The following is a 70,964-nucleotide window of genomic DNA, read 5'->3' on the forward strand; positions in this document are numbered from 1 at the left end:
TTGAGGATAAGATACTTTAGAATTTAATTAGAGTAAACTGGGGATGGATCAGCCCCGTCATATAAAAATACAATAAAAAATAGGAGTAAACTGGATCCAAAATCTACTTAACAAAATTAGTTATCAATTAACAAACTATTAAAGGATGATGTTAGTTAACGAAATGGATAGTGGTTATAACAAAAAAAATTAATTTCTATGCACTGACAGTATAAATAAATTTTACACAATCATTCAATCACAAATCTTCATTTTATTAGCTTATAGGAGTAATTAATTTTGAATTTGATAATATTTAAAATAGAAAATAGATGAATATGATTGAATGACTGTGTAAAAAAATTTATACTGTTAGTGGATAGAAATTAGTCTCTAACAAAAAAATAATAATCAAAGGAAATAATTAATGATGGATTTAATGTGATTTCAGAGACTATTTTAGATTGAGGTGTCTAATAACTAATAAGGACCAAAAATATATTAAATTTGATTATCTGAAATTGTAATTATATATTAAATTATCCACGTTTGATATATATTTTCTACCACGTCACCGGTTACCAAAACCATTTAAATGGAAATTAGTGGAAAATCAAAAAATGAAAAACAAATAAATTTTCAGATTCTGTTATGATCTTTCAGTTTCACACGTGCTTGGTAATACGCCAGAATAGTCCAATTAGTACCTCATTGAAGAACACGTACTAGTTATTAGCTAGTGTTATTAATTTCCGTTACGCTTCACTGTTTCAGCTCCCTACTCCAACTGAGGTACTACTGTGTGTGTGTTTGATAACTTGCATCCAAATGGATCCGATAACATCAAAGGAGAAGATGGAGTTAGAAAAAAATGTAGCATTAGTTGGGGAAAAGAAGGCTGTGTTGATTGGATTGAAGCATCCACAACAAATTAACATTGATATCAAAGGACCCATTATGAGGATGAAAAAACAGCTTATGGATCTCCGTGGGTTTCCAGAAGATAACATCACTCTTCTGGTTGAGGATGAATCCTCCTGCTTCCAGCCCACAAAATCCAACATACGACATGCGCTTTGCGCGCTGGTTTATCATGCTCACGCGGATGACAACCTTTTCATCTATCTCCTAGCCCATGGCTGCACACCAGGAGCGATTGTTACGGCCGATAAACGAACGATCTATGGTACTTTTTCTAATTCACAACTTTTCAATGGCTGCTGAAAGCATCAATTTTTTTTCTTCCTGTTTTTTACTTTAATTATCTTGGTTCCTTCCTAGTGAGTGCATGATCCTAATTAGACTTAATTGAACTTCTTATCCATTTAGTTTTTTTGGTTACACTTATCCATTTGGTTTGGGAGCGTGAGTTTGGACTCTTGATTTTTTCTTTTCGAACTAAATAATTAAGTCCTTATATTTTAAAAATTAGTAAATTTGGCCCTTTTCAAAATTTCATAAAAAATTCTTAAATTTAATTTTTTATTCAAATATTTTGAATTTTATGGTATATTTGGGATATGATATAATTAAATTTGAAAGTCTAAAGTTAAAGAATTTAGAGAAAAAAATTATTAAAATTTGATTGGATATAAGAATAAGGTTTTTTTAACGTTAGAATAAGGTTTAAATAGGATGAATTTTAATATTTTTATTTAAAAAGTTTAGATGAAATTTATTACTTTTGCTTGGTGGGGTTTTACTTGAAGAAGATTTAATATTATTTCATCGAATTATTACTTTTTTTTTATTTTACTTTGAAAATAATAATTTTTTTGATGAATAGAAAATTATAATTTAAAATTTTAAGAAGAATAAAAGTTAGTATGGATTAATTAATTGTATTTTGTTAATTGATTATAATTAACTGTAAAATTATAATTGATTAAATTTACAGTAAAAAAAAAACTCTAGACGACCAGAATCGCACATGAGCTAATATTAAGTGGTGGGAACAAACCAAAGAACCGTTTATAGAGATTTATAATTTAGTCTACAACAGACCAAGCATGCTGCCAGGTAATAATTTTATTTTTGAAATGCAGGTCAAATTAAGAAACAATTAAACAAGGCTTAGCCTTTTTATAAACCTATATATAGTTTAAAAGGCTGGATTTCACGTAATTCAAAAAGCTTTGTAAGCCCAATAGACTAACATATTTTGATAAATATAAATATATTTTATCATTCTATTATTGTTACACTAGAACTTTCTTATAATATTATAATATTTTTATATATTTAAAGAAATTTAATTATATACTAAATTAAGAATATTAATCAATTTAAAGTATATTTATGAACTATTTAAATACCGTACTATGAAGTATGATTTAAAATATGCCATCCGGCCTTAAAAACTTTAAAATAATCTAGCTTATTTTCTTCCAGATCAGGCTAGACTTTGAGAAATGCCCAACTAGGGCCAAAGAAAACGCTATAACAAGTAACTGATCAAACTTAATATATAGCCTTAAAATTATTAAGTAAGCCAAGTCTATTTACATAAATTAAAGCTTAACTCAATCCAGCTTATTCTCATCCCTACTAATTTACACTCTCCCTAGAACAATACTAGAGTGCTTATATCCACCATTATGTAATTGTTACGGAACAAAACACACGCGTCGGGACTTATCACTTCTAACCAGAAGGTTGTGTTCTCAATTTTTGTTGTCGATGTGAGGACTTACACTCTTTATTAAAATGTAACTGATAGTCTGTTACGGAACTTCGCACCAAATATTTATTTTCTTTAAAGGCTTAAATAATCTGTAGGTCCCTAAAATTGTACCCCGTATCAAAATAAGTCCCTGAAATTTTTTTTTCCGATTCCGGGTCCCTAGAAAAATTTGTTTGATCAAAATAAGTCCCTACGCCGGAGAAGACAGTGGTTGCCTCCTCATTGTTTCCACAAACCATGAAATAACATGTTTAAAACACTCCTAGACCTTCATATATCTGATCTGGGCGAAGAAATCGCAAGAAACAAAGCTAAAACGAAGAAACCGAGAAGCTCCATAAATTCCGGCGAGAAGAAATCAACTTGCGACTAACCTTTTCTCTTCAACTGTGACGACCCAACCCACGAGACCACCACCACTGAGTTCCTGAGGACGAGACGAAGCCGGCCCAACACCTTGGTCGTAGCGCCGCCATGACCGCCGTCGTCAACCACCGTCTTCTCCGGCGTAGGGACTTATTCTGATTAAAAAAACAATTCCAGGGACCCGGAATCGGAAAAAAAAATTTCAGAGACTTATTTTGATACGGGGTACAATTTCAGGGACCCCTAGAGTATTTAAGCCTTCTTTAAATTCATGACAAATAATACTGCATTTGTATAACTATTTGTGACTTTCTTTCCCATTCACAAAAAAAAAAAACAACTATATTTGTGACGAGAATGTTTTATGAACATGCAGATTATTTTTTCAAGAGACTTATAGGCAGCCGGGTTTGTGCTCTAACATTTGTATCAGATTGCCAAATTTCTAATCAATGGTTTAGTTGTTGTAGATGGGAAATGAAGAGATTAGATTCCTGGAACAATGAATTAATAAGACAGATCCTAAAACGTGATACAGACTTTATCCATACGGGGATTCCATGGGCATCTAATTTCAAATTGCCTCCTGTGGATATTCTCAAGAATGAGAAAAGTAAAGATAGTGTAACTCCAAATTCGAAGACAGTGATGACTACTCTGCCAAAGCCATCTCGGTCATTTTTTGGGGAGATAGGGGATATGGTGTTAAAGTTGTTCAAGTCCATTTTTAGTCCAACTCAAAACAAGATTTCAGATATTCGATCAGATGATAGTCCTATTCATGCAACTCTATTGACTGCTTTCAAATGTGACAAGAAAGGTCATTGGACCGAATCGATATTATTCTTCCCCACACATAAAGTAGTTTTTTCCCCAACCACTTATCAACACAGTATTGTGGACTGCACATTATATGGGAGTTTTACTAATGCCATGCTCGATATAATGGAAGAGACTCATGGTCAAGTTACAAACTTGGAGCTTGCTCAAAAGACTATGCAAAAACTTAAGATGCAGGGTATTCATAAAAAACCTGGACTCTCTTGCAGTGACCACCAACATGCTTATGATTCTTTTGTGTGCTGATCTGGGATTTCAATGATGGTTGTTTTGGAACCTCTTTTATTTTTTTCATCACAGTTTATTTGGTTCATGTTTTTTTTTTTTTTATGGTTAGTTTGGTTTGCATCCTACAATCTTACAAGCTTTAAAATTTCCAATTTGAATTGTTGTTTTATGCCTACTTATTTCTTTGATGTGCTCAAATAGGTTATATGTAGGGTCAAGAAACTCAGTGGAATTGAACCATTTTAGGTGAGTAAATAAGTACTAATATGATAGCCTCTAAAACTTAATGAACTTGGCAATTTAGAAAAATTACAAACAAGAAATATCATTTAAGAGTGATTTCTATCAACAATGCGGTTGTTCTGAAATTGGCTACATAGAGCTGACCATTTATATTCCACCTTAAATAATTCTTTTTGAGCTATTCTTTGATCTTTCACCATTTGAGACATGTCTTTCCTCAAGTTCTCAAACTCCCTTTTGTAACCTATAGTTTCTTGAATGCATTTCTTTTTTTCCTCCTGAAGAGATGATAGGTCAGCCTCACGATCTTTCATTTCTTTCTTCAACCGAATAATCTCTTCGTTCAAGATTGCTTCCTTCTGTTGATCTTCATCCAAAAAATTCTTTGCCTTAGAAATTTTGGAAACAAGATTACTGGCTGCCTCATTCTGATGAGCTCCAATCGCTGCAAATTTGACACTAGTAACAAAGGCTTGCTTGAAGGAACATAGAATGCTTGGAAGTTCTTTATGCATAGAGTCTATTATAGCTTTAAGCCCATCTGACAGAGCTGCATCTTTTAAAGAAAGCTGGGACAAGAACTTAAGAGCTATCAGAAGGCGAATACGGTTAGCCTCAGACCTAGCTATGTCCTTCAGAGGCATCTTTAAAAACTCTTCCAGGTCAACAACTGCATTTGAAACTAAGTTATCTGCAGCCAGTTGAGAAACACACAAGTCTCCAATATTTATAGGATTGTCTGCACTTTCTTTGTCTAAGTCTGTCTCAGTCTGCCTGACGTTTATCCCATTCTAGAAAAAACAAGAAGAAAAGTGCAGACAGACTGAGATGCAAAGTATGATGCCAAAAGTATTCTTTTCTGCCAAAAGTATTATCACTTTTGGCGTTTCACAGAAGAATTAAGCATTATTAAGACAACCACAATTTTGGAATGAACATTTGCATACAGAAAACTTACATCAGGACATGATTTAAGTTGAACACTATCTATAGCAATTTGTGCATCATCCATATCAACAAAGTTCGTGTATACTCCTGTTTTCACAATGATTAAAGAATGGCTATGAGTATATGCAGAAGATGCTAAAATTTAAAGGAATTCTTGTTGGGAAACAACAGAGCAGAAGAAAAAATAAAACACAATCACAACACAAGAAAATTACGTGGAAACTCCAAAACCGGAGAAAAAACCACGATCGTTGTCTAAACCGACAACCAGAGAAATATCACTATGTGAAAATTGTTACAACACATAGACTTCTCTCACTCTCACCCCAATGCCCCAGTACAACCACACTCTCACAAAGCAAATATTAAACTAAGTCAGATATAAGCTTAAAGTGCTACTGACTGGTGCATCTAAAAACAAAGAACCTAGGTCCAATATATAGCCTTGGTCTTCCCCTTGCTTCACCACACTAAGCGATGTGGGACTTCTCCAATAGCTAATTTTTAACCTCCTTCTTTATTTTAGAAACTTGGGCAATTGCATTGTCTATACCGACAATCATACTCCACCATAAAAGAGTACACTTTACTTGGAAACAAACAATCCCAATAATTTTCTTCACTTGGAACTAAACCATTCCAAGAATTTTCACATGTCGAAACCTTGCTGAAATTTTATGGTGCAACTCCCATGTTGGCTTCCAGGAAGTTCTTCAGCCATCGACACCTTTCACCACACACCTTGCATCAATGCCAACCAATGCCCGTGTGTTGTTTCTGAATTCGCTAGCAATAACTTGTCCTTTTCCATGGTATAGCGGAAATACCATAAGGACAAACTGTATCTTCTAGATGAGATCATCACCATCATCTCCCAAAACAAGGGAGACAGTGCTAGCACTTACCTCAGAGTCTTTTTCAGATACTGCTCCACCTGGACAATTTCTCTTCACATGCCCAGACTTTCCACACATCCAGCACGCCAGATTCTTTGCAAGGATCTTCTTCCCATTAGCCCCACCTCCAGTTAGCAATATTGAGCTTGTTGAAGTGCTTTCATCATTTTTCATTCTCCTTTCTTCCGAAATAATTTTAGTTGCAACTTCTTCAAAACTCAAACTTTCCTTCCCATACATCAAAACAGGTTTAAGATGAACATAGGAAGATGGAAGGGACAAAATGAGCCTTAACGCTTTATCTTCATCATCAATCTCTACTTTGATAGATTCCAGCTCGGAGATAATATTATTCAAAGTACTCAGATGATCAGATATTTTCGTACCTTCATCCATGCGCAGATTGTGGAATTGCTCCTTCAGCAACAGCCGATTTGAGATGCCCTTTGCCTGATATAACCCTTCAAGCTTCTCCCAGAGCTCCTTGGCTGATGACAAATTCTGCACATTTGCAAGAACATTCTTTTGCAAACACAGACGAATTGCACTTGCAGCCCTCAAATCTAGTTCCTCCCACTTGTCGGCCTCCATGTTAGAAGTGTTTCCTTTCAGCGCCTTGTGTAATCCTGATTGTATCAGCACATCCTTGACTTGTACTTTCCACAAGCCAAAGTTGATTCTTCCATCAAACTTCTCTATGTCAAACTTCATAGCGCTCGAGTAAGACATAGCAGCTGCAAACTTCTTCTTCAGCACCTCCACAATATCACACTTCTTTTCTGGTGTGGAAGATCAGATAATTCTGCGACCACAAAGCATACTAAGAATTGTGATATCTCATCGAACCGAAGCTCTTGATACCACTGTTGGGAAACAACAGAGCTGAAGAAAAATAAAACACAATCACAACACAAGAAAATTACGTGGAAACTCCAAAATCGGAGAAAAAACCACGATCGTTGTCTAAACTGACAACCAGAGAAATATCACTATGTGAAAATTGTTACAACACATAGACTTCTCTCACTCTCACCCCAATGCCCCAGTACAACCACACTCTCACAAAGCAAATATTAAACTAAGTCAGATATAAGCTTAAAGTGCTAGTGACTGGTGCATCTAAAAACAAAGAACCTAGGTCCAATATATAGCCTTGGTCTTCCCCTTGCTTCACCACACTAAGCGATGTGGGACTTCTCCAATAGCTAATTTTTAACCTCCTTCTTTATTTTAGAAACTTGGGCAATGTGGGACTTGACAATCAACCCCAACAATTCTTAGGCGAGATATATATCAGACAAGAAGAGAGTACTAACGTGGAGGAACCTCAATGCTGTCGTTAGAAACAACACCTATTCTACCTTCTTTATTCATCAAGTTTAATCCCTCTCCAATGCCTTCTACACCAGCTGACAAAGTTGTCATCCTAGTTTCCTTTGATGCATGCCCCTCTTGAATTCTTTCTTTTCCTATGTCCTCAATGCTCTGTGCATCACAAATGGAAAAGTATGTTAAGAGTGGTTCTAAAGTTATATCTTTGAATTAACTACTGCTTTATAATGTATATCATGAGGTAGTATGGTAATAATATGAGCGATTTCTGAGTTTACTATTGTTCCTCCAAGGGAAACTTGTTCTTCCAGAACACCTGGTTTACTGGTTTGCTCTTGATCCACCAACTTCTATTTGTAATATTGAACAAGCAAGAAAGCATTAGCCTTACTATTCTGGAATAATTTTTTTTCAAGCTTCTGTGATTAACAAACTTACATGCAGAGGTATTTTATGTAGGGGAGTTGTTAATGATGTTGGAGATGGCCCTCTTAGTTCTGATTCTGAACCAGAACTTGGTATGGCTGGTTTGACTAATGAAGGCTCCTTTCCAACATCAGCTCTCTTCTTGGTTTCATCAATATTCTGTGAAATGCCAAAAGTATGATGCTTAGTAAGTCAACTCTCATTATCTCCTATTTACGCCCTAACCTTCTCCATAATTAGTTCAATAATATCTAGTTTTTCAAAATGGAGAAAAATTGAAAGACATAAAAGAGTTAATACATCTGTCAAGTTGGGTGAAGGAATGGGTGTGATTTCTGCTCCAACAAATTTAAGTGTGGTGTCCCTTTGCTTTCTCTTTTTTGATCCTATGAACTTGGATGATTCAGGTGCAGTTGATTCACTTTCAATTTGGTTGTCTTCACTTATTGTTCCAACTAAGTTACCAAGTGTAGAAGTGGTTTTTGGCATGGGATCCTTCTCCTGTAGAAAAACAATATTAAATGAGAAACTAGTTGGACATGTTAAAAAAGGACAATTTCATACAACAAGCTTAGTTAGTTGTGCATGTGATTCATGCTGAGGAGTATCTAATAGGACTAAGCTAGTTAATTCTAAAGGAGTTGATGGAATAACAATCATGCTCTTATTTAGAGGAGCACCCAAGGGGCTTGGAGATAGTCTTTCAATCAATTGAGAATCTGTTAAAATTGTAGAAGAGAGTACCTCTGAACTGGCAACTTCCTCAATAAATTCCTTCTCTGATTCTTCATTAATCTGAGCAACAGAAAACGATACAAGAGGGGTAGCTTAATAAGTTAAATGTTTTAGTAAATGTGATCAAGTTATAGATACCAAGGATTCTTTATCAACCAATAAGGGGACGGTTCTTGAGACCGTAACAGAATCGTAGCCGTAATATATCATGACAGAACATATCAGGATCAAAACAAATGGAGGCAAGATGTAATTTTACTGATGGATATTGTTAGAGTACTAACTCTGAATTGAGAGACAAATTCTATTGAGTACAGTTATGTTCACACCTCTTAAATGAGGTGGAAAGAGGTGGAAGATGAGAGAGATAGAAAGAAAAGAAAAAATAAGAGAGAAAATATAAGATATGATAGATAATAAGATAAGAGAGATATAAAAAAAATTGGGTGGAAATAAAGTGTATACAAAAGGAGGTGTGTATATATCATTACCCAATTCTATTACCTAAACAACTTAATACAAATTCCAGAGCCAAGGCTCCTACAGAGAATATTTCCAAGGCTTAAATAAGTTTTTGGTCCCTAACCTTTACCAAATACTTGGTTTTCGTCCCTCGCCGGAGCAAAAGTGGGTTTTAGTCCCTAACATTTGTCAAAAGGTTTGGTTTTGGTCCCTCCGGAGCTCTTAGTCAACGCCGGAGCTCCGGTGGCCCATGTGGCATTGCCACATCAGATTATTGAGGTGAGGTGGAAATAAAAAAATTAAATTAAAAACAGATGAGAATTAATCTCAGTAATAAAAACCTAATTACCTCCTAATTAATTTCATTCATTCCTTAACATTGAAACACCATAAGGCAGAAGTTCATCTTCTAAACCTAGAAATTTAACCATTTTCTTCATCTTCAAAACCCAGGCACCCATAATTCCCTTCATCTTCTTCTTCCTTCTTCTCATCCCACTCCCACCCATCACCGGCGAATCCCCCCTCCCCCCCAGCCCCATGAATGTGAAAATGGTGGGTACTCCACTACGCCATCTACCCACAATCAGATCCGTCGTAATCTTTCCATGTCGTCGATCTACCACCGCTGTGTCATGGATCAGCCAGATCTGTCGTCTTCTTGACTCAAGTGTACTAACACCACTTCTAAGCGAGAAGGGAAGAGAGGGAAGTGAGTTAGAGAGAGAGAGAGAGTCTTGTGGTTTGAAATTGGGTGGTGAAGGGTGGCGACGGTGGGTGGGATCGCCATTATTAGAGAGAAGGGGGTGGGTTGAAATTGGGGTTGGGAAGGTCGACGGAGAAGAGCTGCAAGATCCATCGAAACCCGAAGCCCACGTAGCACATCTGGGTCTTCAACCTGAACTTGTTCTTCTGCTTAATTTCTCCAATTCCTATATGTTCTTTTCTTTTTTATTAACAGAGATGGGTGTGGGTTAATTTGTTTTGGTCTGGGTCGGGGTAAGGAGAAGGAGATTGGGATGAATTTCTGGGTTGCAACAGGGGAGGAGGGAAAAGGGATCAATGAAGAAGTCAAGGATCAATCAAGGATGAATTTTTGGCTTATTGTTGGTTGGCGAATTAAAGTGCTCTGTATGCTGAGATCTGCGTAGGAGCTAACTGGTGTGGCTACTAAGATTTATCTGGAAAAATAATTTGAGATATTGTTTTGAAACAATTAGCACCTGGAGTCAAATGTTACTTTATTATGATTCATTTATATTGTGTTGAAAGTGATGATGTACCTAATTAATTAGTTAGGAAGATAAATAAATTAGATGAAGGGAGAGATTAATTTGTTTTTTTTTTAATTTAAATAAAAAAAATTATTCCACCTTGCCTCATTAATCCCACGTGGCCATGCCACATGGGCCACCGGAGCTCCGGCGTTGACCAAGAGCTCCGGAGGGACCAAAACCAAACCATTTGACAAAGGTTAGGGACTAAAACCCACCTTTGCTCCGACGAGGGACGAAAATCAAGCATTTAGTAAAGGTTGGGGACCAAAAACTTATTTAAGCCTTGCCTATTTCCAACCTCGCTCAAATGATTGCTAGTGTCAATTAAGTACTCTATCTCCTTGGAATCACTTAGCTTAACAACCTTCAACTCATTCATAATTACTCCTCCTATTTGAATTATGTCAGGCATAAATTTTTTAGCACATCCCTCAATATCTGACTTAAAACCAAACACTCTGCTCTTTGGGCCAAAACCTTTGCTGCTGCATATGATGTATGATAATAACCTAGCACCATACATTTCTGATAAGGAGCGACGTCCACATCAAATAAGAAACCAGGATATAGGATGGTACCTGCTCGTATCATATACCTTTTCAGCCCTTGGACGACACTAAACTTGTTAAAGAATTCAGCAACATTTTCACTATAGTGATTCCATAATGACCCATCAACAATGTACAATTCTTCCAACAGTTTGAGTCTTGCAATAACCTCAAAATTATTCTCTTCTATGTCACATATTCTTAAACTTAACAATCTCAAGTTCTTCAGTTGTGTAACTGCAACATCATTCGGTAATTCAATGAATGAACAACAATACAAATCAAGACTTTCAAGTTCCTTCATATCTCCTAAAAATGAAAAGTCACTTAATTCCCACAAACCGAGGAAGAGGAATAGACATCGAAGGTTTGTCAAAGATTTGAATGACATAGTCGACAATGTCCTTCTTACCTAGCGATTGGAAAGAAGCAAAACTCTAAGTTTCCCCATCCTTTTGAAAACTTCACCTGATATTTCCAATTCTGTGTGTATTCGTAGATATTCAAGATTGGAAAAATCCAGTTCATATGGCACATTCTCAGTCCATAGGTATCTTGGTGAATATTTTCCGTTCATATTCCTATACTGTTCCTTTGGAATCCAATGAGCAACATCACGAACCAAGTCATGCATCTTGACATGTTCCTCTTCCTCTTTAACAGCTAATAGTAAACAAGAACTTATGAGCTTATTTTTAGTTGCACTGATTTCATTCCTTGCCCCTTCATATGAGTGAATTTCTCCACCAAGGCCTAGCCCTATTGCACATCTGGTTAATTGCTCTACTGAAATTTCATAGTCTTCAGGGTACACAGAGCACAACAAGAAAAGCGACTTGGCTTCTTCAGTATCCAAATTATCATAGCTCAACTGCAAGCACTTGTAAGGATTTTGAAGACCTTTTTCAACATTCACTGGCTTCGAATTTCGCAATCTATCCAATGCAACCTTCCATTCTACTTCGGACTCTCCTTTCAAAGTGCTGGCCACAGCTGCAATAGCAACAGGTAGTCCTTTACATTCATCTGAAATTAGCCTTTCCAAATGCTTTAAGGACTCGGAGGTGACTTCAGACAAGCATGCTTGCTTTTGGAAAAGATCCCATGCTTCATCATTCTTTAAGATTGACAGTGAAATCTTTCTTTGACAATCCATCGAAGTACAAACTGATTCTAACCGAGTGGTAATCAAAACCTTGAATCCTTTATGAGTTGTACTAGTGGGGATCCCAATGGTGTCGAAATCAAGAATTTCCCACACATCATCTAGAACCAAAAGAATCTTATTTTCTTGAATTAACCTTGTGTGCAAGCGTTGGGCTCTCTCCCTTTCTTCACTTTCAGGAAACTGAAACTGTAGCGAGCTTGCAATTTTATCTTGGATCCTCCGGACATCTAGTGCACTAGACACAGGCACAAAAAGCATTTTGTCAAACAGATGTTTTTGTGTGTTCATAAGTTTCATTGCCAGTGTGGTTTTACCACAACCCCCCATACCATACAATCCAATCATGGAAACCTCATCATCTTCTACTGCCTCCATAAGTTGCTGATAAGCAACTTTTCTACTATCAAATTCCAAACATTTGTCTCCAGAAAAATATGGCATGCTTGGAAGGGTTGCAACACGTTCAAGTTCTATGCACTTAATCCCTTCTTCATTACATTTTTCAATGTCATATTTTTTGTTTGCTAACTTCTTGCCTAAACGGTATCGCCAGAGCCAATTTGGACAATGCCAAAGACAATTGCTGCTCTTCCTTGTTCTTGCTTCTTTCAGTAGATCCTCCACATTGTCTTTGAGAGGGTTAGCTTCCTTTAGCCACTTATCCAAAACATCAGCAGTCTTCATTGATTGCTTCTTAGCATGTTTAGCACGGTCTTCAACGCTATTTATAGTTGTGATCAAATTGTTTTCTTTATGTTGAAGGTCCTCCACAAATTTGTTGAAGCAGCAAGGATAACGTAATTCATCTACTGCCCCGCATACCAACTCTTTTCCAAATGCAGATGCGAAGCACGACAGCCAGTCCATTATTTTCTCCACAAAAAGCAGTTTAATTCACCTGAAAATGCGAGATGAACTTGCTGTAATGATTCAGAAAGCAAGCATGTGGTCAAGCCTGATTCAGCTTCCTCTTATCCTCCTAGCTGTAGTGACACAGACATTTAGGAGGATAATAGGAAGCTTAGTGTAGCATATTTGAAATTAAACTCAAGTTCTCTTTTAGCATAACAAAATGAATATAAAGGATTGTTTTCTTCTTGGAAAAAAGGAGTATTATTTCTGGAAAAGTTAAGCATCAAGTAGAATTATGCTCTGCCCCATCCCCCCATGATTATAACAATGTGTTGTTGGCTTTTTGCTTAATTGCTTAAGTTTGTAGGATTTTTTTAGTGGTCAGTTTAGATAGTTAGAGAAGGGTCTTAGGTTAGTTTTATCAACATTCAGAAATTTTTATAGTGGTAGCCTAATTTGTAATTTGGCTACTTTTAATGTCCTTTATTTTTCATTTGTTGCAGGTTTCTCAGCAGTTAGCGCTAAATAGAGCTGGTGCACAAAGGCTCCAATGCTTATACATTAGTAGGGTTGGTGCTTAGAGCTGTACTGGACTGGCAATTCAAATTCTAATGAAATATATAAGTCTGGGGGCTTTAGGGGAAAAATAAGGGATTTATCAGATGTTTTTGAAGGCAGAGGAGGCCAGAGAGCAGTGGCTAAATCTGTAAATCTGAAAAGGGGAAGCACCAATTCATTTAAGCAGTGGTTTCTCCTTTTTGTTTTACTTGAAATATGGAGAAAATATAATTTTATTACTTGAATACAAATACACTAAGTAATTACAATTTACAGATGCTACATGTACAATATCTCTCCTAATCTCCTAAATAAAAAATAAATCTCCTAAAAGCAAATACTATCAAATCAAATAACATCTTAATATTACACCAGTTTGTTTTTCTCATCTTACTATGTGCAGCTAAATACATCAATCTATCCGAAGAAAGTGAAGGTGGACAATCAAAGCTAAATAGCATGTTTCAATTGCATGTGAGTGAGAAAGTTAGGAAATTGAAGGAAGGTTGAGAGAATGAGATCAAGTCACACCATAAAAGTTAAATCAGTAAATTACTTTGAACCAAGGCTTGAGCAATCAAATGAAAAGCTACCTCTTCTTTAGATGGAATACAATTGCTATATGATGTCTGGTTGGGGAAAGGATGAATGAAGCATGGTGGAGATGTGATAAATGGAATTTAATAATTTATCCATTTATTGGATACATAAAGCAAGGAACAATTTCTACATAATTTGAATGGATCAGGTAAGGTGTGTGTGGGAATGAGGCAAGGAATATGTGCTTACTTGGGGCAAGATATTTAGCATGTTAGCTTTTCTTTCACTCAGAAGTTACCGAGACAAACTTTTCACTAGGCTTCGTAATCAATTTTAGGATAATTTTCAAACATGCACATTGAGATTTCTCATTTAAGAGTTTTCTGCAATGAAAGTAATGGAAGAAACTCGAGCATATATTGCAAACCAAATTAAAAGACGCCACGATCAAACGAATTAATCCCATGACAAACAGCCACGTGAACTTCAAGCAAATCATAACTCTTCAACCTACCCCTGGTATATAACAAACAAACCTTTCCTATTTACTTCAACTACTAATATACCAAAGCATAAGTACATATATAATACTCAATTTTCTAGATCGGGTCCATATATGTACATTTTAAATCAGATAAAAACTCAAAAACCAGAACAATCACAAAAAAAAGCAATCTTTCTTCATGCCCTCCATCAAATAGTAATCGACAAATCTTTTCGATAAACCGGGCAAGTAGTTTTCCCACCATACAACCAAGACTGTATGCAGAAGACATGAAAGACATGAACACAAACTCCAAAAGGTTGAACCGACTCCCCGTCCTTGAACTCTTCCACGCAAATAGCACATTCAGACTGTGATCCGTTTTCTATGTCGACCCCTCGTTGGAAGCTCTTAACCGAGGGTAAACCTCTCATGCCCACCCTAGCAATCTGCACTCTTTCGCCAATATGCACTTGCAGCGCTGCAGCACCATGTCTGTCGTTGTTGTACTGTTCCCTCCCATGCAGTTGCAGTGCTACAGCACCATGTCTGTTGTGTTGTTGTTGTTCCCTCTGATCATGCTGCAGTTGCGGTGCACCACCGTGTGGGTTGTTTCGTTCACGCAACCACAACCATGCATCTTTTGCTGCTGCGAATATCAAAGAAGGAATACCACAACAACTTAAGATGAGTACAGAGAAGTACACGATAGCAATAATATATGAAGTCCTCCCAGGTACTACCAGGAGCATGAGAATTATCATGAAAGAAAGTAAAATGGCCATGCACGGCCGGTTTTCCTGATCGGAGTTCGGTATTGGGATTGGGAATGAAGATAATAGCCACCACTAGAGATTGATCTCATAGACTGAACTCTCATGCACCACTCCGTTTGCTTAGGGTTTGTTTTATGATCAGTTAGCTTTTTAATGGAATTAAAAGAAACAGATGAGATGATTAAATTTTTCAAATTATAAGATTTACTCATTTACATAATAAATAACTTATTAATTTGTTGTGATTGTGCTAATTTCTCTCTATCTTTTTATTGATTTTATTTTTAAAAATCATCAAGATTAGGTACTATTTATTTGAAAATTAAAATATGCATTTTACTTCCTTTCCTTCTAAAAACTAACTCACAAAACATTTCAAAAAAAAAAAAAACTAACTCACAAAGAAATGTTATAGGATAAGAGGTTAATGGATATGCACTGTCGGTGTAAAGAAGTTTTACACTGACGTCCAATTACATTATGCCACATAAGACTAAGTAGTTACAAATCTTTTTAATTTTAATTAATAAATTAATAAATTGTTAATGTGACGGAAATCAATTGGGTGCATGTGTAAAATAAGTTTACACTGTCAGTGCATCTCCTATTTTCTCATAGGATAAAAGACTTAAGCCACGTTTATTTAAGGTTTTTGCTTATTATAACTTGTATCTATAAAACAGTTCTTATTTTCAGATTTTAAAATGAGAATCTCAAAAAAATCTCTAGGATTTTTTTTTTTAGATTTTAAATTACAATTTTTGTTACGTAGTAAAAAACTTGTCATTCAAAATAAAATATTTTAAAAATTAGATTTGAAATATGCATGTTTCTGAAAATTGTTTTTATATTCATAAAATTGAAACATAAATCACATAAGCCTTTGAAGAATTATCATTTGCTTATTATATAACTAACGAATAATTGAAGGATAGTGCTAGTTATTGAACTGAATAACGAAAAAAGCTAAAAAAAAATAAGGAATGAGGTATTTAATGGTATTGAAAGAGCTCATATAAGTTTCATTTTAATTTTAATTTATATTCTTTTTAACTAATTTAAATTTATACATTTGACAAATGAATAAATGATATAAGTCATATATTATACAAGATATTGAAATTAATATGTAACTAATTTATATTGACGATATATCACATTTCCGTATCTTTCATTACTAGTTTTTTTTAATTCATTTTTAGTTTTTTAAATGCTAATTTATGAATGGAGGTTCGCTTAAATTGGACACGGATGACAGTTTTAGTAGAAGTTCATCGTTTATGGGTTGCAGTGGCTTGTTGTGAGACCATCAAGGAGCTTGAATAATTAACTTTTTCTAATTTTGATGGAATTGGAGATACATGTTTATCTAGTCGAGCTTTTGGTTGTAATCCACGACCTTTCTTTGGCGTTGCATATTGGCGCGCGGAAAGTTGTTCGTGAGATGAATTCCTTGGATGCATGAACTGTCTGAATTCAGTTTCACCCAACTTTCATGCTTGTATGACCTAAATTAATAACAAAAGCGTTGGTGCTGATCCAAGAGAGTGGGAGCTGACCTTCAGTTATTCCCAAGGGAGCTAAACAAATCTGCAGATGTACTTATTAGGGATATGGTTAAACGAGTTTAAAAACGTTGGAACTCCTCCAAAAGAGGTACTTCGCGTAAAGAGAATAGTTAGGTCATCTTTCTTTTGCTTTTGTTGTTTTTTTTTAGTTTCCAATCTAAAAAATGATAACTTCTAATGTGTAAAATAGTGAAATATAATTGAATTTTCGTATAAAACTTATTTAGTATAATATTCAAACTCATGAGATCAGTCTTTGTAAGGCTGTAGGGGGCTTCTTTTCTTTCGGCTTCTTTTTTGTTTTCTTCTTTGTTGTTGCGCATCAAAAAAAAACTCATGAGATTATTAAATAGTGATAATAAGAGATAAAATTCTACCCTTATATACAAAATTCGAGTCTATATATATACTCTCACCAAGCCACATTATCATTCTCAATTCTTATGATGTCGCATGTCAAATAAAATAAAATAATAAAATAAATATTATTATTAAATAAAAATTGAAATGTCAATAAAATTTATCTTTTATTTTTAATTTCAAGATTTAGATGATAAGTCTTATGCTAAAAGATAAAATTCGTTACTTTAAGTTGAAGAAGTGTATTGAGGAAGCTAAGATCTGGAATACCTGAACAAGCCCAACAGTTGTGTGTGCTGGAATTCATTTTTTATAAAAATAATGGAGGTAAAAATTATCGAATTATAGGCTATGTACTCATAGACATTCTAATACCACATCAAGAATACGTATTCCAAAAACTTAACAAATATGAATAATTTTATATTATCTATTTTTAGCCGTAATTACTAATACCTAAACCAAAATTCATTTTATAGGTACACATGTACCCATTTTTGCTAAACTCTATGAGTTCACATTGAATACCTTCGATGGAATAAATCTTACTTGACAGAAAGATCAAACATAGACTTGGTATTTTCTCTAATATCTAATCTTATGATTCGGTTTGGCAGGATTGAGAGATTCTTAACCGCATACAGACATGTACTGATGTACATTGGAAGTACATAAAACTTCTGAAATTATTCAACCTCAAAAACAGGTGCGTCATGTTTCATGGATACCACCTCAAACAGAGTTTTCAAACTGAATATGGATGGAAGCTTGGGAATCCTGCAGGGAATGTAGTTTTGCCTTGTTTTCAATGTATGATTATCATACAATACGTGATCTGTAGTGTGATGTCATTAACGAAGGTTTCAATCTGTACACATGATGGATACTATGCGGCTAAGTACTTCACCTACCCTTTTTAATTTTTTCTTTAATTAGTTTGAAAGATGAATCTTTCATTGAAATCGATATTTTTTAGAGGGACTATATGCCTTTTGGATTTCATCCCCAACGAACATTTAAGAGCTTGGGTATGTCATATGTGGAACATGTCATCCCAAGGCTAAGTAAGTGAAAGAAAGGTTTTCCTTTGATGTTTAATGAAACTGAAAAACAAACAGGCCATAAGAAGTTGCTTCAAGATTCTCATACTAGTTAAAATTCTAGATGGTGAATCTCAATCTCAAATACATGTGCTTTAACTTGCAAAATATCCTCTTCCAAGTTAATTGGATCCCTCTAATTCTCAATCAATTTATTAAAAGAGTCTTGAGCCATAGAACTATTAGTGGGCTTTGTCAGTCCTTTGGCATTTTGAACCTTTGATGCTATTAATTACTCTCTTTTTTTCCAGAATGGTAACAATATGATTGAACCATACATACCCATATGCAAATTAGTAAAAATCTCTTACTAATAGCATAATCCTGGTAACTCTTTTACCCTCATGAATAACCCAATTTTAGTGACCTTTTACACTGCTCTTATATGTAAATATGTTGGAACTCCAACACAAACTTTTTAATAGAGTAATTAATGTAGAAGATAATTAAACTATTTCCTTAGAAAATGAACTATTACTAGACAGTGAGTACTAAAAAAGGGCGTCCTATTAGCATTTGAAAGGGTTAATTTTGTCTCTAATTTTCTTGTTTATCTTCCATCTAAGCATCAAATTGCAGACATACCAATACCAAAGGTTGGAATGTAACAAGAAAGCATTTCATTTGCTAATTTAGTAATCTATATCTCTATACACATTATACACTACACACTCATCATGCAAGACTGTCGAAAACAACATAAAGGATCATCTCAGTGTTTCTGCAGACAATGTTAAAAATCAGTGAAATCCCCTGGTACCTCTTGACTGATAGAGTTCCAATCTACTCTTAGCTTCTGGTAACAGTTCTTCAATGGCACGAACTCCTATTAGATGCGCTTGCTTTGTGGACCATTCAAGAACTATCAGCACCTCTTCTTGAGCCAGAGTCTCACTCTTTGGAACATGCAGAGCTATGTAACAAAGAAGAATTAAAGAAGGGATTTGCACATTTTGATCCCCAAAGTAAACAAGCTGAATCAAATGCTTTGCACCACCAGCTTCTATAATCGCGGTGCAGTGAGTTTCATGGAGGTAGTTATCAGTGCAGGCGAATTTGATCAAGGCAGTCGCTGCTTCCATGGGAACAGGATCGTCTCTTTCGTCCAGAAGCTTCACTAGAGGAGCAACCAACCTTGTTTCAGTTGCTCTGAAAGTTCTCGCCAAGTTACCGACGGATTGAATACAAGGCACGAGCAGTTCATCATCATCAGCCTTCTCAATGATCTTGAGGAACTGTTCCACCACCGCTCTGGCAGCAGGAGAGGTTGGTTTGAAGGCGGAGCGCCGCAGCTCTGAGTGATTCTCCGCCACAGCAGTGATTTCCATCAGAGCCTGCGCTGAGTAAAGCTTGACCTCATCTGGACCTTTCTCCAAGAGAACAGCAAAGCACAGAAGCGCTCTTGATTCAGTAATGATGCGGCAGATTGTGACATTTCCCCTGCATAGCTTCCACAGTGCTCTCGCCGCCATGGCCTTCATCTGCGCCTTTGTGTATGGATCTTCCATTTCCCTCCCTTTAATACTTGTTCCTGATATAGAAACATGTGACTGGTTGTGGTGTTTTGCACTAACATTGCTAGCATTAGCACTGTTGTTTCCATAGTTGTTGTTTTCATTGTTTCCTAATCCATCAGAATTATTATTCTTGCCTTTCAAGGCCAATGTGTTTGCAACCACATTGTGCATTTGGCTGGTGGATTGGCTCCCCATTGGGTGAGAAACCGTGTTCCTTTCATCTTCTTGAACTGTTTTCGCGTCAGTGCCGGTGGCATTGCTTGCCATTAGAACAGAATGAATTGAAGCCATGTTCTGTCTAGTTGGAATTGCATACTTGCTGTGTTCTTGAATGGTTTCAAATGCGAGATGGCTAACAAGCAAGCGAATTGCATTGTTCTGAGAGAAATGGTCCTGGCATTTGGGGTGATTCTCGGCTAGTTCCGAAATCGCCCACGCCACCATGATCTGAACAGCCATGTGACCTTCTTTGAGGATTTTCGCGAAAACTGAGCAAACTCCAGCATTTACAATGATCTCCACGCTCTCCGGGTCTCGGCCAAGAAGGCCGATGGCCCGGGCAGCGTTCTCTTGACCTTCCCCTCTCCCTTCCTTGAGAAGCTTCAAAAGCGGCGGAACACCACCTTCTTCGAGGATAAGCTTGCCGTATCGGTCGTTATCGCGGGCGAGAGAGACTAATGAGGCAGCGGCTTCCCCTCGGTCATCTAACGAACACCCTGAGAGCAAGATTGCGACCTGCTCCCAAATCAAGCAGAGGATGGGTTCGTTAGAGGCGATTGGGGGGAGGCCGAGGTACTCATCGTCACGCTCGTCCGCGGAGGCGGAGACGCGGAGGAGCCACTGGACATCGCCGATGGAATTCTCGAGCTGCTGGGAGGTTTTGCGGAACGCGGTGGTGGGGATGATGGTGAAGAGACGTTTGACGAGGCCGCTAGCGCGGCATTTCATGACGAGCGTGAGGGCTTTGTCGAGGACTTGCTCCGTGTCGTCAATGATTCGCCGGGTCGGGCGTTCGTAGAGGTCGCTGCTGTTCCTCGCCGCGCTGCGGAGGAGGCCGGCGAGCCTCTCTGTTTTGCCTTTCAGCTCCGCACATTCCTGGCGGAAATTCTGATCGGCCTCGTCCGCGAGCTTTGAGACATGGTCGGCCATCTGTATCGGCCTCGCCAGGATCTCCTTCACGATGCTTGTCGTCATGGTGGTGGTTGTGGTGATTTCGGTGGTGGTGGTGGTGGTGATGGAATCTTAGTTTTTCAACCTCCAAAACAAAGAAATGGTTTGAAGGTTATAGTGTTTTGTTTGTAATCAAAGGTTGTTTGTCTGTTTGTTTTGTGTGTCTTTTAATGTGCTATTTGATGTTGGAAATTGAAATCAAGGGGAATAATGCCAAGGAGGATCTGGCTGAGGCTTAGGGAGGTGGGGTTGTGTCTTCTGCATTCTACATTGGAGGTAGGAATGGTGGTGGTGGTGGTGGTAGTGGTGGCAGGGGGATGCGGTGGTGATGAGTGAAGGTGAAGGGAATGACGGGTGTAACGGTTTTTTCTGCAAGTTTGATGTGAAAAATGAATCATTGGGTTATATATAGGAGGTAGAATTGGTTGGACCAAACTGTATGAGAACGTTTCAAGTACATTGCTACCAAGGCACGCGCCCTAGGAGGAGGACGAGGAGGAGGAGGGTGATGTAGGCATATAGACAAATTTCATACGTTATACAAATTAAATTAGTAGTATTAAATATTTATTAGCATGTCATGAGATTCATCATTTATCAGATCTAAAGAGTAACCATTACAATCAATGAAATTAATTCATAAATGTATTATTGATAAATCTTGTTTGATTCCAATTTATCAGAGCTTATGAGTGGACTTAAATAGGAGTTACTCTAATGCATCTGTATAATGTTAGGGTGATGGAGTTAAGAATTTCAACCGTTGTTCATTGATAAATCTTGTTTGATTCCAATTTTCAAAGACTAAAGTGTATCATTAGTTTTTTTGAACTGTAAAACCTGGTGTGGTAGGAAATTAAGATATCAAGCTAAAGTGAAATAGGATTGTCTATGGTGGTGATAAAACTGAAATTAGATTTGACTTTGGTAAAGTACTCATCACAACTATAATTTTTTTAACGTCACAATTATTATTTTTGTTTTTGCTACATCGGAAAACTAAAACCAAGGGAAAGCGGCTAAAAAACAGTAAAACGATCCCGCAAAAGGAGGATCTCTAAGTCTCTTGAGGGAGCATCGAGCAGGCATAAGGGTGTCGATGGCGATAACCAAGGGCGTATCTAGGGAGGGGCAGGTAGGGACCATCGCCCCCCCCCCAAGAATTTTGAAATCTTCACCGATTATAGGTATTTTCATACAGAAAAATGTTATAATATTTTGTGATATTCGTCAAGTTGACTTTCCTGACATGAAAGCCCCTTATTTTATTGGTAATGGTCGTCATGAGAAACAAGATGGAGATATGAAACATCATTATAGAATATATGTGTTTTATTCTGCAATTGATTTGCAACTACCTGAATTAAATAAAAGATTTAATGTAAAGGCAGCGTAACTTCTCATACTTAGTTCAGCTTTAGATCCTAAGGAAAATTTTAAAGCATTTGATAATGAGAAAATTCGTAAGCTTGTTGAGAAATTATATACAGATGATTTTTTCGAGCTAGGAAAAAGAGATTTTTCGTTCCAACTGAGACATTATCATTCAAATGTTTCCCGAGATCCTAATTTAGGAATAAATTTCAGTTTATCCGAGTTTTACCAGAAGTTAGTTGAAACTGAAAAAACAACAATATTTCTACTTGTTGATAGATTGATACGTCTTGTTTTGACACTCTCTGTTTCAACCGCATCTACTGAGCGATCTTTTTCTGCAATGAAAGTAGTTAAGACTTCGGCTTTGCAACAAAATAAAAAATGATCTTCTCACAAATTTTGTTAGTTCTATATATCGAGAGAGAAATTGCTGAAAATATCCTTGTTGATACAATAATAGATAAATTTAGTACTATGAAAGAACGAACAGTTGTATTTAAATAATTTTTTATTATTTAAAGTTTATATAATATCAAATGAAGATTTTGTTTGTCTTATATTTTGCCCCCCCAACAAGAAAATCTGGATACGCCCCTGGCGATAACTATTATTTATTTAACGTCACAACTATTATTAATCCAATGGTTGTGATAACAAAATTTAATCAATAACTATAATGACTTACTTTATATTTTTAAGTGACTCTCTCATTTTAGATGAGTCAAATCCCACAAACCAAATACTATTTAACCTATAAAAGTTAATTTTTGGTGAGTTGCTTCTCAATTTATTATGCACCAATTGAAAAACCACTAATGAAAGTCCTTAGTATCTTGAGCATATAGTTTTAGAAGGTTGAATTTCTTCCTATCTTTCAATATTTCACTTTTTTTTTTTCACACGCACTTTTTATGGGAGACAATCTTTTTATAGCTAGAAAATTTGCATTCTTGTGAGACCAACTCTCTAAACATGTTTTTTAGATATACAATATTCGAGATTGAAACTTTAAACTTTACTTAAGAGAAATAATTGTATACCACTCAAATTAATCACTTGATTGTAATTAACTCCAAAAAATAGTATCTTTTTCCATACTCTTGGATGCCCAATAAAATACCAAGAGATCAGATAAATTATTTAAAATTTAACAATAGAAAAATTGTGTAAAATATATGAACTCCAAGAGTTTATATCGCTATAACAATATTAAGCATATATACTACTACTATAATGGAAAATAAGATCCTGGAGCTTGCAATGAGAGTTTTTGTCCTGATGGTTGCCTGATATGGTTTATGTGGTAACTTTCATGCAATTCCATATTTAAAGTGACATGAAAGGAGGGTTGTCGTGGAGGTTCTTTCAGTCGTCATATATGTCTTTGCTGATTCTTGAAAATTAAAGAGCTGTACTGGTTTCTGCTCCCAAAAAGAGAATCGTGAAATACAAGCAATTATATGCATCATCAATGGATTTGGATTCTACTTAGTAGTTGCGCCATCCAAAAGTGTAAAAAGGTGAGTTGCACGATAAAATGACTATGGTCTTTCACTTGAAATCAATGACGGCATCGATCAATGGGTGGGTTGGAGGAAGACAGAGAAAGATCTATCGAAGAGGATCCAAACTTCTGCTCTATAGTGGAATCTACTATAGAATGTCACAAAGTATTAGTAGAGTTCAATTTGAGCGATAATAAAGGTGTTTAACCTTTGTTTAGTCATTGTAAGTAGTTTTTGAGTTAGCAGCTTTATTTGAGTAATCTTTGAATTGTTAGCTCTTATTATCTTTACATTTGCTCAGTTATCTGTATGGACAAGTTAAAACATCATTTTGTCCTATAGAACTAACGTGATATTAACTCGACTCTGAATCCTCTACACGGACCAGGATGATATTAAGCTTGTGGTCATTTCAGGTAACCAGAACATAAGCTTACATTCATAATAACTTTGAAGCCATAATTAATTGTAGAATGCCTATTTTTTGGTCGAAAGTAGAATGCCTTGTAAACACGTAGAAAGTTGAAGAAACAGCATATTATTGGACTACCAATAACTTGTCCTTTTGGATCTAAAGGAGTGTACGCGGCCCATCAATCAAATAGGTTAGAGCAGCAGCATTAATCGGTAAATTTACTCTACCCAAACCCAAATAGTTTTATTTTCTTACATTATTAATCCAAAAACTGAGAAAAGCCTATTTCCAAAATTCCATTCATATCCATCGTAGAAAACTGAAAACCCCAAGATTCTGAATCGTACAAACTTCAGCTAGCTACTATCATCTTCGATCACCAGAGTATGGCTAAGACCAAGGTTGTTTACACTGTTTCTCTTTTCAATTCATCTCACATTACATGTCAATTTTCACAATCAATTTGACGATTTTCTTGTTCTATTTTCATTTCTTTGATTTTCGGTTGACACTTCCAGGTTCAATCGCCCGCTTCGAATTGCATCAAGTTTCTCTTGAAATCACTGACGGCATCGATCAATGGGTGGGTTGGAGGAAGACAGAGAAGGATCTGTCGAAGAGGATCCAAACTTCTGCTCTATAGTGGAATCTACTATAGAATGTCACAAAGTATTAGTAGAGTTCAATTTGAGCGATAAATAAGGTGTTTAACCTTTGTTTAGTCATTGTTAGTAGTTTTTGAGTTAGCAGCTTTATTTAAGTAATCTTTGAATTGTTAGCTCTTATTATCTTTACATTTGCTCAATTATCTGTATGGACAAGTTAAAACATCATTTTGTCCTATAGAACTAACGTGATATTAACTCGACTCTGAATCCTCTACACGGACCAGGATGATATTAAGCTTGAGGTCATTTCAGGTAACCAGAACATTAGCTTACATTCATAATAACTTTGAAGCCATAATTAATTGTAGATTGCCTTTTTTTTGTTGAAAGTAGAATGCCTTGTAAACACGTAGAAAGTTGAAGAAACAGCATATTATTGGACTACCCAATAACTTGTCCTTTTGGATCTAAAGGAGTGTACTCGGCCCATCAATCAAATAGGTTAGAGCAGCAGCATTAATCGGTAAATTTACTCTACCCAAACCCAAATAGTTTTATTTTCTTACATTATTAATCCAAAAACTGAGAAAAGCCTATTTCCAAAATTCCATTCATATCCATCGTAGAAAACTGAAAACCCCAAGATTCTGAATCGTACTAACTTCAGCTAGCTACTATCATCTTCGATCACCAGAGTATGGCTAAGACCAAGGTTGTTTACACTGTTTCTCTTTTCAATTCATCTCACATTACATGTCAATTTTCACAATCAATTTGACGATTTTCTTGTTCTATTTTCATTTCTTTGATTTTCGGTTGACACTTCCAGGTTCAATCGCCCGCTTCGAATTGCATCAAGTTTCTCTTGAAATCACTGACGGCATCGATCAATGGGTGGGTTGGAGGAAGACAGAGAAGGATCTGTCGAAGAGGATCCAAACTTCTGCTCTATAGTGGAATCTACTATAGAATGTCACAAAGTATTAGTAGAGTTCAATTTGAGCGATAATTAAGGTGTTTAACCTTTGTTTAGTCATTGTAAGTAGTTTTTGAGTTAGCAGCTTTATTTGAGTAATCTTTGAATTGTTAGCTCTTATTATCTTTACATTTGCTCAATTATCTGTATGGACAAGTTAAAACATCATTTTGTCCTATAGAACTAACGTGATATTAACTCGACTCTGAATCCTCTACACGGACCAGGATGATATTAAGCTTGTGGTCATTTCAGGTAACCAGAACATTAGCTTACATTCATAATAACTTTGAAGCCATAATTAATTGTAGATTGCCTTTTTTTTGTCGAAAGTAGAATGCCTTGTAAACACGTAGAAAGTTGAAGAAACAGCATATTATTGGACTACCCAATAACTTGTCCTTTTGGATCTAAAGGAGTGTACTCGGCCCATCAATCAAATAGGTTAGAGCAGCAGCATTAATCGGTAAATTTACTCTACCCAAACCCAAATAGTTTTATTTTCTTACATTATTAATCCAAAAACTGAGAAAAGCCTATTTCCAAAATTCCATTCATATCCATCGTAGAAAACAGAAAACCCCAAGATTCTGAATCGTACTAACTTCAGCTAGCTACTATCATCTTCGATCACCAGAGTATGGCTAAGACCAAGGTTGTTTACACTGTTTCTCTTTTCAATTCATCTCACATTACATGTCAATTTTCACAATCAATTTGACGATTTTCTTGTTCTATTTTCATTTCTTTGATTTTCGGTTGACACTTCCAGGTTCAATCGCCCGCTTCGAATTGCATCAAGTTTCTCTTGAAATCACTGACGGCATCGATCAATGGGTGGGTTGGAGGAAGACAGAGAAGGATCTGTCGAAGAGGATCCAAACTTCTGCTCTATAGTGGAATCTACTATAGAATGTCACAAAGTATTAGTAGAGTTCAATTTGAGCGATAAATAAGGTGTTTAACCTTTGTTTAGTCATTGTTAGTAGTTTTTGAGTTAGCAGCTTTATTTGAGTAATCTTTGAATTGTTAGCTCTTATTATCTTTACATTTGCTCAATTATCTGTATGGACAAGTTAAAACATCATTTTGTCCTATAGAACTAACGTGATATTAACTCGACTCTGAATCCTCTACACGGACCAGGATGATATTAAGCTTGAGGTCATTTCAGGTAACCAGAACATTAGCTTACATTCATAATAACTTTGAAGCCATAATTAATTGTAGATTGCCTTTTTTTTGTTGAAAGTAGAATGCCTTGTAAACACGTAGAAAGTTGAAGAAACAGCATATTATTGGACTACCCAATAACTTGTCCTTTTGGATCTAAAGGAGTGTACTCGGCCCATCAATCAAATAGGTTAGAGCAGCAGCATTAATCGGTAAATTTACTCTACCCAAACCCAAATAGTTTTATTTTCTTACATTATTAATCCAAAAACTGAGAAAAGCCTATTTCCAAAATTCCATTCATATCCATCGTAGAAAACTGAAAACCCCAAGATTCTGAATCGTACTAACTTCAGCTAGCTACTATCATCTTCGATCACCAGAGTATGGCTAAGACCAAGGTTGTTTACACTGTTTCTCTTTTCAATTCATCTCACATTACATGTCAATTTTCACAATCAATTTGACGATTTTCTTGTTCTATTTTCATTTCTTTGATTTTCGGTTGACACTTCCAGGTTCAATCGCCTGCTTCGAATTGCATCAAGTTTCTCTTGAAATCACTGACGGCATCGATCAATGGGTGGGTTGGAGGAAGACAGAGAAGGATCTGTCGAAGAGGATCCAAACTTCTGCTCTATAGTGGAATCTACTATAGAATGTCACAAAGTATTAGTAGAGTTCAATTTGAGCGATAATTAAGGTGTTTAACCTTTGTTTAGTCATTGTAAGTAGTTTTTGAGTTAGCAGCTTTATTTGAGTAATCTTTGAATTGTTAGCTCTTATTATCTTTACATTTGCTCAATTATCTGTATGGACAAGTTAAAACATCATTTTGTCCTATAGAACTAACGTGATATTAACTCGACTCTGAATCCTCTACACGGACCAGGATGATATTAAGCTTGTGGTCATTTCAGGTAACCAGAACATTAGCTTACATTCATAATAACTTTGAAGCCATAATTAATTGTAGATTGCCTTTTTTTTGTCGAAAGTAGAATGCCTTGTAAACACGTAGAAAGTTGAAGAAACAGCATATTATTGGACTACCCAATAACTTGTCCTTTTGGATCTAAAGGAGTGTACTCGGCCCATCAATCAAATAGGTTAGAGCAGCAGCATTAATCGGTAAATTTACTCTACCCAAACCCAAATAGTTTTATTTTCTTACATTATTAATCCAAAAACTGAGAAAAGCCTATTTCCAAAATTCCATTCATATCCATCGTAGAAAACAGAAAACCCCAAGATTCTGAATCGTACTAACTTCAGCTAGCTACTATCATCTTCGATCACCAGAGTATGGCTAAGACCAAGGTTGTTTACACTGTTTCTCTTTTCAATTCATCTCACATTACATGTCAATTTTCACAATCAATTTGACGATTTTCTTGTTCTATTTTCATTTCTTTGATTTTCGGTTGACACTTCCAGGTTCAATCGCCCGCTTCGAATTGCATCAAGTTTCTCTTGAAATCACTGACGGCATCGATCAATGGGTGGGTTGGAGGAAGACAGAGAAGGATCTGTCGAAGAGGATCCAAACTTCTGCTCTATAGTGGAATCTACTATAGAATGTCACAAAGTATTAGTAGAGTTCAATTTGAGCAATAATTAAGGTGTTTAACCTTTGTTTAGTCATTGTCAGTAGTTTTTGAGTTAGCAGCTTTATTTGAGTAATCTTTGAATTGTTAGCTCTTATTATCTTTATATTTGCACAATTGTCTGTATGGACAAGTTAAAACATCATTTTGTCCTATAGAACTAACGTGATATTAACTCGACTCTGAATCCTCTACACGGACCAGGATGATATTAAGCTTGTGGTCATTTCAGGTAACCAGAACATTAGCTTACATTCATAATAACTTTGAAGCCATAATTAATTGTAGAATGCCTTTTTTTTTTGTCGAAAGTAGAATGCCTTGTAAACACGTAGAAAGTTGAAGAAACAACATATTATTGGACTACCAATAACTTGTCCTTTTGGATCTAAAGGAGAGTACACGGCCCATCAGTCAAATAGGTTAGAGCAGCAGCATTAATCGGTAAATTTACTCTACCAAAACCCAAATAGTTTTATTTTTTTACATTATGAATCCAAAAACTGAGAAAAGCCTATTTCCAAAATTCCATTCATATCCATCGTAGAAAACTGAAAACCCCAAGATTCTGAATCGTACTAACTTAAGCTAGCTAATATCATCTTCGATCACCAGAGTATGGCTAAGACCAAGGCTGTTTACACTGTTTCTCTTTTCAATTCATCTCACATCACATGTCAATTTTCACAATCAATTTGACGATTTTCTTGATCTATTTTCATTTCTTTGATTTTCAGTTGACACTTCCAGGTTCAATCGCCCGCTTCGAATTGCATCAAGTTTCTCTTGAAATCACTGACGGCATCGATCAATGGGTGGGTTGGAGGAAGACAGAGAAGGATCTGTCGAAGAGGATCCAAACTTCTGCTCTATAGTGGAATCTACTATAGAATGTCACAAAGTATTAGTAGAGTTCAATTTGAGCGATAATTAAGGTGTTTAACCTTTGTTTAGTCATTGTAAGTAGTTTTTGAGTTAGCAGCTTTATTTGAGTAATCTTTGAATTGTTAGCCCTTATTATCTTTACATTTGCTCAGTTATCTGTATAGACAAGTTAAAACATCATTTTGTCCTATAAAACTAACGTGATATTAACTCGACTCTGAATCCTCTACACGGACCAGGATGATATTAAGCTTGTGGTCATTTCAGGTAACCAGAACATTAGCTTACATTCATAATAACTTTGAAGCCATAATTAATTGTAGAATGCCTTTTTTTTTGTCGAAAGTAGAATTCCTTGTAAACACATAGAAAGTTGAAGAAACAGCATATTATTGGACTACCAATAACTTGTCCTTTTGGATCTAAAGGAGTGTACACGGCCCATCAATCAAATAGGTTAGAGCAGCAGCATTAATCGGTAAATTTACTCTACCCAAACCCAAATAGTTTTATTTTCTTACATTATTAATCCGAAAACTGAGAAAAGCCTATTTCCAAAATTCCATTCATATCCATCGTAGAAAACTGAAAACCCCAAGATTCTGAATCTTACAAACTTCAGCTAGCTACTATCATCTTCGATCACCAGAGTATGGCTAAGACCAAGGTTGTTTACACTGTTTCTCTTTTGAATTCATCTCACATCACATGTCAATTTTCACAATCAATTTGACGATTTTCTTGTTCTAATTTCATTTCTTTGATTTTCGGTTGACACTCCCAGGTTCAATCGCCCGCTTCGAATTGCATCAAGTTTCTCTTAAAATCACTGACGTCATCGATCAATGGGTGGGTTGGAGGAAGACAGAGAAGGATCTGTCGAAGAGGATCCAAACTTCTGCTCTATAGTGGAATCTACTATAGAATGTCACAAAGTATTAGTAGAGTTCAATTTGAGCGATAATTAAGGTGTTTAACCTTTGTTTAGTCATTGTAAGTAGTTTTTGAGTTAGCAGCTTTATTTGAGTAATCTTTGAATTGTTAGCCCTTATTATCTTTACATTTGCTCAGTTATCTGTATGGACAAGTTAAAACATCATTTTGTCCTATAGAACTAACGTGATATTAACTCGACTCTGAATCCTCTACACGGACCAGGATGATATTAAGCTTGTGGTCATTTCAGGTAACCAGAACATTAGCTTACATTCATAATAACTTGGAAGCCATAATTAATTGTAGAATGCCTTTTTTTTTGGTCGAAAGTATAATGCCTTGTAAACACGTAGAAAGTTGAAGAAACAGCTATTTATTTGACTACCAATAACTTGTCCTTTTGGATCTAAAGGAGTGTACACGGCCCATCAATCAAATAGGTTAGAGCAGCAGCATTAATCGGTAAATTTACTCTACCCAAACCCAAATAGTTTTATTTTCTTACATTATTAATTCAAAAACTGAGAAAAGCCTATTTCCAAAATTCCATTCATATCCATCGTAGAAAACTGAAAACCCCAAGATTCTGAATCGTACAAACTTCAGCTAGCTACTATCATCTTCGATCACCAGAGTATGGCTAAGACCAAGACTGTTTACACTGTTTCTCTTTTCAATTCATCTCACATTACATGTCAATTTTCACAATCAATTTGACGATTTTCTTGTTCTATTTTCATTTCTTTGATTTTCGGTTGACACTTCCAGGTTCAGTCGCCCGCTTCGAATTGCATCAAGTTTCTCTTGAAATCACTGACGGCATCGATCAATGGGTGGGTTGGAGGAAGACAGAGAAGGATCTGTCGAAGAGGATCCAAACTTCTGCTCTATAGTGGAATCTACTATAGAATGTCACAAAGTATTAGTAGAGTTCAATTTGAGCGATAATTAAGGTGTTTAACCTTTGTTTAGTCATTGTAAGTAGTTTTTGAGTTAGCAGCTTTATTTGAGTAATCTTTGAATTGTTAGCCCTTATTATCTTTACATTTGCTCAGTTATCTGTATGGACAAGTTAAAACATCATTTGGTCCTATAGAACTAACGTGATATTAACTCGACTCTGAATCCTCTACACGGACCAGGATGATATTAAGCTTGTGGTCATTTCAGGTAACCAGAACATTAGCTTACATTCATAATAACTTTGAAGCCATAATTAATTGTAGAATGCCTTTTTTTTTTGTCGAAAGTAGAATGCCTTGTAAAAACGTAGAAAGTTGAAGAAACAGCATATTATTAGACTACCAATAACTTGTCCTTTTGGATCTAAAGGAGTGTACACGGCCCATCAATCAAATAGGTTAGAGCAGCAGCATTAATCGGTAAATTTACTCTACCCAAACCCAAATAGTTTTATTTTCTTACATTATTAATCCAAAAACTGAGAAAAGCCTATTTCCAAAATTCCATTCATATCCATCGTAGAAAACTGAAAACCCCAAGATTCTGAATCTTACAAATTCAGCTAGCTACTATCATCTTCGATCACCAGAGTATGGCTAAGACCAAGGCTGTTTACACTGTTTCTCTTTTCAATTCATCTCACATCACATGTCAATTTTCACAATCAATTTGACGATTTTCTTGTTCTATTTTCATTTCTTTGATTTTCGGTTGACACTCCCAGGTTCAATCGCCCGCTTCGAATTGCATCAAGTTTCTCTTAAAATCACTGACGTCATCGATCAATGGGTGGGTTGGAGGAAGACAGAGAAGGATCTGTCGAAGAGGATCCAAACTTCTGCTCTATAGTGGAATCTACTATAGAATGTCACAAAGTATTAGTAGAGTTCAATTTGAGCGATAATTAAGGTGTTTAACCTTTGTTTAGTCATTGTAAGTAGTTTTTGAGTTAGCAGCTTTGTTTGAGTAATCTTTGAATTGTTAGCTCTTATTATCTTTACATTTTATCAGTTATCTGTATGGACAAGTTAAAACATCATTTTGTCCTATAGAACTAACGTGATATTAACTCGACTCTGAATCCTCTACACGGACCAGGATGATATTAAGCTTGTGGTCATTTCAGGTAACCAGAACATTAGCTTACATTCATAATAACTTTGAAGCCATAATTAATTGTAGAATACCTTTTTTTTTGTCGAAAGTAGAATGCCTTGTAAACACGTAGAAAGTTGAAGAAACAGCATATTATTGGACTACCAATAACTTGTCCTTTTGGATCTAAAGGAGTGTACACGGCCCATCAATCAAATAGGTTAGAGCAGCAGCATTAATCGGTAAATTTACTCTACCCAAACCCAAATAGTTTTATTTTCTTACATTATTAATCCCAAAACTGAGAAAAGCCTATTTCCAAAATTCCATCCATATCCATCGTAGAAAACTGAAAACCCCAAGATTCTGAATCGTACAAACTTCAGCTAGCTACTATCATCTTCGATCACCAGAGTATGGCTAAGACCAAGGCTGTTTACACTGTTTCTCTTTTCAATTCATCTCACATCACATGTCAATTTTCACAATCAATTTGACGATTTTCTTGTTCTAATTTCATTTCTTTGATTTTCGGTTGACACTCCCAGGTTCAATCGCCCGCTTCGAATTGCATCAAGTTTCTCTTGAAATCACTGACGTCATCGATCAATGGGTGGGTTGGAGGAAGACAGAGAAGGATCTGTCGAAGAGGATCCAAACTTCTGCTCTATAGTGGAATCTACTATAGAATGTCAAAAAGTATTAGTAGAGTTCAATTTGAGCGATAATTAAGGTGTTTAACCTTTGTTTACACATTGTAAGTAGTTTTTGAGTTAGCACCTTTATTTGAGTAATCTTTGAATTGTTAGCTCTTATTATCTTTACATTTGCTCAGTTATCTGTGTGGACAAGTTAAAACATCATTTTGTCCTATAGAACTAACGTGATATTAACTCGACTCTGAATCCTCTACACGGACCAGGATGATATTAAGCTTGTGGTCATTTTAGGTAACCAGAACATTAGCTTACATTCATAATAACTTTGAAGCCATAATTAATTGTAGAATGCCTTTTTTTTTGTCGAAAGTAGAATGCCTTGTAAACACGTAGAAAGTTGAAGAAACAGCATATTATTGGACTACCAATAACTTGTCCTTTTGGATCTAAAGGAGTGTACACGGCCCATCAATCAAATAGGTTAGAGCAGCAGCATTAATCGGTAAATTTACTCTACCCAAACCCAAATAGTTTTATTTTCTTACATTATTAATCCGAAAACTGAGAAAAGCCTATTTCCAAAATTCCATTCATATCCATCGTAGAAAACTGAAAACCCCAAGATTCTGAATCGTACAAACTTCAGCTAGCTACTATCATCTTCGATCACCAGAGTATGGCTAAGACCAAGGCTGTTTACACTGTTTCTCTTTTCAATTCATCTCACATCACATGTCAATTTTCACAATCAATTTGACGATTTTCTTGTTCTAATTTCATTTCTTTGATTTTCGGTTGACACTTCCAGGTTCAATCGCCCGCTTCGAATTGCATCAAGTTTCTCCTCGTCGCTCGCATATAGGTCAGCTCTTTGATTTGCTTAATTGTAGAGTTCTTAGTTCAATGATGAATTGTTGTTCATTGCTTAATTGTAGAGTTCTTAGTTCCCCGTGCTTCACAGCTCGCTTGACTGACTCTATATACTATACGGCCATTAGGAATATAAAAAGTCTCAAAGAAAGGTTTTTTATTTTCTTTTAATTTTTTATGTGGATTCCTTTTTGAAAGAGTTCTAAGAAGTATTGGAGGTAAGAATTCAGGGATATATTCAACTGTGGATAAACTCTGTTGCCGTTCTGAGCTTGTAGGACTCTCGCTTCCAGCAAAATTCGAGTTGTCTTGCTGCATAATAATAACTTCAATGAATTTTTTTGGCCTATAACACAACATAATATCTATAAAATGGATCATATTGTTGAAGGGCATGTTTTGTTGAAAAGCTTCAGCCAGGGGCGGACCCACAGCCAGCCCAGGGGTTTAGTTGAACCCCCTGAAAATAAAAAAATTCTACTTACCCCCCTATTATATGTTTTTTTGAACCCCCTGAAAATTTAGATTTGCACCCAGACCCCAACTCCTCTCTCTCTCACACAGTCAGATCTGTCACGCCCTTCTCTCTCTTTTCTGATTTCTCTCACACGATACACCACAATCGCTCCCACCAGACCTCATCAACGCGCACCACCACGCCGGCCGCCGCTCCACCACCGATCAGTCCAGCCGTCCCTCTCTCTGGCTCTGCGGTTCTATAGACTACAGGTATTACTGATTTCCTTTCTCTTTCTCTTCTCCTAACCCTAAATGGCAAAATTGATTTCCTTTCTCAAGCTTGATTTCCCTAAATTGATTTCCTCAAATCATTCAAATTATGCAAACTCTCAGCTTGGTTTTGTCTCAAACTCTCTCTCTCTGATGTGCTGTCAATTAGATGATTGCAGGGTGGGAATATATGTGTTAGTGATGGGTTGCTAGAAAATGCTCTCTGCATTCTTGTTTTGGTTTCTCTATTTTAGTGGGGCTGTCATGAGTTGAGGGGGATGAAAATCTGATTGAGTTAGTTTAGCTTTAGTTTTTTTTTTTAGAGCAAAATGCATCAGTTCAGCCTATAGCCATAACCAAAGGTCCAGGACCAGCTTTTACATGTTTCATGTGAATTGATAAGTGTGATACAAGTTGAATGCAATAGAAGACCATTCTTATTCATTAAATTCCATCATATGTACGCAGATCAGTTTTCTCACTGAGTTGGGTGGTTAGATTCTTTTCTCCCAATTACCCCCTGAACTAGTAGTTCTTTGTTTATTTCGCTCTATAGAAAATGAATAAAATATACAATCACTTAGCTTTAGTTAGTTGAAGTGATTATTGGTTTTTTTATTAGAGTGAACTTTAGTTAGTTGAAGTCATTATCTCGTGGCTGCCTTCTTGATCTACATGAATAAAAGAACATGAAAATATAGGGAAAAAAGAAGTAAAGAATTATAAGTTTATAACAAAAGCAGTGGAGGCTCTAAGAACCCAATTGTCAAATTTCAGTCCCACATAAGGCATAAGAGACTCATGGGTACAAAGGAGGAAGTGGTAATGTTTACAATGAGCTCAGCTTACACAGTTTTACAAGGAGAGGTCAAATGTGCTATCGCTGGCTTGGAAAATTCTATTAGATAGAGTTCAGTAGATTGGTGCGTGTTTTCCTTCTGTTTTTGGCCTTTGGTCCCTTGCTGGATGGTTTAAAAGGAGGGACATGGTGGGAGGTCTCCTTCACTGGTTGCCCGTGATTATATGCCCTGGCTAATGGGTTAGAATCTGAATTGTTTTGTTCTGTTTTTCTAAAGGCCTATAGTCTGTTAATGTAGGGCCTTAGATTATATTCCCTTTTCATTTTACATTCTTACCAAGGGTTGGAATACCCATTGTACTCTACTTTCTATTATTAATAACACTTTGGTTTATCAAAAAAAATTGCTGTTGAAATATTGCATTTGGTTAATGACTTGAAATACCACATTATAGTACTATGAAAACTTGACAGTTTATGCACTAACTTGAAATTCTAAATATGTGCTACATTTGAGTGAAATGTGTGTTGATGTGATTAAAGTTGTTTTCAATTATATTTTTATCGATGCGTTCATTTGAAAAATTTGAACCCCCTGACCCCGGGGTCCTGGATCCGCCACTGGCTTCAGCCTTGCTCTGTTGCACATACTCGTCTCTGTCGAGTATCATTTCTCAATCAAAATTATTTTTCTCTATATTTATCCTGATCAAGTGAATAGTCAAAGAGAATTGTAATTAAAGATTATTTCTCTTGCAAAGTGGTGATAAGGCCATATAGCACATTTAGGCTATCTTGTGAGGCTTAGTGATCCCAAGTCCCAACTCTCACTCACATCTTTGGTCAAGAGGCTTTATAGTTTGAGCCTAGAAATTATATAAATTAGACAAATTAGGGATCATTTGCAAGATGGAAAGATGACAAGATGGAAATTTCCTAGGCATTATAAGGAATAGTTACTCACCCCTAAGACCCTGATCATACTTCCAGTAGTGGTAATGTGTGATTCATAGAGGGGTGAAACTTTAGACTGAGAATGCAGCTAATATTATCTGTCTTCCGCATCCTTCTTATAATTACAATCTGTTTAGATTCTGTACATAATCCAATTGTTAATCTTCTTTATCTTTTATGTTTCTTTTCAAAAATAGAATGTCATATTTCATTGTTAAGTTCTGATGTTTTAAAATGAAACTTTTGCTACTACTGGATTCTGGTGTAGCATTTAAGACAAGTTATCCGGGCATGCTATTGGAATATGAGACTATTGCATTTAACTGCTGTGAGAGAAACTTGATTTTTTTTTAAAATCCTTAATTCCTTTTTCTAACCTTACTTATATTTGGATCAGTTTATTGTGACTAAGCATGCAGTCATTGGATTTCTCATAGATCTTTTTTTACCAATGATGGGGATCTGTCATGAACATTTGATTTATCAACCTGCCGACTTAGCAATTTTACTCCCCTATATACTGATACCTCAAAACTATTTTGACATACCAATATTTTCTAACTTTTGATTCATGTGTGACAATCCTAAAAATATACAAGAAAGTGTGTCGTTCACTGTGTCTTCCTCTGCTGCATCTGCTTTTGGGTCCTGTGGAAGTTTCAACAATAAGCTATGTTGTATCTTGTCAAGATTGTTATCTAGCAAACTTACATAACTTTTCCTTCCCCAAACTTCTGCTGTTGAGAGTCCTCACAAAAATTTCTTCGGTGAACTTCAGATGATTTTGCTAACCGATAATTATGGCTACATTTGTAGGTTTGTTTTCACCTATTGCCTTCTCAAAGTTTCAAAGAAAAGGGTTAACTTTTCATTTGGATTCAAAATTCCGAAGAATATTGGGATTGTCATGCTCTGTATTATATCCATCTTTGTTTAACTCTCACTGTTTAACATGGCAAATTGCATATTTTGGATTATTTATTTTTTATATCTTATTTGGGTTTGTTCTATTGAAGTTGGCATTACAAAACCTTCATATTTAATCTAGGATTAAATGTTCTGCTTGTAATCTGGTCTTTGTTGGGTGAGAGTTTTCAGTGTTTTTTATCTTTAATAGTTAATTCCACAGGTCTTAATTCCTCCCAACATATGTAATTACAAGAACCTTAATCTTTCTTTTTCCTTTTTAACGTAAACAGGCACAATGGACAGCGTAGTTGATTCTCTAAATAATGCCTATCAAGATTTTGTTGCTGCAGCCGCAACCGTATTAGAAGCCAAAGAAAATGCCAGTGCCCTTAAAACAACAGCAACAGATACTGCTCTTGAAAACTTCAAACAGAAGTGGGAATTGTTTAGAGTAGCATGTGATCAAGCTGAGGAGTTTGTGGAGTCTGTGAAGCAAAGGATAGGATCAGAGTGTCTGGTTGATGAGGCGACAGGGTATGTGGGCGGAAAACCAGGACAAGCTACCACTGGTCTTCCACCCATCAGTGCAGTTCGCTTGGAACAAATGAGTAAAGCTGTTCGGTGGCTTGTGATTGAATTGCAGCATGGATCTGGATCTGGTTCTGCTAATTCAGCTCTTTCCCATCCCTCAGCTCCTTTTGATGCCAGGTTCTCCGAAGATGCTGCTCAATAGCATTACTATTAAAGTAACTGTTATGATTAACGTTCTCTGGGTCAAATTTGAGTGAACCCTCAAATTCATCCCTGAAAGACACAACATTGGATAAGCTCGTCCCAGAAATAAGGAAATACCTTTAAAACTCCCTGACGTGTTATTGTCCCTCAAGTTGGTCCCTTTGTCACTTCACAAGCCTCTGTGTGTTAGTTGACCAAAAGTGATGGAGAGATCAACTTGATTGATAACTGACACATATGAGGACTTCTAACATATTTCAATCTTTTAGGGACAAACATGTTTGAGGTGTATCTTTCAGGGACGAATTTGAGCATTCACTATTTTTATATTTATCTATGGTAATTGTTCCTAGGCTTAGACATATTTATGCATGTTTAAATACCAACTTCAGGTTTGCTTATCAAAATAAAAAAACCAACTTCATGTTTATGGATGTAACTTAGGGTGCATTCTGCACGAAACAATATTCTGGAGTAGACATTTGAATGTGCATCTCTTCCAAATCGTTGGACACGAAGATTAAAATGAAAATAAAAAAGTACACTGAAACTTTAAAATGTAAAAAATGTTTGATCGACTCCTTTTTACATATTTGAGCTGAAAACTTGCTTTTTAGCTTACAAATTTAAAAACATGTTTTAGTTTTCTCAACTTTTTTAAATTTAATATTCAAACCATCTCTATCACTAGCGTGGAGACTAGAATAAGCTTGCAAAGAAAATGGTTTACACATGAGAGGAGTGCTACAACATTTTCTTTTCGTAAAAATTATGTAGGTCTCGTCAAATTGGAAGGAGCTTCATATATCCTACATGGATTTTGACCGATTAAAGATAGAGGGTTAAAAATAGATTATACATAAGAGTGTTGTTAGACTTTTTTAATTAAAAGTGTTGTTAGACTTTCTATTACACGAGAACCATCAATTGACATCATTTGATATAATAAGAAAATAAATTATTTACAGGCAATCAAAATTAAAAGCAAAATGGTTCATGTGGTGCATGCTTGATTTCCTTAAGTAAAGTTTCAAGTTTGTGTTTTGTAGATGAAAAATTCTTATTAAAAGAGTTGACACCACCGTAATGTGAATGTTCTCAGCTCGAACATGATTGTCTCGTATGAACAATACATATAACCACCAAAAAAGCAGGTTGCATTTTGAAATTGGCAAATTGATCCTTCCATTTAGATTCCCAACCAAGCCATGATAAATTAGGAAAACAGAAGACAGGGATAGCGATAGCGATAGCATCCTATGTTGTAACATCGTATTCATAATGGACCTACAAATTCAGATTGTGGTACCATCATTTTTGGACTACTTGCGGCATTCGAGTATTCAACCTTTAGTCATTATAAGCTGTTAGATGAAGATCAAATGGTGGAGACTTCAAGTTCCTATTTTGATCTTGATTTATCAATAATAAATTTGAGTCATCCAACCCGTAATTTACACAAATCTTTTTTTCTTTTTTCTTCATCTCTACCATAGGGGGTGAAAATAGATCAAGCTGTTTGCAAAGACCGTTGACCTAGTCTACATCAAACTCAAGCTAAACTAGATGAAATTAATAAATAAATAAATAAATAAATAAGGCATTTTCTTTTCCAAAAGCCTTTTCAGTTAATGTGGCACTCAGGCTCTTCAGAAACACTTAGAATTTTTTCTAAAAAAATATGTTTTAGACTTTTAGATTTTCGGAAACCAACCATATCTAATAAGTATTTTAAAGGCTATCAGACTTTCAAATAGGTAAGATCATTCCGAAAAAATCTGACAGGTAACTTGTCAAACTTTTTTTTTGAACGTAACTTATCAAACTAGACTTCAAAATATTTTAGCGGAGCATATATTTCATTTATATAGAAGTCATATATATAGACATTTATTTCATTTTAAATATACACTATATATTTGGTTTCAAACAATCACTTTCATTTTTTTTATATATAATTTTACTAATAAAATTTTACGTTATTTTCATTTTTTCCTATTTTAAGGATATATATAAATAATAAAAAGAACTTTTTATTGCTTATTTTTTACATGCAATGTTTTAAAATAAATATATTCTCAAACTAACCAATACTTAAAGAAATTTAATCTAAATGATCACAAAATCCATGTTTTTTATTCTCATAATATTTTTTCATTGTCTTCCATTTTTATTCTCATTTTCTATTTTTATATCCAAGCAAAATCACTAACAAATGATTGGTGCAAGTGATACATTTTTATAGATAAATTTAGTTGTTAGTAATGATAGTAAATTAGTCTTTCTCCGGGTTTGAACTCTTAACCCTTGACTCTTATCACTTGAGCTATCATTTAATGACGTGCAAGTGATACATGTTTAATTTATCTGGCTCTTAACAATTCCTTAACAAAATGTTGGGTAGACACTCAATGGGTTAAGACATCACAGTGAGAAAGGAAGAGAAAAACGTGAAGTATTTGATGAGATGTAATTGTAAAAGAGATAGAAAAACAACGTGGTGCATATAGGTTGTTTTGGGTATACTTATGAAAGTGTTCTTTTATGTACTTATCTTATTCTTTTGGTACTGTTTTCGTTATTAGCCATTTCTCCGAAAGTAAAGACTGTGATAAAGAATATCTTAAGGAAGAGCATAGACGTAATATTTCTCATAGTAGAACAGAGGAAAATAAAGGCTAACATGGTACATAGCTAAGCTACCAGCATTGGTCTGTTTCCCATCTCCTTCCTGCACGTGAAGATGTCTTATTTCTTGCTGACATAGAAATTACACTTGTTGGCCTTCTGTGTCCATAGATTTCTATATCATATTGAGCACGCTTATTTGGGTCAGACAATGTTGAGTAAGCTAAGTGGATCATCATGAACTGGTTCGCTGAGCTTTCCTTCTGATTTATGGCCACAACATCAGGGTGGCACGTCCTCGCAAGCTTCCTGTAAGCTGTCTTTATCTCAAGGCAGCTTGCACCAGTTGAAATTCCCAGCACCTCATAGAGGGAACCCATCTTTTTTGCACGAGAACAGGGTACTCTGTTTTGAGCTGTGGCAACGGTTTTTCTTGAGAAGGCTAAGATTGAGGGTTGGATAAAGGAGATAAAATCATATGGAATGAACTCTTGAGTTTGGGAGATTGAAGGAAGGTGGTGGATAAGGGTTGAGGAGGAAGAGTGTATATATAGAACAGAGGAAGTACAAGAGAGTGTGTCCAAGGTGTAAATGTAATATGCGGTGAATTGACAACTGTGATGAAAGTGAAAATAATGATACTTAGAAATACAAACCCCTCGCAATCCAAACACATTATTTTCTCTATATATATATATATATATATTTTCCTCTTTGGTGGATGTTTACATATCATTTCTCATGGCGAATTGAGATACAATAATAAGGTGATTATCAGCATTAATAATAATGGTTGCTTATTTGTGTTGCTTAACACTCCTGTGTGTTTAAAATGACACACAATTTTTTTTTTAAAAGTCTATTATCAACTCATTTAAATTTTACTCCAACTCTTATTTTTACCATGCGCTACTACCCATATAATTATATTTTTTTTTTATTTTCACTTAATGGGAACAAATATTATTAGTGCAAGAGAGAAAAACAGAAAATAATGTGTTTAACCTAAGAAGAATTGGCTAAGCAACCCTGTTGTAGATGTTTAGGAATAAATAGAATAGAGACTTTACAAATATCACGTTACTTCTCTCCTTTTCTCATTCTATGTGTTTGAGAGATATATGTACTATGTAAATATTAATTAAGTTTTCTTCACACTTCGATCTTGATACATAGGGAGAAAAAAAAAAATTGAGTGATGAGATAAGATAAAGAAATAATAATTCATGCAAATATACACACCCATCATTACTCATGTGGATGAGGTTGTACGAGTGAATTTTGTGAGATCTATGCTGACTGGGCTTATTGTTCAAGTGGATAAGCTGTTACTATTTATATATTACGTGGTCCAAACTCTTTCTATTTCCTCTTTTACATAGTTGCAGTTTTAAGGACATTGGGGTTGCCCGTTCCAACCCTTTCCCTCCAAAAGATTAAAGAACTTGCATTTCATGGGGTCATATTTCCATCTACTAGTCTTTTTTCCTGTGTAATGGTTGTTAATTGTTATGACATGTATCATCTGTGTCTTTGTCTTTTTCAGTGGGCTGGTAAATGGAAAACATTTCAAATTGATAGTTTTTTGGAATTATTGGTTAGTTGATAGATGTAGAAGATATAGAAATAACAAATAAAATAGTTTTTTTTATATCGGAAAGATAAATTGCACCGCCAGGAATCGATTCCTGAACCTCCCCTACCCAACTCATATGTCCCTCATCTCTTACCACTTGAGTTATCCTACAAAGACCAAAATAAAATAACTTTAAAGAACAATCTAAAAAGAAAGAAAACAAAAATGAAGATACCATGTCTATCAAAAAATAATAATAATAAGATACGATAGTTGTTGTAGTTTGCAAATGTGTCTCACTATTAAGAAAAATGTTACTTTGACACTTTCCCACCTTCATTAAGCGGAGAGAGAAAGGAAAAGATAAGAGAGAATTGAACGATATAATAAGTAATGTGATAGTAAAATAAGAGAGATAGGAAGAGAAATAAGAGAGAGAGTAACATTTAAAATTTAAAATGAAAATAATGAAAATCATATTAACATTTAAAATTTATAAAATAAAATACTAATGCAAATAGATAAATATTGAATGAGTCAGAACTTAGAACATATTTATTGCTACATATCATTTTAGGTACCATATCTAATTTAAGGTGCCAAGCATCATCTAAAACTTTTATAATTCTCATTCCAACATAAAAATTTTCAAGTCTTTGCATTGAATCATGTCCAATTATTAATATAACATGTGCTTTTGGTTAGGCGTTATTTTCATCTAAATCGAGTTTTCACTTTAAATTCATGTTAAATATAAGAGCAAAACTAGATTTTTGTCACTAACAAATACAATCAATTCAGTAATTTAAAATCATATTTTATCAATTAAATCTGTAGAATTTTTTTTATAGACAAATGTTTAGTAAATTAGTTCATTCACCGGAGTTTGAACTTTGACCCTCCATCCTTCAATACCCTTCACTTTCCCTAACTCACCAAGTGTCATCCTCCCAAATCAGTAGAACTTGAAATGCATAATTATTTTATCCTTTCACTTGTTTAATACTATTAATTAGTTTTTTTTGTTACATACTTGTATTAATTAGTTTTAAATAGGTTGAGGAAAAAAATTACTATATCAAGTGTTAATGATTTAGTTTATAAAAAATTTAATTCTGAAGGATTAAAGTGATTAATACCATAAAAAAAGTGATTGATAATAATCTATCAGGAACTAAAATTAGGTTTTATTCGATAGCTTCTGTAACCAAAAAAAACATTAGATAGTAGCTTCTCCCAGAACTGCCTCGATGTCTTTGTCCTGAGACTGGATTTGCCACCCCAACCATTAGATTTCACACCCCTAATTTTCGGATTTTCAAGTTCCGAATTATTTCGGAATCTTAGATTCCGAAATTAATTCGTGATTTTTAGTTCAAAATACATCTAACACCACACTTTTGAGTAAAAAATCACACTTTTGAGTAAAAAAGTGCTTCGGAAACCTTATTTCCGAAATATTTCGGAAACTGAGTTTCCGTAAGTGGGGTGACATTTCTAATGATTGGGGTGCCAAATCTAATGATCCTTTGTCCTTCTTCCAAATAAGGTTTGAAAAGTGTTAAACGTCAAAAAGTCGGACTTAAGATATGCTTTGTAAAGCCTTAATTGTCTTTTACTTATTTTGAAATATTTTTTATTTTATTATTTAAATAAAAATGTTTTATGGTGTTAGCACAATCATAATGTTGATAACTATTGCATCACCTAAGTTATGAGCAAAATCAACTTGCTCATTACTTTCAAAAAAAAAATTCAAGTTGCTCATTTGATGCAATAAATCATTGCTTAGTGGAGCCATCTATCATTGTGCTTGTTCCCAAAAGTTAGGGATCGCAATGGTAGGTCTAAATAAGGTAAGGTACAAGACACATTTCTATATCTGTGTTTCAAAAAATTACTCTCACTTGTCCCATATACGAGGGTAGCAACTTGAATGGAGATTCCCATGTTTTCTGTATATGTATTACTCCCTCCGTTCCTGATCTTTTGTTGTTTAAGGTTATGCACATTGTTTAAGAGTGTAATTATAGATATATTTGTTGACATAAACACCCTTATTTAATGTTGAGTTAGAATGAAGAGAGAGAATGATAGTTATTGGTTAAAAAACTTGTTATGGTTTTAATTGGTGAAAATAAAAGGTGAGAGGTATAATATTAAATGAGGGTATACATGGAATAAATTGAGAAAAAATGCATTGGGTTTGTAAAACAACAAAAATTTTGAAATTTTGACCAAAAGCTAAAATAACAAAAGATCAGGAACGGAGGGAGTATGTTCATACACATTTTCATTATTCACAATTTAGTCAACTAAAATATAACTTTCACTATTTTTATTCCAATAAAAAATAACAATACAACTAATATTATGAAATAAAAAACATTAATTAAAAATATAAAATATTATACAAATACTTATCAAGCAAAATTATTTAAAAAACAAGTATAATTTTTTTATTATAAATACGTGCTTTTATATACTAACCATACATGACACAAGTTTAATACTTGTACTCATTATACTTCAGCAACCTGTGTCGACATTCTATATTCAAATTTTGGCATATTATTGTAATATCTGCTCATACCAGCTTCTAGTCTTCTACCCATTATCTCAAACAAATGTAGAAATTTAATGTAAATGTATTGTAGATATCTAATGATTGCTTGTCATGAGAATAAAAATTTTAATTTAATCAAAATAAAAAAGAATACATATATTGAAGGAGTGAATGATTGGACATCATAGCCATATGGCACGTCATAACTAATTGATGAAACTCACGAGATTGTTATTAAAAACTCCTATAAAAATAGTTCATCACTATTATTGAGAAATTAGGAACCATAGTATTCCTAATTGATCAATAAAAAACTCCTTGGTATGAACAGTTTATAAAACTTGTTACTAAAATTATATTCATTTCCAATTTTTAAACCTGAAAAACCAAAGTACCTCATAGATGATTTTAGTTTTTTCAATCACACTTTTTCAGCTCTAAAAAACACATCCTTAAACTATTTTCCTTTTCATTTTTTGGATATTTGTGTTGGATTTCAGTCTCAGAAATCACCTTGAAGCAATTGATTATCACAATCAATGCTATGTTAGGAACAATCAATTTGTAAGAGAAGAAAGAAAGTCAAGAAAAGCACATTCAGATCAGAAGAAGAATGAACAGAGGGAAAAACTTTATTAGCATTGATCGCACAATCACAGTGCATATTACAACATTTATAGCTAATCATTAGCTGAGGACTAAAACCAGCTCAGCTCACACACTAAAGGACTAAACTCTAAACCTTATAAAATCTGAAGGACTAATTCTGAATTACACAATATTACAACATTCCCTCCTAATTCAGAATTTCAGTTGCAGACATAATGTTCAATCCTCTACACAGTGCATTGAACCTCTCAACCCTCAAAGGTTTAGTAAACAAATCTGCAAGTTGTTTTTCAGTTGGACAATGAACCAACTCCAAAGCTCCTTTAGTCACCTGATCCCTTAGGAAATGAAACCTAGTTTCAATATGCTTGCTTCTTCCATGTGCCACAGGATGCTTAGCCAAGTCTATAGCTGACTTATTATCTATCATCAGCTTCATCACATTAGAGCTTCTCAGACCCATCTCTTCCATTAACATGCTTAACCATAGAGCCTGACAAGCACTAAACGAAGCTGCTACATATTCAGCTTCACAAGAGGAAATGTTGGAACATTTTGTCATGCATTTTGTCAAAAACAACTGATTGTCGAAGCAGATGCCGTGGCATCTGATTTCGTGAAGCTAGGACATCAGTCCTTTGCTGAAGTTTAATTTTGTGGGCCCTCTGAAGATTTACTGAAGATATGTTTTTGAGTTACTTGAGGAGCAAGTAGCCATTCCAGAAGGGTTTTAATTGTTGGGTTGTTATTTGTTGAAACAATCTTTGATAAAAGATTTGTTTCTATCTTTACTTGGGTAAAACGCAACAAGATCTTTGGAGATTCTGTTTTGATTTGATTATTGTTGCAATCTGTTACTTCAGCCCAAGCAAACCCTAGTGCCTACCTGCTGCTGCTGAAGTCTATAAAAAGGATGAAGACCTAAAGCTTGAAGACCACTGAAGCTAATAGAGAGAGATCAAGTGTTTTAGGGTTGTTTATTGTTCTTTATCCTTGTTTCTTGTGAACAAACTTTGCTCCATGATTCTATAAAGCAAAGTTGTGTTCTGTGTTCTTTAATTCTTCAAACTCTGATTGTTGATTGTTTGTTACCAATCACTGTGGCAGTGATTGAGAGAAAGGGAGAGGGACTCTCATACTTAGGTTGAGATACTAAGTAGAAATACACTTGGGTAGATTAGGAAGTGAACTATGAACTGTGGTGTTCATGAGTGTCTGTAATTCCTGAATCTTGAGATAGTGGATTTCCTTTCTTTGGGTGCAAACCCTCCAGACGTAGGTGAAGTTTCACCGAACTGGGTTACCAATCTTCTGTGTTCTACTTTATTATTTTTTCTGGTTTTGTTACTGTTAGTCAGTTGTCGAACCGGTTGTCCCAGCATCGCGTTCGACATCTGTCCTGTGCGAGAACTGTTTTTACAATTGGCATCAGAGCAGGCACCCTACTCTGTTGGGTGAGCTCCAGGGAATATATTCTGTTCTCAAGGACAACATTATGGATGCAAGAAGTTCAATCTATATGCCACCAATTTTGGATGGTACCAATTATGACTACTGGAAGGCTCGAATGATGGTGTTTCTCAAATCTATGGACAGTATAACATGGAAGGCAATAGTCAAGGGGTGGAAACATCCTGTGATAGCATCCACAACTGAATTGAAGCCTGAAGATAAGTGGACAAAGAAAGAAGATGACGAAGCTCTTGGAAACTCCAAAGCCTTGAATGCTATTTTTAATGGAGTTGACAAAAATATGTTCAGGTTAATTAACACATGTACTGTGGCTAAAGAAGCATGGGAGATTCTCAAGACTGCTCATGAAGGAACATCAAAAGTACGTATGTCAAAGCTTCAACTTCTTACAACTCAGTTTGAAACTATGAAGATGAATGAGGATGAATCCATATATGAGTTTCACATGCGAATAAGGGATCTAGCCAACTCTTCTTTTGCCCTAGGGGAACCAATGTCTGAAGAAAAGTTAGCAAGAAAGATTCTCAGGTCTCTCCCCAAGAGGTTTGATATGAAGGTAACTGCCATTGAAGAAGCCCAAGACATCAGTAACATCAAGGTTGATGAACTCATTGGTTCTTTGCAAACCTTTGAGATGTATCTTAATGGTAGATCTGAGAAGAAGACAAAGAGTATAACTTTTGTGTCCAATACTGAAGAAGATGAAGATCAGAGGAAGAAGGATACTGATGCAAGTATTGCAGAAGCTATATCATTACTTAACAAAGCGTTGAAGAGTTTGGGCAGAATGTCAAATACAAATGTCCTGGACAATGTGTCGGACAATGTGAAGAATACTGAATTTCAACTCAAAGGCAAACATGAGAATGATACAACCAAGGCTATTCATGTAAAAGCTCTCATTGGGAAGTACTATTCTGATGCTGAGTCAAGTGATGGTGATGAGGAAGAACTAGTTGAAACCTACAAATTGTTGCTGGCTAAGTGGGAGGAATCATGTACGTATGGTGAGAAAATGAGAAAAGAAATCAAGGATTTGGTTGCTGAGAAGAAGGAACTTCAGAGTAATAACTCCAGCTTGCAAGAAGAAGTAAAGACCACCAGCAAGTTGCGTGAGGAGAATGAGAAACTTCAGATTACTAATGCAAAGCTACAAGAGGAAGTTATTCTTTTGAACTCCAAGCTTGAAGGTATGACAAAGTCTATTCGTATGATGAATAATAGTACCAATGTGTTAGAGGAGATTCTGGAAGTTGGGAAAACAGTTGGAGATAAGGAAGGGATAGACTTCAAGTACAAGAGTGCAAATAAGTCTGTTTCATCTGAAAAGAAAACTAAGCAACCAATGTCAGACCCAATGTTGCATCATTCTGTACGACATGTGGACCCTCAGTTCAGAAAATCCAAGAAATCTACTTGGAGATGTCATCACTGTGGAAAACTTGGTCATATAAGGCCCTACTGTTACAAGCTATATGGATATCCTCAGTCTCATGATCAACCAAGGACTAATCCACAAGTAGCTCCAACAAGGAAAGAATGGAAACCAAGTGGGCTTAAAGAGAAGGAGAAGAAAGAGATTGTGAAGGCTCCTAGGCATTTTCTCATGACCAACAAGGATGTTGCTCTTCTTAAATCTCAGAGTTCTGGTGTAGATGTTATGAAGGAATGGAGGAAGAAATTTGTTGCTGCAAGTTCTCTTGAAGGTTCAAATGCACCATCAACTGTTCATGCAAGCATAGGTGAATCTGTAAGTGCAGATCCTAATGCTATTGTGCCTAGTGTGATTCATGAGATATCAGTTGAATCTGTTTCTGTTCCAAATGTTGAACCCCATGTTGACACATTAGTTGAGACTACTTCAGATGTGAATATGGAACCCTCTGCTGGAAATCCAAACCCCATTGTTGACACATCTGAACTTGATCTCCAAATCCATCAATCTGCCTTGGGTTCTGAACCATCTACCGTTTGCAAGAAGTCAGTTATTGAAAGTGTTCATGAATTGTTGTCATTCTGGTCTTAGAAGAGATGTTTTGTTTCTGCTGTATTCGTGCACCCTTTGCAAATTTGTGCTAAAAAGGGGGAGTAGTATGCATGTGTTTTATGTTCATATGTTTAAGTAAAGATCTATGTTTCATATGGTTTCAGCTGTTTCAGATGGTTTCAGCTGTTTTGAAGTTTCAGAAGTGTGTGAACAGTGTTTTCAGATGTTTTCAGCTGTTTTGAGGTTTCAGAAGTTAGTGAAGAGTTTTTCAGATGTTAATGTTCAGAAGCTTGTGGTTCAGAAGTTGTTTATGATCAGAAGTTAGTGGTTCAGAAGTTGGTTTTGTTCAGATGTTCGCAGATCAGAAGTTTGTTTTGGTTCAGATGTTCATGTCCTCAGAAGTTAGGTGAAGTTGCTTCTGTTTCTACTGTGCTATGTGTGTTCTGATAGTATTAGCATTGATCTGTTTAATTTGAAGACAAGTTCAAGACAATGACTATGTTTGATTCTGAACCGTTACTTCTGATAGTAGTGCTTCTGATCATGTGCTGCCAGCTTCTGATGGTAGTATTTATGATAGTAGTATTTATGATAGTAGTATCTTCTCTGATCTGTGAGTTGTTTTAGACAAAATTTGACAAAGGGGGAGATTGTTGGAACATTTTGTCATGCATTTTGTCAAAAACAACTGATTGTCGAAGCAGATGCCGTGGCATCTGATTTCGTGAAGCTAGGACATCAGTCCTTTGCTGAAGTTTAATTTTGTGGGCCCTCTGAAGATTTACTGAAGATATGTTTTTGAGTTACTTGAGGAGCAAGTAGCCATTCCAGAAGGGTTTTAATTGTTGGGTTGTTATTTGTTGAAACAATCTTTGATAAAAGATTTGTTTCTATCTTTACTTGGGTAAAACGCAACAAGATCTTTGGAGATTCTGTTTTGATTTGATTATTGTTGCAATCTGTTACTTCAGCCCAAGCAAACCCTAGTGCCTACCTGCTGCTGCTGAAGTCTATAAAAAGGATGAAGACCTAAAGCTTGAAGACCACTGAAGCTAATAGAGAGAGATCAAGTGTTTTAGGGTTGTTTATTGTTCTTTATCCTTGTTTCTTGTGAATAAACTTTGCTCCATGATTCTATAAAGCAAAGTTGTGTTCTGTGTTCTTTAATTCTTCAAACTCTGATTGTTGATTGTTTGTTACCAATCACTGTGGCAGTGATTGAGAGAAAGGGAGAGGGACTCTCATACTTAGGTTGAGATACTAAGTAGAAATACACTTGGGTAGATTAGGAAGTGAACTATAAACTGTGGTGTTCATGAGTGTCTGTAATTCCTAAATCTTGAGATAGTGGATTTCCTTTCTTTGGGTGCAAACCCTCCAGACGTAGGTGAAGTTTCACCGAACTGGGTTACCAATCTTCTGTGTTCTACTTTATTATTTTTTCTGGTTTTGTTACTGTTAGTCAGTTGTCAAACCGGTTGTCCCAGCATCGCGTTCGACATATGTCCTGTGCGAGAACTATTTTTACAGGAAAGAGCCACAATCGGCTGCTTCTTGGAACACCAAGACACTGGTGCATCACCACATAAGAACACATATCCAGTAGTACTCTTCCTATCATCCTTGTCTCCACTCCAATCTGAATCTACATAGCCTGTCACTTCACATTTCACATTGTAAGCCTTCTTAGGAAATAAAACTCCATGGTCAAGGGTTCCCTTGATATACCTAAGTATCCTTTTTGCTGCCAGGAAATGAGTCTCTTTGGGATCTTCCATAAACTTGCTTATTAAACCAACCCCATAACTGATTTCAGGTCTGCTACAACAAAGGTATCTCAATGAACCCACTATCTGCTTAAACAATGTTCCATCTACAGGCTTTCCTTGATCAGTCTTTGTCAATATCACACTGCAATCCACTGGAGTAGTAACTGAATTACACTCAGCTAAATTGAATCTTTTCAATACATCCACTGCATACTTTTTCTGACACATGAAAATCCCTTTCTCAGTTCTGAGAAACTCAATTCCCAGAAAATATGAAAGTTCACCCATGTCACTCATCTCAAACTCAGCTTGCATATTACTCTTGAATTTTGCTATCTCATTCTCATCACTTCCTGTGACCAAAAGATCATCTACATATAAACACACAATCAGCAGTCCAACCTTCTTAGACTTCTGAACATACACTCCATGCTCAGATGTACATTTCAGAAATCCCAGTTTGCTAAGGAACGAGTCAATCCTCTTGTTCCAAGCCCGAGGGGCCTGCTTGAGACCATAAAGTACTTTATGTAGCCTAAACACTTTATCTTCATTCTCTGGACTTTCAAACCCTGGTGGCTGTTTAACATAGACCTCTTCATCAAGAGGACCATTGAGAAATGCTGATTTCACATCAAGTTGATGTAACTTCCAGTCTTTCAAACTAGCAGTAGCTACAACCAACCTCACAGTCTCCATTCTAGCCACTGGTGCAAAAACATCTGTATAGTCAAGACCTTCCTTCTGTTGAAATCTCCTAGCTACAAGCCTAGCCTTGTATCTTGACACTGAACCATCTGGTTTCAACTTTGTCTTGAAGATCCATTTAACTGAGATTGGACTCTTCCCCTTTGGTAGATTAACTAAGCTCCAAGTCTTGTTCCTTTCAATAGAACTGAGTTCTTCCTTCATTGCATTAACCCAGTTCTCATGTTTGAAAGCTTGTTCCAAACTCACTGGCTCAGCTTCCACAAACAGTGATAGATGTACCAACTCACCTTCATTTGTGACTTCACTGTCAGGAAAAAGAACATAATCACTGAGTCTTGTGGAAGATTGTCTAACCCTCTGACTTCTCTGGTTCACAGTAGCTTCTGGAGGTACCAACACTTGTGGTACTGCTTCAGTATGACCCTCATTCCCTATGTCAACATTCAACTCAGGAAAGTCATAGCTGATCTTGGAACTAGAAGCTTCTGATTTATCTTCATTCCATTCCCAAGTAGCTGATTCATCAACTACTACATCCCTGCTGACTACTATTTTATTAGTCATAGGATCCAACAACCTATAAGCTCCAGTAGAGTGATATCCTACCAACAAAAGCTTCTCACTCTTGTCATCAAGCTTTTTCCTCATTTGATCAGGTAAATGTCTATAACATACTGAGCCAAATACCCTTAAGTGCCTCACTCTAGGCTTGATTCCAGTCCAAGCTTCTAAAGGTGTTAAAGACTTTAACTTCCTGGTGGGACACCTATTCAGTATATAGGTGGCAGTGGAAACTGCTTCTCCCCATAGCTTGACTGGTAAACCCTTGCTCTTCAACATACTCCTGACCATATTAGCAATGGTTCTATTTCTCCTCTCAGCCACACCATTGTGCTGAGGAGTATATGGTGCTGTGATCTCATGATAGATGTCAGCTTCCTCACAAAACTGCTTCATATCCTTGGACACATATTCACCACCACCATCAGTTCTCAATACCTTGATTTTCTTCTCACTTTGTCTTTCAACCAGGGCCTTGAATTTCCTGAACACAGCAAACACTTCTGACTTTTTCTCCAGCAGGTAAGTCCACATCATCCTTGTGTGATCATCAATGAAGGAAACAAAATATTTATTCCCTCCTGATGATGTAACCTCAAAAGGCCCGCACACATCAGAGAAAACCACATCCAAAGCTACCTTGGACTCCACTGGCTTGCTGTTTGCAAAGGAATTCCTTGGTTGCTTACTCAACAGGCAATCTTCACAAACTTGCCCTGAACCCTTAATCAGAGGTAGACCTTTCACCATATCTTCATGATGAAGTTGATGAAGCCCTTTAAAGTGCAAGTGGCCATATCTAAGATGCCACAATTTATCAACCTCTTCAATCTTTGCAGACAAACATTGTACTCCACTAGTATCTAGATCAACTCTGAAAGTTTTATTTCCAGACAATACTGATTGCAAAATCAGATTATGCTTAGGATCATACACTAGTAGCTTCTTCCCCTTAGTCTTCCAAGAATACCCTTTTTCTAATAGCTGCCCTAGACTTATCAAATTGTGCTTCACACTAGGGACATACAAGACTTCTGGAATGTAGGCTTTTCTACCATTCTTTTTCTTCACCAGTATTTTACCAACACCATCAGCAGTGATGATGCTATTATCTGCAAACCTCACACTGCTTTTCCTCTCCTCATCAAGATCCACAAACCACTCTTTGTGGCCAGACATGTGAGAGGAGCACCCTGAGTCTAAGTACCAGGTATTCTCACTAAGTTCATGAGAACTCACAGCAGAATGACTAACTTCACAACTAGGATTTCTAAGCAATTTACCAAAACAAGAATTAACAGGGTCATCAGGAACTACAAACAGTACCTGTTCCTCATCAGAATCATCATCATCATGAGCAGAATATGCATGATCTTCACCATCCTGCTTGTTGCCCTTCTTCTTGTTCTTGCACTCAAAGGCATAGTGGTCATACTTCTTACAAGCATAGCACTGAACACTTTGTTTCTTTCCTTTGTCTTTCTTCCATTTGTCTTTATCATACCCTTTCTCCTTAGAATCCACCTTCTTCTTGGAGTCACCATCATCCTCATTGTTAGCAGATTTTCCAGCACCTTTGTTCTTCCAATTCTTCTCCTTGGAAGTCTTAGAGTTGCTACCCCATTTCTTCTTGCTAGTACTGCCTCTAACATACAGTGCCTGCTCAGTTTCTCTCTCAGAATCTCGCAGGTTTAGCCTCATTTCATGAGCCTCCAATGACCCTTGAAGCTCTTCCACCTTCATAGTCTCAAGATCCTTAGACTCCTCTATAGTAGTGACTATATGATCAAATCTTGTAGTCAAAGATCGAAGAACCTTTTCTACAAGCATTTGATCATTCATGGTCTCTCCATTCGTCTTCATTTGGTTTGTCAAGGTCTGAAGCCGAGTAAAGAACTTAGAAATCGTCTCTGATTTCTCCATCTTCAAAGCTTCATACTGTCTTCTGAGGGTCTGCAACTTGACCTTCTTCAATTTTGCCACACCTTCGTAACTCTTGGTCAGAATATCCCAGGCTTCTTTCGACGTTTTCGCCGCTGCAATTTTCTCAAAATTAGTAGGGTTAACGCATTGATGGATTATGAACAAAGCCCTCATGTCTTTCTTCTTCAATTCCTTGTGAGCTGCTCTCTGCTCAGCCGTGGGTTCCGCCGGTAGAGCCTCCAACCCAGAAGTCACCATTTCCAGAACATCTTGGAACCCGAAGATTACGAGCATCTGGGTATTCCAACGTTCCCAATCAGTCTTGCCGTCAAGAACCGGCAACGAAGCTGGGAAATTGCCGTTCGTTCCAGCCATCACCTTCAAAGAAGCGTCCACTTCCACCGGAGCTACCAACGGAGCAAGCACCTCCGTTGTGACTGATTCACACTCCGCCGTAGATCGCCGTGCACTGGTGGTGGCTCACGTCGCCGGTCGCCGGATCGTCAAGCTCTTGATACCACTGTTGGATTTCAGTCTCAGAAATCACCTTGAAGCAATTGATTATCACAATCAATGCTATGTTAGGAACAATCAATTTGTAAGAGAAGAAAGAAAGTCAAGAAAAGCACATTCATATCAGAAGAAGAATGAACAGAGGGAAAAACTTTATTAGCATTGATCGCACAATCACAGTGCATATTACAACATTTATAGCTAATCATTAGCTGAGGACTAAAACCAGCTCAGCTCACACACTAAAGGACTAAACTCTAAACCTTATAAAATCTGAAGGACTAATTCTGAATTACACAATATTACAACAATTTGATCCTGGGTGAAATGGATATCCAGGTTTTTTTATGTTTTGAACCGCCACTAATGTGAATTATTATAAAGACAATAACTACAAGTCTACAAGGAACTAAACATTACCGGAACTACGACCTGGAATATAAAGTGATTTTTAAACTTTAAATGTAGTTGGCGGTTTTTTACTGCTAGAACTCGTATATATCAATTGAATGTTAATATTGTGTCGTGGTTAATTTGCTCATATTTTCTAAATAATATGTTAAAAAAGAGCATAGTGATAACACTCCTCAATCCTCATACTAAGAAGTGAGAGAATAGAAAATGTTAACATGTTACATAGTGATCTAAGCTACCAACACTGGTCCGTTTCCCATCTCCTTCCAGCATGTGAGTATGTCTTATTTCTTGCTGACACAGAAACTACACTTCTGTGTGCAAAGATCTCTCTATCATATTGAGCACGCTTGTTTGGGTCAGACAATTTTGAATAAGCTAAATGGATCATCATGAACTGCTTCTCTGAGCTTTCCTTCTGATTCATAGCCACAACATCAGGGTGGCACGTCCTTGCGAGCTTCCTGTAAGCTGTCTTTATCTCAAGGCAACTTGCACCTGTTGAAATTCCAAGCACCTCATAGAGGGAACCCATCTTTGTGGCACGAGAACAGGGTACTCTGTTTTCAGTTGTTGGCAAAGTTTTTTCTTGAGAAACAGGGCACTCTGTTTTCAGTTGTGCTGATTTTTCTTGAGAAAATGGGACTTGTGATTTTGGAGTACTTGATATCACGGCTAACGGTGAGTGATGGATAAAGGAGATAGTAAATATATGGAATGAACTCTTGAGTTGGGGAGATTGAATGTTGTAGATAAGGATTGAGGAGGAATAGTGTTTATATAGAACAGAGGAAGAGAAGCAGAGTGTGCCCAAGGTGTAAATGTAATACACTAATACGCGATGATTTGACAACTGAGGTTAATTTCAAAATGTGGATGAGGTTGTACAAGTCGACATGAGTGCTGACTCAGTTTACTGTTCAAATGGATAAGCTCTTGCTATTTCTACTCAGTGGTCCAAACTCTTAAAGGGCATTAACTATCCAACAATGATACACACCACATTACTCTTAAAGTGTAATGTGGTGATTGCTCATCCCACCTCTTAACTATGAGGTTGAGAGTTTAATCTTCATCGACAGAAGTTGATAATATTTTGTGATCAGCTGTTTACCATTTATTGTGAACACCCGTGCGAGGGATTATCACTGCTATCGACGGTAGATACTCCAGTTCTGACCAAAAAACTTTCACGGACATTGGAGTTGCCTGCTCCCTTTTCGGTTTTGGCTTCGGTGTGACACTTCAAAACTGAATCACGGTGATACAGTTTAAAATTCACCATTAGATATATTGTTTTAAATTCAACGGTTAAGATTAAAGGTGTAAAATTACTAAAATATCCTTATTCCCCAAACCCTCACTTTGCTGAATCCACCGAACCACCAAAGCCACAGAACCTTCAAGCTTGAAGCTTTTCTTTCTCTCAGGAATTGAAATTGGAGGGATAAAATTAATACTTAGTTCATCCAGTGGCGTAGCAATCACGACAACTTCACAGTTGTAACTTTTTCCTTTTGTTGAACTGAGTTCATAACTTTTTCCTTTTGGGTAGGAAAGATCTGAAAGAAAAACTTAATTAAGCTTTCCATCGAATCCTTGGTCTGCAACTCCCTCCCAACCGCGCAGCTCTCATCCTCCTCCGCCACCGTCCTTAACCACCGTTGGGTGCATACTGTTGCGGTGTTGCCACCGCGGCCTTCCCCTTTGTCTCCTCCCCTTCCTCCTCTTTTTCGGATCTGTGTTGGAGTTACTTTCTGGCGAGGATGTTGTTGGTTTCATCCTTAGCAACGATGTGGTGTGGCTTCCAACCAGTTTCCTTGACTGCAGAACCAGAATCCTCTAATGTTGAGAAGAAAGCATGGGAGAGGAAAGGGTTAAACTTTTCAGGACCAGTAGCATCGAGAGCACAAGCATCCCATTGGGAAGGTGGAACCTCAGAGATTGAAGAAACAAATGAAACTGTTATCACTTTGGAATTGGAATTTGAATTTGAATTGGAGTCTGTCGTTTAAGTGAAAGTGAATTGGTGTCAGTGAAGAACAGTGCCAGAGCAGCCCAGAGAAGAGGGGGAGAAGATGAGGATATTATTGTCCAAAAAATAAATAAGTTAAGGGCATTACTGTCATTCCAATAAAAATTTCTAAGTGTATCACCGTGAGTCAGTTTTTAACTGACCCACGGAAGACATCATCCCCTTTTCCCCCCAAAAGATTGAACCCGTACTTCATGGACCATATTACCATCTACCAGTCTTCTTTTCTGTAATATTTGTTTACTTAGTGTTGCATCATCTATCATCTGTGTCTTTTTCCGTGTGGTGATAAATGGACAACCCGACTATCACTTAAAAGATAAAATCTCATCATTTCAAAGAGATAAGATTTTGGAATCTTATGTAAGTTATCAGTTGTAGAAATAAGAAATACATTTGCTTATAAGAACAACCTAAAAGGAAAAGGAAAGAATTCAGTAACCAATGGCCTTATGTTCATTTATTAAAATGAAGATTCTTTTAATACACAATAAATCAACAAGATATTGTTTTGCAAATGAGTCTACTGTTATCTTAGAGGCTTATAAAGCTTTAATAACATCCAAAACTATTACTTATGGTCACATTCCAACATTAAAAATATCATGCATACCTTTTGAATTGTGACATATAATTCTTTGCAATGCAATCTTTACATTGACAACAAATAGCAATTAGACTGAAAATTATAATAGATTAATTATAGATAATGCTCTATTTGCATTTGAGTACTTCATTATATGAAAGATAATCATGAGACCATGAAGGCAAATAGTTCTCAAAACAGTATTTAGCACTTGCCTCCATTCCACAATGTATAAATTTTAGCATCCATATCTATAATCATCTATTATTGCTAAAACATAGATAGCATTCATCAATGTATAGCTTCTGCAAGGAAACAAAAGAGCAAAATCCAATATGCTTTTCTGCGTGACAAAGTTATCCAACATGAAACCATCTGAAGCAAGCATTCCCCGACCTCTCTTAATACTCCATATTATCCCTACATTTAAAAACTAGTAACATTAGAAAAGTGACCACCAATAATCTGATTTCAACCATTTATCAGAAAAATATGAAACAAATTAGAAGTGAGTAAAAGTCATTTGCAATCTGCATCAATTGCATTAAGAAGATATTTGAAACCATCTATTTCCAGGCCAGCAGCTAATTCAAGCCTAAAACCAGTTGAATGAAATAAGAATTTTGGTGAGTAAATTAATTGATTATGGACTCGATAGCCACAAGATTGCAAGATTAATACCTTTATATGGGGAACAAGTGAGGTGCCAGCCCTCCACAATAAATTGATATACAAGGATCATAAATTATCACTTTCAAATTATTAAAAGGCTTAATTGCAACTTTGGTCCCTGACGTTTACAAAAGCCACGATTTTGGTCCCTCACCTAATTTAATTACATAAATCGTCCCTCACCTAACACTCTGTGAGCAACATTAGTCATTTTGTCAATTTGCTAACGGAAGGAGGCTGAGGTGGATTAATAATCTAACGTGGACGACACTGGGGAGTGAGAGAGAGTCACATGGGGAGCACGTGACCTCCAACGGTCACCTTCTTTCCTTTTTCTCCTATAAAACAGAGGCAGCTCGCGTGTAAGGGTAAGGGTCCTTCTCCAACTACTGCAACTTGCGTGAAAGACGAAGAAGCTTCTCCAACTGCTGCAGGTCCTTGGGTTCGACAGTTATGGGGGGATTTAGCGAAGGTTCATCTGCCTGTTCTGGATCTGGAAGGCGATTCCACAAGTCCAAGCCACTGAAGATTCTTTGTGATTGCGGAGTTGAAGCTCTCCTTGTAGCATCAGGGACACCATACAGTCATGGAAGGGTGTTTTATGGCTGTGGATTGTACAAGGGTCCCCATGTGACTCTCTCTCACTCCCCAGTGTTGTCCACGTCAGATTATTAATCCACCTCAGCCTCCTTCCGTTAGCAAATTGACAGAATGACTAACGTTGCTCATGGAGTGTTAGGTGAGGGACGATTTATGTAATTAAATTAGGTGAAGGACCAAAATTGTGGCTTTTGTAAACGTCAGGGACCAAAGTTGTAATTAAGCCTTATTAAAAAGAATACTACATAAGATAGCTAGAAACCAACTATGCTAATGAATGAGTAGAGAACATGCTGCTATGCATGGGTAAAACAAATAAGCATACCATACCTTTCAAAGACACCCCAATCTAAAATTGGACCTTATTCCTTTATCACAAAATTTTCCAGATAACAAAACAAAAGCTTTGATAATCATTTACATTTACACAATATATTAAGATGTCATTTGGTTTGAAACTGTCTTTATTCAAGGAAAATATTACATGCTATCACAGTTTCATTGAACCAAATAATAAGGCAGTTGTAACTTAAGTTTCAGAACTTCATCCTTGTTCACTTGTTTTACTGAACTCCAAATAGATGCTTCATTATCTAACCTATAGTTCACACACTTTAGACAACCAAACATATATAGGATAAAAAATGATAACATAGACAACACTCACAACATGCATATATAAGTAAATATCAAACAATGATAGAATCCAAATCAAATTCAGAAAACTGGATCATCAAAGCAAATCAAGACTTCAAAAGTACAGCAATAGAAAAACTAAGTAAGTTAAACTAAAGGGCTAATTGCCAGCTGTACACAAATTTCGAACATGATTATTAATACAACCCTGTTCACAACAATGGAACCAAATTTACAATCACAAGATTTAATTTACAACCAATGACTAATCTTAACTTCCTCGCATGATCCAGTACCACTGTCTCTTGAAGTGAAATTTACATGTGAGTCTGATAAGTACATTTCAAATTGATACAAACAACCATTCAAGTAAAAATAAAATTGATTTCGCTAAAGTAGCTGCAATCCAGAACAAGGATCCTAGGAACCTGTTTAAGTACATATCAAATTGATACAAACAACCATCGAAGAAAAAAGAAAAAAGATTTCATCGAAGTAGCCGCAATCCAGAACAAGGATCCTAGGAATTTGGATAAGTACATATCAATTTAACACAAACAACCATTGAAGAAGAAACAAAACCGGTTTCATTTAAGTAGCAGAACTCTAGAACAAGGATCCTGCGAACTGGGAATCCAATCTATGCTATTTTTACCGTGCATTGCATGCAGGGGCGGATTTACCCCCCGGCTAGCCTGGGCCTTTGCCCAGGCTTTGGGAAAAAATTTCTTTTTTTCTTTGGACCAAGTCAGTTTTTGGGTCAAAAAAAAGGAAAAAAAAAATGGGCAAAATTGAAAGGTTATGGCAGAGAGAGACTTGAGAGACAGAGAGAGTGTGGTCTGTGTGGCCTGTGGGTGGACGGTTTGTCAATTTGGTTGTGAGATTGAGAAGAACTGAAGAAGGATGTGCACACATGAACAATCGGTTATAGAAACTTTACCAGGTTTGGAAATGGAATGAAGATAGACATATCCAGATCTGTTTCTTTTGCTTGTTGAAGAAAGCTAATTTACCGAATACCTAGGGATGCATTCATTATTGTTGTTTACTTTACTTTACTCATCTCAAAAAAAAACTTTACTTTACTCAATGCATTACCTTCTAACAACTGACACTTAATCTAACAGCTGGCAGCACTACTTCATGTGCCTTGTAGCTTCAGCCGTTTATCCTTGCTTGTATCTAGTCTTTGAGCCTTGGCCTTTTTTAATGGAACACTTTATTAATTGATAAAACAAAAGACAAGCCTGAAGCTTGAGCAAAAGAAATGGGCCTTGTATTTGAACGTCTTATTTAAAATTAATATAAGGGTCATTATATTGTTTTTATTATTAAAGCATTTTTTATATGAAATAATATATAAAAAACAATCTACTATTATAAATAAAAATGTTTATAATAATTATATGTAATTTTTTTACTTTTTTTGTGTATTTTATTTTACAAATCACACCGCAACAGTCATGACTCACATCCGCAGCAACCGTAGCAGCAACTGTGAGTCACAGTCTGTGACAACAACCGCAATTTAAAACCCTACGATTGATGGCTATATGCCTTCTCTGTCAGCCTTCTACTAACCTGCCCAATTCTTGTCACATTTTTAACTTTTGATCAGATTTAATATTAGTAAAATAGTGATATTGGTTCCAACTTTTTCCAAGTATATAATTTTTTAATGTGATGAGACTCTCTATATGTTTGGGTTGAGTGTTTAATTGAGAATGAGACATATTTGTCATTGCAACAAATTATGCACGGTGCAACACCGCAATGCCCGCAACCGCAACGCCTGCAACACGACCGCAATTCGAAACCCTAGTTTATAAGAGTTGTGGACAATTAGGCTTAGGTTTAACCTTGCCCAGGCTCCACACAAATCCTGGCTCCGCCACTGCTCACTCGCATTTTTTGCTCCTCCAACAACTTTGCTTAATTTTCTGCATCCATGAGCACTGGTTTGGTCTTACTTATGGACTTCGCTCAGGACTTGATACTCTTCTCACATGACTCTTCCTCATTGCTTGGATATCTCTCTTGCTCAAGCCTTGAGGACAAGGCTTATTTCAAAGGCGTATTAATAGAAGCCTCCTCTCAAGGGTTTCTATTAGTTGGGCTAGAAATAGCTAGTTTCATTAATTATACTGCTCTTTTATGAATAATAGTTTAATTTAATAATTCCAGCTTTTATGGTATTTTTATGATCTAAAATATTCTATTTCTTAGGATGATCACATGTAAGGTCACATTTCATTCCTTAAGTGAATAGTTAGTATAAGTTGTATTGGTTTGTTTTAGTCATGCTTAAATGTAAATAAAAACTGTTTCAAATCAAACAGCATCACAAAATTTTGCACCTAACAAAAAAAACGTTGATAATGGTTCACAGTTACACCATATTAAGATGTCATATGGTTTTATTCAAAGAAAATATTAAAAGCTATCATAATTTTATTGAACCAAATATTATGGTAGTTGAAATTGATGTTTCAGAACTTCATCATAATTTACCTGTTTAAATGAACCCCAATTAGATGCTTCATTGTCTAACCTATATACTTCACACACTAACACTTCAGACAACCCAACATATATATGACAAGATAGACACCACTCACACCATGATATACAAAGTAATTAAATATCAAACAATGAAAGAATCAAAATCAAATTCGGAAAACTGGATCACCAAAGAATATCAGAAGTTCAAAAGTGCAGTAATGGAAAAGTTAAATATGTTAAACTACAGAGCTAGTTTCCAGCTGTACACAAGTTCCAAACATGATTGTTAACACAACTCTGTTTACAGTAATGGAACCAAAATTACAATCACAAGTTCCTCGCTTGATCTTAAATACCTCTGCCTTCACTGTAATATTTCCCTTGAAATTCACTTCACATGTGAATCTGATAAGTACTTACCAAATTGATACAAACAACCATTGAAAAGGAAAGAAAACTGATTTCATTGAAGTAGTTGATTTCTGGAACAAGGATCCTCTAGGAATCTGGATAAGTACATACCAACTTAATACAAACAACATTGAAGAACAAATCAAACTGGTCTCATTGAAGTAGCTGCAATCCAAAACAAGGATCCGGGGAATCTTTACAGTGCATTGCATGCACAGGCTAAGATGCTAATTAGTCCTAATGCACCACTAGCATTACATATCAGCAACGAAGATTTAAAAACAATATATGATTTAAGAATAAAGTCCAATGGTGATAACTAAAACGTTACTTACTTCCCATAAGGTGAAACCAAGCTTTCAATGTAATTCTTGGCATAGCAATCAGCAATGTTGTTAGCAATGTCCATGACTTCTAACCACGTTTTAACTTCATTTCATCTGATTCCTCTTCTTAATAAAGTTTTTACTGGGTTATTTCAAAAAAACAAGATTTCATTTGGTTGAAAACGGTATTTTTTAAGGAAAATTGTCAACAGACTGTGAAATAGAGCATTTAATGCTCTTAATTAGCAGTTATATTTTTGTTTGTATATAATTATGTTGTTTCCTGTTTGTACTTAGTTTATTTTAGGTAGTTTCTTATTTTCATTCATTCTCCCTAATTCTCTCTTTAGTCAAGGATTTCCTTCTTTGACTTTGATCAATCACATTATGTAATTCCCTCTATAAGAAGAGGAATCCCTGTACAGTTTTTCATATCAATAATATTACCAAATATTTCAACTTGGCATCAGAGCAAAGATCTCTGCGCATCTGATTTGCATCCATGGCTGACAGTTCCTCAGCCAGCGATGATCAGAATACGGAGGAGATTGTGGTTCCCAAAGTCTCACAGCCTCCAAGGCAGGAGCAGCGAGTCCTGTTCGGCGAATCTCATTCTGTGCCTCCAAGGCAGGAGCAGCGAGTCCTGTTCGGTGAATCTCATTCTGTCCAAATCACCACTTTTCGACTCAATGGGTCAAACTATTTCCGGTGGTCCCAATCTGTCCAGTTGTATATTCGTGGCAGAGGAAAACTTGGGTATCTCACTGGTGAGAAACCCATGCCAGATATTGCTGATCCACAATATGCTGTTTGGGACGCTGAAAACTCCATGGTGATGACATGGCTGGTAAACTCCATGGAGGAGGACATTAGCAGCAATTACATGTGTTATTCCACAGCCAAAGAGCTATGGGATAGTGTCACGGAAATGTATTCAGATCTTGAGAACAAATCTCAGATCTATGAACTCACCTTGAAAGTCAGAGAAATTCGGCAGGGAGGTAATAACGTGACAAAATACTTCAACTCTTTGAAGCGAGTTTGGCAGGATCTAGATCTCTTCAACACTTACAAGTGGAACTCTGCAGAGGATGCCAAACACCATCGACAAACCGTGGAAGAAGGTAGAATATTTCAGTTTCTTGCTGGTCTGAATGAAGAGCTAGATGAAGTTCGTGGCAGAATCATTGGGAGAGCAACCTTACCTTCATTGGGTGAGGTCTTTGCTGAAGTTAGAAGAGAGGAAACTCGCAGAAGTGTGATGATGGGAAAGACCAAAACGGATGCACCTCCTTCTGAGACCAATGCTCTTGCTGTAGAAACTGCTGCCCTTAAGACTTCTACTAACCAGAAGAACTTCTCAAACCGCTGGTGTGATCACTGCAACAGACCCGGTCATACTCGGGAAAGTTGCTGGAAAATTATTGGGAGGCCAGCACATCTAAAGGGTGGCAAGTCAGGTCCTAAAAATCAAAAATCTTTCCCTACAGCTCATGAGGCAGAAAAGACTTCCTTGAAAAAGGAACAAGTTGAGGAACTCATAAGGTTGTTAAATTCTAATTTTTTATCTTGTACTCCTAGTGGTTCTGTGGCACAAACAGGTAATTTTTCTACCCCTAGCTCCCTTAATTGCACCTCAAATATTCATGCACCATGGATCATTGATTCAGGTGCTTCAGATCATATGACTAGCCTTTCTCCTTTATTTAAAACCTATTCTCCTTGTTCTGGAAATGGAAAAATTAGAATTGCAGATGGTTCTTTTTCCGCAATTGCAGGGAAGGGGAAGATTACCTTATCCAATAACATTGACTTAGGAAAAGTTTTACATGTGCCCAAACTATCTTGCAACCTTCTTTCTATTAGCAAAATCTGCAAAGATTCCAATTGCAGTGTGACATTCTTTGACACTCATTGTGTTTTTCAGGACCGGATTTCGGGGAAGATGATTGGCAATGCTAAGATGAAGGATGGACTTTACTACTTTGAGGATACTTTCAGAAATAAAGCAGCTCAGGGTCTTTGTGGTATGAGTTGCACCTCTGTTAGGGACCAAATAATGCTCTGGCATAACAGACTAGGGCACCCGAATTTTCAATATCTTAGGCATTTGTTTCCATATTTATTCAAAAATGTTAATTGTTCTTCTCTTGAATGTGAAAGTTGTGTTCTTGCAAAAAATCAAAGAGCTCCTTATTATTCTCAACCTTATCATGCATCTAGACCTTTTTACTTAATCCATAGTGATGTTTGGGGGCCTTCAAAAATTACAACTCAATTTGGAAAAAGGTGGTTTGTAACCTTCATAGATGATCACACCCGATTGTGTTGGGTCTACCTTATGCATGAAAAATCTGAAGTTCCTAATATATTTAAAAGTTTTTCACAAATGGTAGAAACTCAATTTGATACAAAGATCTCCATTTTGAGGAGTGATAATAGAACTGAGTACTTCAATCAAAATCTCAATGAGTTTCTGAAAAATAAAGGCATTCAGCATCAATCGACATGTCCAAATACTCCTCAACAAAATGGCACCGCTGAAAGAAAAAATAAACATCTCCTTGAAGTAGCTCGTGCCATTATGTTTGAGAGTAATGTTCCAAAGTATTTGTGGGGAGATGCTGTCCTAACAGCAGCCTATCTTATAAATAGAATGCCCACTCGTGTGTTGAATTATCGCACACCTTTGGAAAATTTCAAAACCATTTTTCCAGCATGTCGATTACATACTGATATGCCTTTAAAGGTGTTTGGTTGTACAGTTTTTATGCATAAACCTTCCACATCTCGGTCCAAACTAGACCCAAGGGCAGAAAAATGCATTTTTGTTGGTTATTCTCCAAACCAAAAAGGATATAGAGTCTTTAATCCTATCACAAAGAAGCTTTGTGTTAGCATGGATGTTACCTTTCTTGAACATCAACCTTTTTTTCAAAAAAATTCCCTTCAGGGGGAGAATAATAATGTGAGTGAAGACAATTTTTTGCATGAACCGCTGCCCATTCCTATTGTAGACACAGAGAATACAAATTTTATTGATGAATGCAACAAGGAAGAACATGTGGAAACAAGTTCTGAAATTTCTAAAGAAAATCTTATGCCAGACTTAGGTGGAGCCCAAATAGAGAAAGAAATACCACAGTCAAAAAAGGAGTTCCATGTTTATACTCGGAAGTATCCTAAAAGGACCAAAGACCAATCCATCATCTCTGCACCAAGCCAACCAGAAATCCCGGAAGAAGGCCAAGTAAGAATACCACAAGAAATTCGAGGTAACACTGACATTTTCACTTCTACTATTGAATTACCCATAGCTATTAGAAAAGGAACCAGAACCTGCACCCAAAAATCAGAAAAATCTAGCACAAACCATCCCATTTCCCAATATGTTTCCTACCAAAATCTTTCACCGAATCACAAAGCTTTTACCTCTAAAATAACAGATCTGTTTGTGCCTAGAAACATTGAGGAAGCACTAGATGATCCCAATTGGAATTTAGCAGTCTTAGAAGAGTTGAGTGCACTGAAAAAGAATGAAACTTGGGAAATAACAGACCTGCCACGTGACAAAAAACAGGTGGGTTGTAAGTGGGTATTTACCATTAAGTGCAAGGCCGATGGAAGTGTAGAGAGGTACAAGGCGAGATTGGTGGCAAAAGGGTTCACTCAAACTTATGGAGTAGACTATCAAGAGACGTTTGCTCCAGTTGCTAAACTTAACTCTGTTCGGATTCTTATATCCCTTGCTGCAAGTTACAACTGGCCTTTACATCAATTGGATGTAAAGAATGCTTTCCTGAATGGGGAGTTAGAGGAAGAAGTGTTTATGAGTCTTCCCCCCGGATTTGAAGAAGAACTTGGAAGAAATAAGGTGTGTAGACTAAAGAAGTCATTATATGGGCTGAAGCAATCTCCAAGAGCATGGTTTGAGAGGTTTGGAACAGTGGTAAAAGGGCTTGGATATATCCAAAGCCAAGCTGATCACACATTGTTCTATAAATATTCAGCAGATAATAAGGTTGCTATCTTGATTGTATATGTTGATGATATTATTCTGACAGGTGATGATAGCTTGGAACTCAAAAATCTGAGGGAGAAACTTGCTAAAGTTTTTGAAATCAAGGAACTTGGCCCATTGAAATACTTCCTTGGAATTGAGTTTGCAAGATCAAAGGAAGGTATCTTTATGAACCAGCGAAAGTATATTCTGGATCTTTTAAAAGAAACAGGATTACTTGGATGCAAAGCTGTAGAAACACCCATGGAGCCCAACTTAAAGCTGCAACCAGCTGAAACAGAAAATATGGTGGACAAAGGAAGGTATCAGCGACTAGTGGGAAGGCTAATATACTTATCTCACACCCGTCCAGACATTGCCTTTGCTGTAAGCATGGTAAGCCAGTTTATGCATGCACCAGGTCATGAACACTTGGAGGCAGTTTTTAGAATCTTAAGATACTTGAAGGGATCACCTGGGAAGGGGCTTCTTTATAAAAACCGTGGGCACCTTCAGGTAGAAGCCTACACTGATGCAGACTGGGCAGGGAGTGTGACAGACCGAAGATCAACATCAGGCTATTGCACCTTTGTTGGAGGAAACTTGGTTAGTTGGAGAAGTAAAAAACAAACCGTTGTAGCAAGGAGTAGTGCAGAAGCTGAATTTAGAGCAGTTGCTCATGGAATTTGTGAGGCATTATGGGTGGAAAAGCTTCTACAGGAATTAAAGGTTTTCAATTCTCCTCCAATAAAGCTTTATTGTGACAACAAGTCTGCAATATCTATTGCACACAACCCGGTCCTACATGATAGGACCAAGCATGTCGAAGTTGATAAACACTTCATCAGAGAGAAGATAGAAAGTGGGCAGATTTGTATTACATATGTTCCCACTGCAGAGCAATCGGCAGACATCCTAACCAAAGGATTACCCAAGAAATCCTTTGACAACATAACTAGCAAGCTGTCTATGGAGGATATCTTTAGGCCAGCTTGAGGGGGAGTGTCAACAGACTGTGAAATAGAGCATTTAATGCTCTTAATTAGCAGTTATATTTTTGTTTGTATATAATTATGTTGTTTCCTGTTTGTACTTAGTTTATTTTAGGTAGTTTCTTATTTTCATTCATTCTCCCTAATTCTCTCTTTAGTCAAGGATTTCCTTCTTTGACTTTGATCAATCACATTATGTAATTCCCTCTATAAGAAGAGGAATCCCTGTACAGTTTTTCATATCAATAATATTACCAAATATTTCAACTAAAATATTACCAGCTATCATAGTTTTATCGAATCAAATAATAAGTTAGTTGCAGCTAATGTTTTGAAACTTCATCCTAGATCACTTTGTTTAAATGAACTTCAAATAGATGCTTTATTCTGTAACCTATAGTTCACACACTATAGATAACCAACCACTTGTAGGATAAAAAGTGATAATATACTCACCACTCACTCCATGCATATATAAATAATGATAGAACAAAAATCAAATTCAGAAAGCTGGCTCATCAAAGCAAATCAAAATGTCAAAAGTACAGTAATGGAAAAGTTAAATAAGTTGAACTAAAGGGCTAGTTGCAGACTGTACACAAGTTTCTAACATGACTGTTAATAGTTAACACAACCCTGTTTACAGCAATTGAACCAAAATTACAATCACAAGATTTAAAATTATCTAATATACAACCTATGATTATCCTTAACTTCCTCGCATGATCTTTAAATACTTCAACCTTAACTGTAACACTAACCCTTGAAATGAACTTTATATGTGAATCTGATAAGTACATACAAAATTGATACAAACAACCATTGAGGAAGAAAGTAAACTAATTTTCATGAAGTAGCTGCAATCCAGTCCAGAGCAAGGATCCAAGGAATCTGGATAAGAACATACTAAATTGATATAAACAACATTGAAGAAGAAAGAAAACTGATTTCATTCAGGTAGCTGTAATCCAGAACAAGGATCCTAGGAATCTGGCCTATACTTTACAGTACACTACACGCAGATTAAGATGCTAATTAGTCCTAGTGCACCACTAAAAGCATTTGAATAGTCTATTCAGCAGCATTTACGCAACGAAGATTTGAAAATGATACATGATTTAAGAACAAAGACCAATGGTGATAACTAAAATATTTCTTACATTCAACAAGGTGACACTAAGCTTTCAATATAATTATGAGCATAGCAATCAACGATGTCATTAGCAATGTTCATGAGTTCTAATTTATTGTCTTTCTGGGTATAGAGAACAGCTTCAAATGGGGGCACACGAGATTTTGATAACAACAGGGCATCACCATTCTCAGACATGTACATTGCAAAAGAGTGCCAGAGTTGAATATTTCGAAAAATACTTTCAAAGCCAGTAATGTGAAACAACCGAGTCCAAGACTCGTGCACTCCAAACTCCTTCATTTGCCAAATCTCAAAACATGTCTCCTTGTCAGTTTGACAAAAACATAGGCAATCTCTCAAAACCCCAAGGTTTGGCACATACCAGTTGATGTCTTGATTACAATAAGGCAATGGCAATTGTGCACAAGTTTCTTTCCCCAAATCAAATGACAAAATTGTCCCCGGGTCAGAGTTCATTAGTTGAGTACTATCTCCAATATATGTTAGATTAATTGCTGACCAATTAAGAGTGTTGTTCACATAAACTGCATCACCTCCAGGACACATAGAGGGAAAATGGGAAAGTTGAATTGTTCTCCAACAAGTATCATAGCCCATGTTGTAAACATGTACCGTTGTCTCCCAAGACACAGAGTGAGACACTGCCACGACCACCTTGTAGGTGTCAGTTGAAGAATCATAACCAAACCCTAAATAGCAGTTGCAGTTGATGGGGAAATATAGAGGTGGCGAATGTTGAGACATTGACCTCGTAGCTGAGTTCCATAAACGGAACTGCAGGTACAAGTATTCGAATGTAAGCAAACAAATCAAGCCGTTGCAGGTTCCACTGAAGATGTACTCATCGGGGATTGCTACAGTGGTGGCGGCGGAAGGGCTTTCCGGTGGCGAACGTACCAGTGATAGGAGGTGGGTGAAATCTGTGTTTCTCTTAGAAGATGATCGGAGAAGGTGGAGTTTGATGAATTGAGAATCGGAGATGGTAGACTTCCATGACTTCGATATACACTTAAACCGCACCAGAGATTTCACCGGAAGCCATGACAAGATTTCTAGTTGGAGTTCTTCACAGAGAAACGGTGGAGGTTCCATGTTTACGGTAGGGTACGTTCTTATTATTTGGTACTACATCAGAACGGTAGGTTACACTTCTTATTAATTCAGATTCAGATACATTGCAATAGTTCTGGGCTTCTGGGCTTTTAAAGTGAGTTTTGAATCTTGATAGAACCTCCGTAAATAATCTCTCTTTATTTTTCAGTTGAAACATAAAATCGTTTTTTTATCTGAAATTAACCTTTTATTCTAAGAAATCATATATATTAGGGGGCATTTATTTAAGGGATCCTAAAAGATTCCCAATAAATTGAGGTTAAGAACGTTGCACTCCTATATTTGGTATAAGTCTTAAAAAATGTATTTCCAAGTATACTGGATTCTCGAACATGCAAATTACTCATGTTTTGTTTAAATTTCATTCCCATGCCAACGAGTGGGAATGTTAAGTTATTTTTATGCACCGACGGTATAAAGTTTTTTTACACCGTCAACCAATCAGATTTCAAGGATGTGAGAAAATCTCTCTTTTCATTTAATTTTATTAATTGACATGTCACATCCTTAAAATCTGATTGGTTGACGATGTAAAAAACTTTACACCGTCGGTGCATCAAAATTAAACTCTTTTCACAAACTGAAGCTTTTTCTACACATTTTCCATTTTAAATAAATTTTAAAAATATTCCCACGAATAATAAACACAAGCAAAACTTATATTTTATCTTACCCGGGAATGACACTCTTGACAATGAGATTCATGGGCAACATCATTCTAATGAACTTTTTCTTTTTTTGTATTTTCCTCCTCTCAACTTCTCTTTCTCTCTCGAATGAACCTACGGTTCGCAGCTGGGTGGTTGTCATGGCACTTCCTTACGCGAAGGCAACTCATTCCCCTATTTCCTTTCCCTCAAATTTTCCTTATTTCCTATTAAACAAATTTGGTTGGTCTCGTCTTGCCTTCTTCGTGTGGTCTTTGTTTCAGGTGTTCCCTCTATTTTTAGTATA

At 36.2% G+C, this 70,964-nt stretch overlaps 6 protein-coding genes, 1 long non-coding RNA gene and 1 pseudogene across 7 annotated transcripts; 1 reads left to right on the forward strand and 7 right to left on the reverse strand.

Annotated features, from left to right (window-relative positions):
- Positions 1 to 4,425: 4,425 nt before the first annotated feature.
- On the reverse strand, positions 4,426 to 14,226 carry LOC130745052 (uncharacterized; annotated as a pseudogene).
- Positions 14,227 to 14,774: 548 nt separating this feature from the next.
- Positions 14,775 to 15,350, reverse strand: LOC130745053 (E3 ubiquitin-protein ligase ATL41-like). Its single transcript, XM_057597197.1, has one exon. It carries the CDS (start codon positions 15,348 to 15,350, stop codon positions 14,775 to 14,777), a length of 576 nt encoding a protein of 191 aa, XP_057453180.1.
- A 3,527-nt stretch (positions 15,351 to 18,877) lies between these two features.
- LOC130747616 (uncharacterized) lies at positions 18,878 to 21,429 on the reverse strand. Its single transcript, XM_057600593.1, has one exon. It carries the CDS (start codon positions 21,078 to 21,080, stop codon positions 19,110 to 19,112), a length of 1,971 nt encoding a protein of 656 aa, XP_057456576.1. The 5' UTR covers positions 21,081 to 21,429; the 3' UTR covers positions 18,878 to 19,109.
- Positions 21,430 to 34,547: 13,118 nt separating this feature from the next.
- On the forward strand, positions 34,548 to 38,738 carry LOC130747617 (mediator of RNA polymerase II transcription subunit 32). Its single transcript, XM_057600595.1, has 2 exons — positions 34,548 to 34,854; positions 37,807 to 38,738. Exon 2 carries the CDS (start codon positions 37,812 to 37,814, stop codon positions 38,247 to 38,249), a length of 438 nt encoding a protein of 145 aa, XP_057456578.1. The 5' UTR covers positions 34,548 to 34,854; positions 37,807 to 37,811; the 3' UTR covers positions 38,250 to 38,738.
- A 2,212-nt stretch (positions 38,739 to 40,950) lies between these two features.
- LOC130745055 (chaperone protein dnaJ 11, chloroplastic-like) lies at positions 40,951 to 41,259 on the reverse strand. Its single transcript, XM_057597200.1, has one exon. It carries the CDS (start codon positions 41,257 to 41,259, stop codon positions 40,951 to 40,953), a length of 309 nt encoding a protein of 102 aa, XP_057453183.1.
- Positions 41,260 to 54,496: 13,237 nt separating this feature from the next.
- LOC130745056 (chaperone protein dnaJ 11, chloroplastic-like) lies at positions 54,497 to 55,516 on the reverse strand. The gene is made up of 2 exons (XM_057597201.1): positions 55,225 to 55,516; positions 54,497 to 54,630 (listed from the first exon to the last, which is right to left on the reverse strand). The coding sequence occupies exons 1-2, from the start codon at positions 55,514 to 55,516 to the stop codon at positions 54,497 to 54,499; spliced, it is 426 nt and encodes a 141-aa protein (XP_057453184.1).
- A 2,174-nt stretch (positions 55,517 to 57,690) lies between these two features.
- Positions 57,691 to 60,602, reverse strand: LOC130747618 (uncharacterized). The gene is made up of 2 exons (XR_009022441.1): positions 60,451 to 60,602; positions 57,691 to 58,022 (listed from the first exon to the last, which is right to left on the reverse strand). It is a non-coding gene; the product is annotated as an uncharacterized LOC130747618 (long non-coding RNA).
- An 8,301-nt stretch (positions 60,603 to 68,903) lies between these two features.
- Positions 68,904 to 69,989, reverse strand: LOC130745057 (F-box/kelch-repeat protein At3g23880-like). The gene has a single exon (XM_057597203.1). It carries the CDS (start codon positions 69,987 to 69,989, stop codon positions 68,904 to 68,906), a length of 1,086 nt encoding a protein of 361 aa, XP_057453186.1.
- Positions 69,990 to 70,964: the final 975 nt, after the last annotated feature.

This window comes from Lotus japonicus, chromosome 3 (assembly GCF_012489685.1).
Source record: "Lotus japonicus ecotype B-129 chromosome 3, LjGifu_v1.2".
NCBI lineage: Eukaryota > Viridiplantae > Streptophyta > Magnoliopsida > Fabales > Fabaceae > Lotus > Lotus japonicus.

Excerpts from the sequence above, each read along its gene's own strand:
- LOC130745053 (XM_057597197.1), bottom strand. The coding sequence starts at position 15,350 with ATGGCCATTTTACTTTCTTTCATGATAATTCTCATGCTCCTGGTAGTA.
- LOC130747616 (XM_057600593.1), bottom strand. The coding sequence starts at position 21,080 with ATGACGACAAGCATCGTGAAGGAGATCCTGGCGAGGCCGATACAGATG.
- LOC130747617 (XM_057600595.1), top strand. The coding sequence starts at position 37,812 with ATGGACAGCGTAGTTGATTCTCTAAATAATGCCTATCAAGATTTTGTT.
- LOC130745055 (XM_057597200.1), bottom strand. The coding sequence starts at position 41,259 with ATGGGTTCCCTCTATGAGGTGCTGGGAATTTCAACTGGTGCAAGCTGC.
- LOC130745056 (XM_057597201.1), bottom strand. The coding sequence starts at position 55,516 with ATGGGTTCCCTCTATGAGGTGCTTGGAATTTCAACAGGTGCAAGTTGC. Across the intron at positions 54,631-55,224 it reads GAGATGGGAAACGGACCAGT|CATTGATTGTGATAATCAAT; the intron begins GTTGGTAGCTTA and ends TTCCTAACATAG.
- LOC130745057 (XM_057597203.1), bottom strand. The coding sequence starts at position 69,989 with ATGGAACCTCCACCGTTTCTCTGTGAAGAACTCCAACTAGAAATCTTG.